Source organism: Anomaloglossus baeobatrachus, chromosome 10, assembly GCF_048569485.1.
Source record: "Anomaloglossus baeobatrachus isolate aAnoBae1 chromosome 10, aAnoBae1.hap1, whole genome shotgun sequence".
NCBI lineage: Eukaryota > Metazoa > Chordata > Amphibia > Anura > Aromobatidae > Anomaloglossus > Anomaloglossus baeobatrachus.
The window spans coordinates 8,138,502-8,210,590 of NC_134362.1; the positions used below are offsets into that span (position 1 = coordinate 8,138,502).

The 72,089-nt window shown below is 54.7% G+C and overlaps 2 protein-coding genes across 5 annotated transcripts in view; both read right to left on the reverse strand.

Moving 5' to 3' along the window:
* Positions 1 to 4,712: 4,712 nt before the first annotated feature.
* NRIP3 (nuclear receptor interacting protein 3) lies at positions 4,713 to 44,881 on the reverse strand. Of its 2 annotated transcripts, XM_075325413.1 has the most exons (7): positions 44,658 to 44,881; positions 26,093 to 26,272; positions 15,282 to 15,364; positions 10,821 to 10,957; positions 10,604 to 10,656; positions 10,412 to 10,509; positions 4,713 to 5,675 (listed from the first exon to the last, which is right to left on the reverse strand). In XM_075325413.1, exons 1-7 carry the CDS (start codon positions 44,829 to 44,831, stop codon positions 5,660 to 5,662), a joined length of 741 nt encoding a protein of 246 aa, XP_075181528.1. In that variant the 5' UTR covers positions 44,832 to 44,881; the 3' UTR covers positions 4,713 to 5,659. The 2 variants fall into 2 exon arrangements, with proteins under 2 accessions (XP_075181528.1, XP_075181527.1); XM_075325412.1 differs by lacking the exons at positions 15,282 to 15,364; positions 26,093 to 26,272; positions 44,658 to 44,881 and adding an exon at positions 14,508 to 15,271.
* A 6,332-nt stretch (positions 44,882 to 51,213) lies between these two features.
* Positions 51,214 to 72,089, reverse strand: part of SCUBE2 (signal peptide, CUB domain and EGF like domain containing 2) — a 114,018-nt gene continuing 93,142 nt past the window's right edge. For 2 of the 3 annotated variants that reach the window (XM_075327046.1, XM_075327045.1), the window contains 7 exons: positions 67,282 to 67,446; positions 65,429 to 65,596; positions 63,671 to 63,832; positions 58,589 to 58,786; positions 55,507 to 55,659; positions 55,305 to 55,384; positions 51,214 to 52,902 (listed from right to left, as the gene is read on the reverse strand). In XM_075327046.1, coding sequence (XP_075183161.1) covers positions 52,750 to 52,902; positions 55,305 to 55,384; positions 55,507 to 55,659; positions 58,589 to 58,786; positions 63,671 to 63,832; positions 65,429 to 65,596; positions 67,282 to 67,446 — 1,079 coding nt within the window. In that variant the 3' untranslated portion in view covers positions 51,214 to 52,749. The remainder of the gene's footprint in view (positions 52,903 to 55,304; positions 55,385 to 55,506; positions 55,660 to 58,588; positions 58,787 to 63,670; positions 63,833 to 65,428; positions 65,597 to 67,281; positions 67,447 to 72,089) is intronic. The other variant, XM_075327047.1, reaches the window with a different exon arrangement.

Here is a 72,089-nt window from a genome sequence, read left to right on the forward strand (position 1 = left end):
GCCATCTTGTGCCCCCGGCTACACGTCCTGGTGGAATCGCGGAGCGTTTACACGATCACCGCTGTTACGAACGCTCGTCCCAGGAATCCTGAATCAGAGCGGCCATCACCCGACCTCAAGCACGCCGCCCGATCACTGGGGAATTCTGATATTTTTCCTTAGAAATCCTCGTTCTCAGCAGCACATCGTCCGGTGTAACCAGTATGTACTGCGAGGACAATGGGCGCAGCGCGATCCTAGTAACGATTGTTCTGTGCGCACAATAGAATGGTTGGAAGGAGTAAGCCCACCCATAGAGGCGCAGCTCACCTCACACCTCTGGGGTTACAGCTTCATACTGCATTATCCGCTGTATTTTTCTCTTCTGCGGTTTGTAGGTGACGCGCACAGTTTACCGACTAACGCTGCGCCCACAGCCGGAGGTCACGTTACCTGTAACAACCAATCAGATGTCAGTGTGTCTCAGGCCGCAGCGGTCACATCACTATGCCGCTGTAAAAGCTTCCAATCACAACTTTTCACACATTTCTGGGTGTTCTGTACCTTTAAAAAAAGCTTGCTCTGGTGTTTCTATGGCAGCAGCAACAGATCAGCTTCCTGTCAGGTGTATGTTACTATGGCAACCCCAGAGCAAGCGTAACATCCCCATCACTGCTGACAGTGATTACTAAGTATAATTGTGAGCTATTAACCCATTCATTTCTGGTGAGGGATAAGTAACAAATGGCACAAAATCCACAGGATCCCGGGATTATAATGTTATCACCCTCACCATTCATGAGCCTGAGGGAAAGTGTCCTGAGACGACAGAGAGGGCCATTTCTATGGCTGGTCCATTAATATCTGCTGGGGCTTGTAGTTCCTCAGGTTGATGGGAGTTACAGGTTTTTCAGTGACATAATGTGTTGTATGGAAATCTGCAGAATGAAGGTTATAATTCATGGCGGCGTATAGACTATCCAGCCATATGTATACAACAATAGGAGAAAGTATTCACACCCTTCCAGACACCCCCAATACATGGATTCTGATCTGTGCACACATTGTAATATCAGACCTGAGCAAATAGGGTGAAATAAGAGCGATATCCCCCGTGTGCAAAAGTAAGTGCGCCCCTGTAATCACTGGTGCAGTAGCTGCATTCATCCTCTAATCTTCCGTCATTCTTACAGATCCCTCTCTGCCGTCTTTTCTGCATTAATTTGGACACGCTGGCCCCGGCCGCGCTCCCGGTTCTGTCCCGGTATCTGCACTGGGTTCAGGCGAGGACGCGGCGGCCGCGCTCCCGGTTCTGTCCCGGTATCTGCACTGGGTTCAGGCGAGGACGCGGCGTCCGCGCTCCCGGTTCTGTCCCGGTATCTGCACTGGGTTCAGGCGAGGACGCGGCGTCCGCGCTCCCGGTTCTGTCCCGGTATCTGCACTGGGTTCAGGTGAGGACGTGGCGGCCGCGCTCCCGGTTCTGTCCCGGTATCTGCACTGGGTTCAGGCGAGGACGCGGCGGCCGCGCTCCTGGTTCTGTCCCGGTATCTGCACTGGGTTCAGGTGAGGACGCGGCGGCCACGCTCCCGGTTCTGTCCCGGTATCTGCACTGGGTTCAGGTGAGTACGCTGCGGCCGCGCTCCCGGTTCTGTCCCGGTATCTGCACTGGGTTCAGGTGAGGACGCGGCGGCCGCGCTCCCGGTTCTGTCCCGGTATCTGCACTGGGTTCAGGCGAGGACGCGGGGGCCGCGCTCCCGGTTCTGTCCCGGTATCTGCACTGGGTTCAGGCGAGGACGCGGGGGCCGCGCTCCCGGTTCTGTCCCGGTATCTGCACTGGGTTCAGGTGAGGATGCGCCGGCCGCGCTCCCGGTTCTGTCCCGGTATCTGCACTGGGTTCAGGCGAGGACGCGGCGGCCGCGCTCCCGGTTCTGTCCCGATATCTGCACTGGGTTCAGGTGAGGACACGGCGGCCGCGCTCCTGGTTCTGTCCCGGTATCTGCACTGGGTTCAGGTAAGGACGCTGCGTCCGCGCTCCCGGTATCTGCACTGGGTTCAGGCGAGGACGCGGTGGCCGCGCTCCCGGTTCTGTCCCGGTATCTGCACTGGGTTCAGGCGAGGACGCGGCGGCCGCACTCCCGGTTCTGTCCCGGTATCTGCACTGGGTTCAGGCGAGGACGCGGTGGCCGCGCTCCCGGTTCTGTCCCGGTATCTGCACTGGGTTCAGGTGAGGACGCAGCGGCCGCGCTCCCGGTTCTGTCCCAGTATCTGCACTGGGTTCAGGTGAGGACGCGGCGGCCGCGCTCCCGGTTCTGTCCCGGTATCTGCACTGCGTTCAGGTGAGGACGCGGCGGCCGCGCTCCTGGTTCTGTCCCGGTTTCTGCACTGGGTTCAGGCGAGGACGCGGCGGCCGCGCTCCTGGTTCTGCCCCGGTATCTGCACTGGGTTCAGGCGAGGACGCGGCGGCCGCGCTCCGGGTTCTGTCCCGGTATCTGCACTGGGCTCAGGTGAGGACGCGGCGGCCATGCTCCCGGTTCTGTCCCGGTATCTGCACTGGGTTCAGGTGAGGACGCGGCGGCCGTGCTCCTGGTTCTGTCCCGGTATCTGCACTGGGCTCAGGCGAGGACGCGACGGCCGCGCTCCTGGTTCTGTCCCGGTATCTGCACTGGGTTCAGGCGAGGACGCGGCGGCCGCGCTCCTGGTTCTGTCCCGGTATCTGCACTGGGTTCAGGTGAGGACGCGGCGGCCGTGCTCCCGGTTCTGTCCCGGTATCTGCACTGGGTTCAGGTGAGGACGCGGCGGCCGCGCTCCTGGTTCTGTCCCGGTATCTGCACTGGGTTCAGGCGAGGACGCGGCGGCCGCGCTCCTGGTTCTGTCCCGGTATCTGCACTGGGTTCAGGCGAGGACGCGGCGGCCGCGCTCCCGGTTCTGTCCCGGTATCTGCACTGGGCTCAGGCGAGGACGCGGCGGCCGTGCTCCCGGTTCTGTCCCGGTATCTGCACTGGGTTCAGGTGAGGACGCGGCGGCCGCGCTCCCGGTTCTGTCCCGGTATCTGCACTGGGTTCAGGTGAGGACGCGGCGTCCGTGCTCCTGGTTCTGTCCCGGTATCTGCACTGGGCTCAGGCGAGGACGCGGCGGCCGCGCTCCTGGTTCTGTCCCGGTATCTGCACTGGGTTCAGGTGAGGACGCGGCGGCCGTGCTCCCGGTTCTGTCCCGGTATCTGCACTGGGTTCAGGTGAGGACGCGGCGGCCGCGCTCCTGGTTCTGTCCCGGTATCTGCACTGGGTTCAGGCGAGGACGCGGCGGCCGCGCTCCTGGTTCTGTCCCGGTATCTGCACTGGGTTCAGGCGAGGACGCGGTGGCCGCGCTCCTGGGTCTGTCCCGGTATCTGCACTGGGTTCAGGTGAGGACGCGGCGGCCGCGCTCCTGGTTCTGTCCCGGTATCTGCACTGGGTTCAGGCGAGGACGCGGCGGCCGCGCTCCCGGTTCTGTCCCGGTATCTGCACTGGGCTCAGGCGAGGACGCGGCGGCCGTGCTCCCGGTTCTGTCCCGGTATCTGCACTGGGTTCAGGTGAGGACGCGGCGGCCGCGCTCCCGGTTCTGTCCCGGTATCTGCACTGGGTTCAGGTGAGGACGCGGCGTCCGTGCTCCTGGTTCTGTCCCGGTATCTGCACTGGGCTCAGGCGAGGACGCGGCGGCCGCGCTCCTGGTTCTGTCCCGGTATCTGCACTGGGTTCAGGTGAGGACGCGGCGGCCGCGCTCCTGGTTCTGTCCCGGTATCTGCACTGGGTTCAGGTGAGGACGCGGCGTCCATGCTCCTGGTTCTGTCCCGGTATCTGCACTGGGCTCAGGCGAGGACGCGGCGGCCGCGCTCCTGGTTCTGTCCCGGTATCTGCACTGGGTTCAGGTGAGGACGCGGCGGCCGCGCTCCTGGTTCTGTCCCGGTATCTGCACTGGGCTCAGGTGAGGACGCGGCGGCCGCGCTCCCGGTCCTGTCCCGGTATCTGCACTGGGTTCAGGTGAGGACGCGGCGTCCGTGCTCCTGGTTCTGTCCCGGTATCTGCACTGGGCTCAGGCGAGGACGCGGCGGCCGCGCTCCTGGTTCTGTCCCGGTATCTGCACTGGGTTCAGGTGAAGACGCGGCGTCCGTGCTCCTGGTTCTGTCCCGGTATCTGCACTGGGTTCAGGTGAGGACGCGGCGGCCGCGCTCCTGGTTCTGTCCCGGTATCTGCACTGGGTTCAGGTGAGGACGCGGCGGCAGCGCTCCTGGTTCTGTCCCGGTATCTGCACTGGGTTCAGGCGAGGACGCGGCGGCCGCGCTCCCGGTTCTGTCCCGGTATCTGCACTGGGTTCAGGCGAGGACGCGGCGGCAGCGCTCCTGGTTCTGTCCCGGTATCTGCACTGGGTTCAGGCGAGGATGCGGCGGCCGCGCTCCCGGTTCTGTCCCGGTATCTGCACTGGGTTCAGGTGAGGACGCGGCGGCCGCGCTCCCGGTTCTGTCCCGGTATCTGCACTGGGTTCAGGTGAGGACGCGGCGGCAGCGCTCCTGGTTCTGTCCCGGTATCTGCACTGGGTTCAGGCGAGGATGCGGCGGCCGCGCTCCCGGTTCTGTCCCGGTATCTGCACTGGGTTCAGGCGAGGACGCGGCGGCAGCGCTCCTGGTTCTGTCCCGGTATCTGCACTGGGTTCAGGTGAGGACGCGGCGGCCGTGCTCCCGGTTCTGTCCCGGTATCTGCACTGGGTTCAGGCGAGGACGCGGCGGCCGCGCTCCCGGTTCTGTCCCGGTATCTGCACTGGGTTCAGGTGAGGACGCGGCGGCCGCGCTCCCGGTTCTGTCCCGGTATCTGCACTGGGTTCAGGCGAGGATGCGGCGGCCGCGCTCCCGGTTCTGTCCCGGTATCTGCACTGGGTTCAGGTGAGGACGCGGCGGCCGCGCACTGAGTCTAATGGTCAGAAGCCGCTTAGCGCAGCCATTAATGAGGGGCATCTGGAGGGGCGGGAGGACTTTTCACATCATTCATTGTGGTCTGAGCATCCACAATGTGAACATTAATCTAAGGCAAGATCTAATATAAAAGTATTCATCCCAGCAGAAAGTCTCCACGCCCTGTGCTCGTCTCGGGGGCCAGTGGTTGTGGCTTTTTTAGTTGATTTTATTTTTCATTATTTGCACCAATAAGTTGTGTGACCCTTAATCTGACGCCCGCGCCTCTGGGGGTGACCGTCAGAAATAATGACATAAAATAATAATATCCAGCGCAATAACGGGGGACAAAAGCCGCAGTCACAAGAACGACCAAAAAAACAGGACCAAGTAGAAAACCCCCTCTAAGAAAGGCGCAAGGATGAGACCGGAGCAAATGTGACAATGATCGGGCCTCGGTCACACGTCAGAGCGTGAATGAGGCCGCATCTTCCCCTACAGATATTTCCCCGCAGTTCCTGCCCCGGCCATGTGGTGGCGCTGTGGTGCTGCCATGTAGGGGGGAGGGGTACATAGATCAGGACACAATGTGCCAGCGCTTTTCTATAAATAGCAGAATAATAAAATACATCTAGTATAAAACCTCCGGGGGGCGGCAGATATAAAAAGCACAGAGGCCGGGGCGTCACGGGGGTCCGCAGCACAAGACGACGGCGGGTGATGAGAACGCCGGCTCTCCTGAGCTCATGAGCCATCTTCTTATGCTTCCGATGAGCTGATATAAAGAGAGGAAAGGGTTAATCCGGTGCATAATAGCCGCATACTCCATAACCTCACCGCAGGGAGCTCCTCTAATGCTGCGTGCCCCCCGGAAGACCCCCGCTCCCTGCTATTATCCCATCAATGCCAGAATGGCCCTTTAGGAGGGTGCATGGATTTGGAGCCAGATAAGGGGCACAAATAAATCCCCCCTTTTAATAACCTCATCATCCGCTGTGCTGGACCCTTTCTGGAATATACAGGGGGTCCCTAAAGTCTGGACACACGGGCAAAATATATAGCGCAGCGTTTATGCAGTAAATTACAAGCGCACAGCGGCCGTGTAAACTGCTCCAATCTGCAAACATTGTGCGAATACTGGTGCTGCGCTACTGCTACTGGGGCGATACTTCACACACGAGACCCTCCGCTTATAGCCCGGCCGCTCCATGGACACGAGACCCTCCGCTTATAGCCCAGCCGCTCCATGGCAGCCGGTGTTCCCAGCTTCACCTTTATCATAAACCAGAAAAAGAAGTCAGGGGGGGGCTATGGTCAGGTGACCGATGAGACCCCCCACATCTTCCAATCCAGGTATTCACACACAATTACAGGGAGGAAAATTAGTATTTGATCCTCAGCAGATTTTGCTATTTTACCCTCTACAAAGAATAAAAAAAAATCCAGAAAATCCCATTTAACTGACTGCACTTTATTGCAAGAAATAAGTATTTTATCACCGAGCGACCAGCAGGAATTCTGCTCTCACAGACCTGGTATTTTTCTCTTCCTCTGCACTCATTACTTGTATTAATTCCACCTTAGTGACCTTGTTACCTGTATAATAGACCCCTGTCCACACAATCAAGCACACTCCAACCTCTCCACCGTGGCCAATAACAAAGAGCTGTCTAAGGACACCAGGGACAAAACTGCAGACCTGCACACAGCTGGGATGGGCTACAGGACAATAGGCAAGCAGCTTGGTGAGAAGGCAACAACTGTTGGCACAATTATCAGAAAATTGAAGAAACACAAGAGGACTGTCAATCTTACTCAGTCTGGGGCTCCAAGGAAGATCTCGCCTCGTGGGATAAGGATGATTCTGAGAAAGGCCAATGAATCAACGCAGAACTACATGGGAGGACCGGGTCAATGACCTGAAGAGAGCTGGGACCACAGTCTCAAAGATTACCATTAGGAACACACTATACCGTCATGGATTAAAATCCTGCAGGGCACAAGGTCCCCTGCTCACACCAGCACATGTCCAGGCCCGCCTGAAGTTCACCAGTGACCATCGGGATGATCCAGAGAAGGTCATGTGGTCAGATGAGGCCAAAAACGTTTTGGTATCAACTTTACTCACCATGTTTGGAGGAAGAAGACGGATGAGTTCAACAACAAGAATACCGTCCCAACCGTGAAGCATGGGGGTGGGAACATCATATTTTGGGGGTGCTTTTCTGCAACGGGACAGGACAACTGCACCATATTGAAGGGAGGATGAATGGAGTCATGTATTGCGAGATTTTGGTAAACAACCTCCTTCCCTCAATAAGGGCATTAAAGATGGGTCTTGGCTCGGTCTTCCAGCATGACAATGACCCAAAACACACAGCCAGGACAACTAAGAAGTGGCTCCATAAGAAGCATATCAAGGTGCTGGAGTGGCCGCCGGTCTCCAGACCTGAACCTAAGGGAAAATCTCTGGAGGAACTGAAACTCAATGTTGTCCAACAACAGCCCTGAAACCTGAAAGATCTGGAGAAGATCTGTATGGAGGAGTGACCTGAAAGATCTGTATGGAGGAGTGACCTGAAACATCTGGAGAAGATCTGTATGGAGGAGTGACCTGATAGATCTGGAGAAGATCTGTATGGAGGAGTGACCTGATAGATCTGGAGAAGATCTGTATGGAGGAGTGACCTGATAGATCTGGACAAGATCTGTATGGAGGAGTGACCTGATAGATCTGGACAAGATCTGTATGGAGGAGTGACCTGATAGATCTGGAGAAGATCTGTACGGAGGAGTGACCTGAAAGATCTGGAGGAGATCTGTACGGAGGAGCGATCTGACAGATCTGGAGGAGATCTGTATGGAGGAGTGACCTGAAAGATCTGGAGGAGATCTGTATGGAGGAGTGACCTAAGAGATCTGAAAGATCTGGAGGAGATCTGTATGGAGGAGTCTCTGATATCTCTGCTGCAGTGTGTAAACCTGGTGAAGATCTACTGGAAACCTCCGACCTCTGTAACTGCAGACAAAGGATTCCACTGAATATTCATCTGTTTTTCTATTGTATAAAATACTTATTTCCTGTAATAAAATGCAGATTAATTCTGTATAAATCCTATATTGGGATTCTCTGGATTTTTATTCTGTCACAGGGGACGTTTCCTACAATAGATATTACAGCCGCTCTATTCTGTGTATGAGGAAAACTGGAAAATCCGCAGCGGATCAGATCCTTATCTCCCCCCGGTATACTGAGTTTCCCGTGTAGAGACATTAGGGACGCCCGGTATACTGAGTTTCCCGTGTAGAGACATTAGGGACGCCCGGTATACTGAGTGTTCCGTGTCCAGACATTAGGGACGCCCGGTATACTGAGTTTCCCGTGTCCAGACATTAGGGACGCCCAGTATACTGAGTTTCCCGTGTAGAGACATTAGGGACGCCCGGTATACTGAGTTTCCCATGTCCAGACATTAGGGACGCCCGGTATACTGAGTTTCCCGTGTCCAGACATTAGGGACGCCCGGTATACTGAGTTTCCCGTGTAGAGACATTAGGGACGCCCGGTATACTGAGTTTCCCGTGTAGAGACATTAGGGACGCCCGGTATACTGAGTTCCCGTGTCCAGACATTAGGGACGCCCGGTATACTGAGTTTCCCGTGTCCAGACATTAGGGACGCCCGGTATACTGAGTTTCCCGTGTCCAGACATTAGGGACGCCCGGTATACTGAGTTTCCCGTGTCCAGACATTAGGGACGCCCGGTATACTGAGTTCCCGTGTCCAGACATTAGGGACGCCCGGTATACTGAGTTCCCGTGTCCAGACATTAGGGACGCCCGGTATACTGAGTTTCCCATGTCCAGACATTAGGGACGCCCGGTATACTGAGTGTTCCATGTCCAGACATTAGGGACGCCCGGTATACTGAGTTTCCCGTGTCCAGACATTAGGGACGCCCGGTATACTGAGTGTTCCGTGTCCAGACATTAGGGACGCCCGGTATACTTAGTTCCCGTGTCCAGACATTAGGGACGCCCGGTATACTGAGTTTCCCGTGTCCAGACATTAGGGACGCCCGGTATACTGAGTTTCCCATGTCCAGACATTAGGGACGCCCGGTATACTGAGTGTTCCATGTCCAGACATTAGGGACGCCCGGTATACTGAGTGTTCCGTGTCCAGACATTAGGGACGCCCGGTATACTGAGTGTTCCGTGTCCAGACATTAGGGACGCCCGGTATACTGAGTGTTCCGTGTCCAGACATTAGGGACGCCCGGTATACTGAGTTCCCGTGTCCAGACATTAGGGACGCCCGGTATACTGAGTTTCCCGTGTCCAGACATTAGGGACGCCCGGTATACTGAGTTTCCCATGTCCAGACATTAGGGACGCCCGGTATACTGAGTTTCCCATGTCCAGACATTAGGGACGCCCGGTATACTGAGTGTTCCATGTCCAGACATTAGGGACGCCCGGTATATTGAGTTTCCCGTGTCCAGACATTAGGGACGCCCGGTATACTGAGTTTCCCATGTCCAGACATTAGGGACGCCCGGTATACTGAGTTTCCCGTGTCCAGACATTAGGGACGCCCGGTATACTGAGTTTCCCGTGTCCAGACATTAGGGACGCCCGGTATACTGAGTTTCCCGTGTCCAGACATTAGGGACGCCCGGTATACTGAGTTTCCCGTGTCCAGACATTAGGGACGCCCGGTATACTGAGTTTCCCGTGTCCAGACATTAGGGACGCCCGGTATACTGAGTTCCCGTGTCCAGACATTAGGGACGCCCGGTATACTGAGTTTCCCGTGTCCAGACATTAGGGACGCCCGGTATACTGAGTGTTCCGTGTCCAGACATTAGGGACGCCCGGTATACTGAGTTTCCCATGTCCAGACATTAGGGACGCCCGGTATACTGAGTTTCCCGTGTCCAGACATTAGGGACGCCCGGTATACTGAGTTTCCCGTGTCCAGACATTAGGGACGCCCGGTATACTGAGTTTCCCGTGTCCAGACATTAGGGACGCCCGGTATACTGAGTTTTCCGTGTCCAGACATTAGGGACGCCCGGTATACTGAGTTTCCCATGTCCAGACATTAGGGACGCCCAGTATACTGAGTTCCCGTGTCCAGACATTAGGGACGCCCGGTATACTGAGTGTTCCGTGTCCAGACATTAGGGACGCCCGGTATACTGAGTTTCCCGTGTCCAGACATTAGGGACGCCCGGTATACTGAGTTCCCGTGTCCAGACATTAGGGACGCCCGGTATACTGAGTTCCCGTGTCCAGACATTAGGGACGCCCGGTATACTGAGTTCCCGTGTCCAGACATTAGGGACGCCCGGTATACTGAGTTTCCCGTGTCCAGACATTAGGGACGCCCGGTATACTGAGTTCCCGTGTCCAGACATTAGGGACGCCCGGTATACGGGAGGGACCCCACTTGCAAGGCTTTATCTAGGACCCCCAGGACCCGGCCATATTGCTGCCGGTGCTCACCGCTCCTCCTTGGCAGCGCCGCGGCTCGCGATGAACGGCACCACCTCTCTGTCCGCTCTTCCCACCTCAAGATGGTTCTTCTCCAGGTTTATCACACACTAGAAAGAGAAGCGGCATCAGGAGACGCTGATCCCAGGGATCGCTGGGGGCCGGTGTGTTACAGTATACCCGGACCTGCTGCAGGGGTCTTACCTTCAGCGAGCGCAGGGCCTGGAGACCCAGGGAGAAGCTTCGCTCCTTGTCATCTGCAGAGAAGAGGCCGAGATGTGAGGACCCCTCATATACAAAGAGGGGGGAGAATCAATGTCACCCCACAACTGACCTTCCGCCCCCCCCTCGGGTCATTTCCCCCTCATATATGGGGGTGCTGCACTGCTCCACACCATCCCGTGCACGGTGTGATACCCACCCACCACGGCGGCGCTGCAGTCCAGGGACACGCGGCCCAGCGTCACCGCCACGCGCTCCACCTGACCGATGCTCCGCACGTTGTAGGGCAGAGATATGGCCTCCTCTTTCTTGTAGGACCTGAAATGTTCCTTCAGCCTAAAATACAGGAGAAAAGAAGACGTCACGTCCTAGACTATAAGGGAATCTGTGGGTGTAAAGGGGTTAATCAGGCGTGATATTGTACAATAAGACGCTCTGCTCTTTGTCATTTCTGCTTGCTGTCAGTGAATAAGAGCATTCAGTATATTCAGTGAATATAAATCCACCCTGACCTCATACTTCTCACAGCTGAGGGTTTGCTACACTTGTATCTGGTGTAGACAATGCCGGGCTCAGACTGATACACTGACCCCTCAGGACAGATATCTGCTGTGTGTATCTCACATTGTAACATCCCCACCTTCAGAGGTCACTGACCCTTCTATATGGACCTGTCACCAGAGTCAGTGTACACTGCATACATCATCATGTGGATCACTTGTACCTGATGAGGCCGCTGTACTTACTGTGCAAATCCCTGATAGAATGGCTGCATCATTCATTGTGAAAGCTTAACCTTAATCTCCATCCGCCTGTCCTGACTGACGGCTCCTCCGTGTCCTCCCTGCTGAGATCTCACACTGCCCCCTATAAGCTGCCACTAACAGACGGGCTCTGTGGGCGGAGATTGGATCACTGTCAGGCTTGGAGGAGTTTGGATCGCTGTCAGGCTGGGTGGGCGGGGTTTTGGATCGCTGTCAGGCTGGGTGGGCGGGGTTTTGGATCGCTGTCAGGCTGGGTGGGCGGGGCTTGGATCGCTGTCAGGCTGGGTGGGCGGGGCTTGGATCACTGTCAGGCTGGGTGGGGCTTGGATTGCTGTCAGGCTGGGTGGGCGGAGCTTGGATTGCTGTCAGGCTGGGTGGGCGGAGCTTGGATTGCTGTCAGGCTGGGTGGGCGGGGTTTGGATCGCTGTCAGGCTGGGTGGGCGGGGTTTGGATCGCTGTCAGGCTGGGTGGGCGGGGCTTGGATCGCTGTCAGGCTGGGTGGGCGGGGCTTGGATTGCTGTCAGGCTGGGTGGGCGGGGCTTGGATTGCTGTCAGGCTGGGTGGGCGGGGCTTGGATTGCTGTCAGGCTGGGTGGGGCTTGGATTGCTGTCAGGCTGGGTGGGCGGGGCTTGGATTGCTGTCAGGCTGGGTGGGCGGGGCTTGGATTGCTGTCAGGCTGGGTGGGCGGGGTTTGGACCGCTGTCAGGCTGGGTGGGCGGGGTTTGGATCACTGTCAGGCTGGGTGGGCGGGGCTTGGATTGCTGTCAGGCTGGGTGGGCGGGGTTTGGATTGCTGTCAGGCTGGGTGGGCGGGGTTTGGATCACTGTCAGGCTGGGTGGGCGGGGTTTGGATTGCTGTCAGGCTGGGTGGGCGGGGCTTGGATTGTTGTCAGGCTGGGTGGGCGGGGCTTGGATTGTTGTCAGGCTGGGTGGGCGGGGCTTGGATTGCTGTCAGGCTGGGTGGGCGGGGCTTGGATTGCTGTCAGGCTGGGTGGGCGGGGCTTGGACCGCTGTCCAAACCCCAGCCCCCAAGTCTATTAGAAAGTTACAGGGACTCAAAATCATTTGTATGGAACTGGGGGGATTCTACAGACCCTGCCTCAAGGACTGCATTGCTATAAACACAATCTACCATCAGACTGACCTCACCCGGCAGCGCTGATTACAAGCAGCCACATAGGAGCAGCCACGACACCTGTGGAGGCCACAAAACGTGACACTGGCGCTCCACCCAGCACAATGGGATGGAGGTGGGGCAGGTGCCCTCCATTGGCAGAGGCACATGTGTACTAAGTGTCGCCTCCACAGCAGTGATGCCACTCGCCATACTTATCGCCAGTGCTCACATATACCGGAGCGCAGATCTGTCAGTAATCACCAGTAATGGACACTCACACAATCCCCGGGGCTGTGACTGCGCTGAGTGCTCGCTCGGACACTGGGATGTTGGGGGCTGTAATATTGACTGGGAGGATTACCCCGGATCGCTATAATCCTGCACTATTGCACTTCTCAGGAAATGTGCTGCTGCCGTTCCATGTTAATGAGTCAGATCTGAGCAGAGTGACCTGATTCTGCCAGAGGAGCGACAGCTCAGCACTTAATGCAGCTGTGCACAGGATACCCGCTGACATCACTAACTGGTGTAACCAGGGGCCTAACCGGAGTATGATGGGCCCCGGTGCAAAGTATGAGCCCGGCCCCCCCTTCCCAAGTGGTCAGATGTGTGGGCCATTAAATCTTATAAAGACAAACAATTTACTTCCCCTTCATTGTGGACTAATGTTGCCCATCCTCATGAATATGTCCCCATCCTGGTGTATGTCCCCATCCTGGCGTATTACCCCACCATGGCTATATCCTGGTATATATGTCACATCCTGGTATATATGTCCCCATTATGACCCAATACTGGTATATATGTCCCTATCATGGCCGCATCCTTGTATATGTCCCTATCATGGCCCCATCCTGGTGTTTGACCCACATCATAACTATATCCTGGCATATATAGCCCCATCCTGGTAGATATGTCCCCATCATGACATCATCCTGGTATATATGTACACATCCTGGCCCCATTCTGGTATATGTCCCCATCATAGCCCCATTTTGGTATATATGGCCCCATCATGATATTTATATCCCCATCATGGCCCCATCCTGGTATATATGACCCCATCTTGGTATATATGTCCCCATCATAGCCCCATCCTGGTATTTATGTCCTCAGTCACCTCTAGAGCTGCAGCACTATTCTGCTGCTAAATCTTGTTTCATCCTCCAGAGCTGGCGTCACTATTCTGCTGTTACATCATGTCTTATCCTCCAGTCACCTCCAGAGCTGCACTCACTATTCTGCTGTTACATCATGTCTTATCCTCCCGTCACCTCCAGAGCTGCAATCACTATTGTGCTGTTACATCATGTCTTATCCTCCCGTCACCTCCAGAGCTGCAATCACTATTGTGCTGTTACATCATGTCTTATCCTCCCGTCACCTCCAGAGCTGCACTCACTATTCTGCTGTTACATCATGTCTTATCCTCCCATCACCTCCAGAGCTGCAGTCACTATTCTGCTGTTACATCATGTCTTATCTTCCAGTCACCTCCAGAGCTGCACTCACTATTCTGCTGTTACATCATGTCTTATCCTCCCGTCACCTCCAGAGCTGCAATCACTATTGTGCTGTTACATCATGTCTTATCCTCCCGTCACCCCCAGAGCTGCAATCACTATTGTGCTGTTACATCATGTCTTATCCTCCCGTCACCTCCAGAGCTGCAATCACTATTGTGCTTGTCTTATCCTCCCGTCACCTCCAGAGCTGCAATCACTATTGTGCTGTTACATCATGTCTTATCCTCCCGTCACCTTCAGAGCTGCACTCACTATTCTGCTGTTACATCATGTCTTATCCTCCCATCACCTCCAGAGCTGCAGTCACTATTCTGCTGTTACATCATGTTTTATCCTCCAGTCAACTCCAGAGCTGCACTCACTATTCTGCTCTTACATTGTGTTCACTGTTTGTCGGTATCTATAGATTATTGAATGGTTTTGCAGGACGCTGGTCGATTAGGCTTTCATGTCTCCTGGACGGTAGCCTGGACCTCCTACCTGCTGATGTCCATGGCTCCTCTTTTGAATTGCTGGTTGGGCGCGATGTCATCATTGCGGTGTGATGCAAACACAACCGTCAAGAGAGGAGCCAGATATACCGGCAGAGGAGCCGGAGATAGCGGTAGAGGAGCCGGAGATAGCAGCAGAGGTGGCGGCAGAGGAGCCGGAGATGGCGGTAGAGGAGCCGGAGATAGCAGCAGAGGTGGCGGCAGAGGAGCCGGAGATAGCGGTAGAGGAGCCGGAGATAGCAGCAGAGGTGGCGGCAGAGGAGCCGGAGATAGCGGTAGAGGAGCCGGAGATAGCAGCAGAGGTGGCGGCAGAGGAGCCGGAGGTGGCGGCAGAAGAGCCAGAGGTGGCGGCAGAGGAGCCGGAGGTGGCGGCAGAGGAGCCGGAGGTGGCGGCAGAGGAGCCAGAGGTGGCGGCAGAGGAGCCGGAGGTAGCGGCAGAGGTGGCTCCGGCAGGTAGCAGACGGTTTGCAGTGGTGGCAGAGGACTGTACACGATGTAATGCAATGTCTGGACTCGGCGACTCATCTGGATTTATAAACAGGAATGTTATCCGGCATCGTCCGTCCCCGGTGACACTGAGCGCACATCCCCCCGCAATGGAGAATCCGCAACCACTGCTCAGCTCCAGTGCATGATGGGAGAGACGATTACACTACAAATGAATGGATGTATCAATACTTAATTGATAAAATGTCTTCACCGCGGGAATCAGAGGATCCTGGCCCCGGACACAGCAATAGTCAGTGGAGGAGGGGGATCTTACCCAAGACGGTCCAGGCAGGCGGAGGATATGATGCTGTGCTGACAGGAGGTGTCAATCTTCACCTTCATCTCCTTCCCTGCGCACTGCACGATAACAAGAGAAACCGCATTACCTGGGGCAGGGGCAAAATAGAAGACCGTGTCTCGGGGGCAGGGGCCAGGAGGATGGGGCTAAGCAGAGGGGCCCATCTACCCTTACCCTCGACCAATCCCTGAGGGATGGCTGCCCGGCTGCTGGGTGATTTATCATGTTTATTATCTGTGCCCACATCACAATCTGTGACAATAAGGCGTGGTGACAATAAGGCGTGGTGACAATAAGGGGGGGTGACAATAAGGCGTGGTGACAATAAGGCGTGGTGACAATAAGGCGTGGTGACAATAAGGCGTGGTGACAATAAGGCGTGGTGACAATAAGGCGGCGTGACAATAAGGCGGCGTGACAATAAGGCGTGGTGACAATAAGGGGGGGTGACAATAAGGCGTGGTGACAATAAGGCGGCGTGACAATAAGGGGGGGTGACAATAAGGCGTGGTGACAATAAGGCGGCGTGACAATAAGGGGGGGTGACAATAAGGCGTGGTGACAATAAGGGGGGGTGACAATAAGGCGTGGTGACAATAAGGCGTGGTGACAATAAGGGGGGTGGTGACAATAAGGGGGGTGGTGACAATAAGGGGGGGTGACAATAAGGCGTGGTGACAATAAGGGGGTGGTGACAATAAGGGGGGGTGACAATAAGGGGGGTGACAATAAGGGGGGTGACAATAAGGCGTGGTGACAATAAGGGGGGGTGACAATAAGGGGGGGTGACAATAAGGGGGGTGGTGACAATAAGGCGTGGTGACTAAGGGGGTGGTGACAATAAGGGGGGGTGACAATAAGGCGTGGTGACAATAAGGGGGGGGTGACAATAAGGCGTGGTGACAATAAGGCGTGGTGACAATAAGGGGGGGTGACAATAAGGCGTGGTGACAATAAGGGGGGGTGACAATAAGGCGTGGTGACAATAAGGGGTGGGTGACAATAAGGCGTGGTGACAATAAGGGGGGGGTGACAATAAGGCGTGGTGACAATAAGGGGTGGGTGACAATAAGGCGTGGTGACAATAAGGGGGGGTGACAATAAGGCGTGGTGACAATAAGGGGGGTGGTGACTAAGGCGTGGTGACAAGGGGGGGTGACAATAAGGCGTGGTGACAATAAGGGGGGGGTGTCACAAACCACCGGGGGGGTCACTCAGAAATCCCCCGCGCTGGCTACCAGTACGTCACAATCGGGGGGTAACAAGTGGGGGTCACCCCTCCTTTATACCTCCCGACCGACAGAGCACGTGATGCGCTCTCTAGCGCCCCTCTTATAGTCAGGCCAATTATGGAATTGCCCGACAATAAGCAAGGAGGCCGCTATACTACTTATGCCGATTATTGAAGGGTCCCCGGTGAGAGTAGGGTATATATTCCCCCGACCTCCGCGGGCGGAATATATAAAATCTCCCCGAATCTCACTGGCCTCCCCACAATAATCCTTGGCACAACTCGCTGCCACCAACCGCTTCACGGTAACTATTAGCCGAACACACAGACGTGGGATTCAAGATCGAGATAACAGAACAGCCCAAGATTAATTATATAATTTAATCAGCCTAAAGCACACTAGAAACTACAATATATACAATAGGGAATCTACAGAATATACATATGTCAGAGTACAGTTACAGATAAAGCATGGTTTACAAACAGGTATGCAATTCAATCAGTTACCTTGTGCGTCTGGCCACAGGGGGGCGCTGTAGACCAGGTTTCTAGGAACTCCCACAGATGTTTCCTGCACGTGACCCCCAGCGAAAGAACACTGGAAAATGGCCGAAGTAGGGTTATCAACCTGGACAAATCCAGGTCCCCTCCTACCTTCGTGACCTCAGAGGGAGCACTGCTCCACCCCTGGCTGGAGTTATGGACAAAATCCACAACATGGAATATGGGCCATAACTTTGCCTGGGAGCGTCGTAGGCGGACGCCAATGCTCTCATTGTGACAGTTATGAATTTAGCTACAGAACGAGGGGACTCATGACCTGCCTGCCAGTTCCCCATTGGCTGATATCACGCCTGGGGCATTTCCCAATGTCCTGCTCCCATAAAAAGGGTGTGCCGGCATCGTCCGCATGCGGAGACACCATTTTTATGGTTGCCATATTTATCGGAAATATGGCTTGCGAGATATGAACCATTTTTTACTGGAGTCGTTCTGTCTGGCTATTTCCATAGCCTTGCTAATGAGATACAACTCTTGTTACAGGGTGACGGCAGGGAGTCATCCTGTGTCCATTGTTCCCACACCACCTCATCTCCATATCACAGGAGATGGCCATGGGATTTGTTGCTAAACCAGTTGTGTGAAGGAAAGGGGGGGTTACACCAGGAGAGGGCTTCCTGACATACTTGAATATCATGATTTATCGTCATATCTCCGGATTTACCTCACACCTCCCCCCTTTTGAGGGCGCTAGGGGGCAGCACACTCCGGTGTTCCCCCGTGCGCCCGTCCGCGACCTCTCCTTGTCGGGACAGCCCGTCTGCGTTACCGTGGTCACGGCCCCTTTTGTGGCGAATGGTGAAGTTGTATTGCTGGAGCGCAAGGCTCCATCGCAACAATCGCCCATTCGTCCCAGAGACGGTGTGCAACCAGCTGAGGGGATTGTGGTCCGTCTCCACGATGAAGTGGCGCCCGTATAGATAGGGTTGCAGACGCTGCAGGGCCCACACTATGGCCAGGCACTCCTTCTCCATCGTGGAATAGGCAACTTCCCTTGGTAACAGCTTCCTGCTCAGGTACAAGACTGGGTGCTCTTGGCTCGCAGAGTCCACCTGGCTGAGCACCGCACCGAGGCCGAAGTCACTGGCGTCGGTCTGTACTACAAACGGCCGCGTGAAGTCGGCTGCCTGTAGCACGGGCGGGCTGGACAGGGCGTCCTTTAGGGCCCGGAAGGCTGTCTCGCAGTCCATTGTCCAATCGACTGCAGAGGGCAGCTTCTTCTTGGTGAGGTCCGTCAAGGGCTTTGCCAGGCTACTATAGCATGGAACAAACCTCCTATAGTACCCAGCGGTCCCCAAGAAGGACATCACCTGCTTCTTGGTCCTGGGGGTGGGCCAGGATGCGATGGCCTCCACTTTCTCAGGCTCTGGCTTCAGTGTTCTCCTGCCTACCCGGTGACCGAGGTACTGGACCTCGCTCATGGCCAGCTGACACTTGCCCGGCTTGATGGTCAAACCTGCCCGGTGGACCCGCCTGAGCACCTGTGCTAGATGCTCTAGGTGATCTTCCCAGGTGGGACTGAAGACGGCAATGTCATCCAGGTACGCGGCCGCGTACCCTTCAAGTCCCTTGAGCAGGGTGTTGACCATCCGCTGGAAAGTGGCAGGGGCATTCCTCATCCCGAATGGCATCACCGTGGACTCGTACAGTCCAAATGGGGTAATAAAGGCAGAGCGTTCCCTGGCCTTGCGAGTCAGGGGGATCTGCCAATATCCCCGGCTCAGGTCCATGATGGTCAGGTACTGAGCCCCGGCCAACTGATCGAGCAGGTCATCGATGCGTGGCATTGGGTACGCATCGGCGACCGTGACAGCATTGAGCCCCCTGTAGTCCACGCAGAACCGAGTGGTTCGGTCCTTCTTAGGGACGAGGACTACAGGCGAGGCCCAAGCGCTGTTGGATGCCTGGATCACCCCCAGCTTCAGCATCTCGTCAATCTCCTGGCGCATGTGTTGCTGCACCTCCAGGGAGACCCGATATGCTGAACGCCGGATCGGGGGATGATCCCCAGTGTCCACGTGATGGACAGCCAAGTCAGTCCTTCCGGGCTGGTTGGTAAACAACCCCCGGAAGGGGTGTAGGGTGGCCCACAGCTGGGACCGTTGGTCCTCCAAGAGCTGGTGGCCAACCTCCACATCCTCAATGGATCCGCCTGCCCTAACCTGGGCTAGCATATCCAAGAGGGTTTCCGCTTCTCCCTCCTCGGGCAGGTTGCACACGGGGAGCGCACATGCCTCCCGCTCATGATGTGCCTTCATCATGTTCACATGGAAGGGCTTCCGCCTTCCACGGGCAGGGTCCAGGGTGACCAGGTACGTCACAGGGTTGAGCTGCTGGTACACGAGGTATGGGCCTTCCCAGGCTGCCTGAAGCTTGTCCTGTGGTACGGGGACCAGTACCCACACCTTTTGACCCACTTGGTAGGTCCTCTCACAAGCGTTCTGGTCGTACCAACGCTTCTGATCGGCCTGGGCTTGAGCCATATTGTCGTGTACCAGTTGCGTCAAGGCCTGCATTTTGTCCCGGAAGCGCATGACATACTCGATAACCGACACTCCAGGGGTGGCCAAATCCCCTTCCCAAGCCTCTTTCACCAGAGCCAGGGGGCCCCGCACACGTCGCCCGTACAGGAGCTCAAACGGTGAGAATCCTGTTGAGGCCTGTGGAACCTCCCGGTAAGCAAATAACAGGTGTGGGAGATACCGCTCCCAGTCACGCCCATGGGAGTCGACCAACATCTTAAGCATCTGCTTTAAGGTGCCATTGAACCGCTCGCACAGGCCATTAGTCTGTGGATGGTACGGGCTGGCCACCAGATGTCGCACCTGGACCTGCTTACAGAGGGCCTCCATCAGCTGGGACATGAATTGGGTCCCCCGGTCAGTGAGCATTTCCTGGGGAAAACCCACTCGGGAGAAAATCTCCAGCAATGCGGTGGCCACCTTGTCAGCCCGAAGGGACGACAAGGCCACTGCTTCTGGGTACCGGGTGGCATAGTCCACTACCGTCAGTATGAAGCGTCTCCCGGAGCTGCTGGGGATGGCCAGCGGGCCGACCAGATCCACAGCCACCCTCCTGAAAGGCTCATCGATGATTGGCAGAGATACTAGTGGGGCTTTGGGGTGTGGCCCCGCCTTCCCCACTCTCTGACAGGTTTCACACGAACGGCAGTAGGCAGCCACATCGGCCCCCATTTTTGGCCAGTAGAAATGCTGGTTTAACCTGGCCTTGGTCTTAGCGATCCCTAGGTGTCCGGCCATCGGAATCTCATGTGCGATCCGCAACAACTCCGTCCGGAACGGATAGGGTACCACCAACTGTCGGTCCCTGGGCCACGCCTCCGGTGAACCCTGCTGGACCGTGGCCCGGTACAGCCGTCCTTGGTCCCAGACCACTCGCTCCGGGTCCGAGTCCGAGGGAGGCTGGGCCGCCTGCTCCTTAAGAGCTTTCAGGCTGTCGTCAGCTTCTAACGCTGCCTGAAACCCCTGACTAGATGTGGCCAGAATCGACGAGACTGTCACATCTTCGGTCAGTACCCCGGGACCTGTGTCCTGGCCTCCACCTGACTCGGCTGCCACTTGGTCAGAAGGGGAAGAGCTATCGGACCTCCGGGAGGCCCCTTGGCTTCCAGCACTCCCACTGCGGGTGACAGCGGCCACAGCCGCTGCGACCGTGGGTCGTGCCTGCTCCTCCTCCGTTCCTGACCAAGTCGCCGGTTCAGGCAGACCTACCTGGCTTCCTGACACCCCGGTTGTGGGGGAACCATGCACCGAGATCTTACCTGGGAGCACTTCCGCTCCTGGACCGGCCCCAATCTCACCTGCCTGTTCCCCTCCTGCAGCAACAGAACCCCGCTGTGAAATCTCTGGGGACCCCACATTTGCTGTGGTAGCCCCCACCCCACACACTGGTCCTCCCCCTGCAGCACCCTGCTCTCTGCTTATCCCTGCAGAGGGCAACAGATCCCAGCTCACAGGCTGATTACTTGTAGAGGCATTGTCACACCTTTCTCTGACCCCCTCCCCTGTCACAGCTGCAGCTGTGTGTGTGTCTATGGTGTCTATGCAAGCAGAAATATCAGAGTTCACTCCCTCCTCCCTTACATCATTCATAGATAACACATTAACATTGTCCGGAGGCATGTCAGTACTGGCTGAAGGTTCAGCCCTTGGTTGGGGCCCAAACTGGGAGGTTATCTGCCCCAAATCTGTCCCAAGTAGCACGTTTGCGGGGATCCGATCAGTTACCCCCACCTCCCTCACCCCTCGCCCTGCGCCCCAGTCCACATAAATGTCAGCAACAGGCAGCGCCGGGTCAATGCCTCCAATCCCGGAGACAGCGAGGGTTTTTCCAGGGATCAAGTCTTGGGGGGACACCATCTCAGGCCGCACCAGAGTCACCTCCGAGGCGCTGTCTCGCAGTCCTATGGTCACAGACCGGCCGACGGTGACAGGTTGGAAGCTGTCCAGGGACCTACCACCACCCCCACCCACACAATACACCTTGGGCGGCCCTTGGGACGGGGACGGAGCCGGGGCCTTGGGACGCTGAGGGCACATGGCCTTGAAGTGTCCAGGTAGGTTGCACTGGTGGCACCGTCTTGGTTCCGCCACGGGCCTGGAGAGGGGAGTTGAGGGGGACACCCCCTGCAGTCTAGGGGCAGGTGGGGCAGTCGCAGAATTCATCTTACCCCCTCTCCAGGTGCTGCTGGTGGCCGCTCTCCTGGCCTCAGGGGCCCGGTTGTTGGTGTAGTCATCGGCAAGGGCAGCTGTAGCCGTGGACCCCTTTGGCTTCTGGTCTCGGATGAACTGGCGGAGATCCTCAGGGCAGTTCCACAAGAGTTGCTCCGTGATGAACAAGTCCAGGATCTCCGGTCCGGTGGAAAGCTGCAGGCCTTGGGTCCAGTGGTCGGCAGCTCGGGCAAGTGCCCGCCGGTGGTCAGCCCAGGAGTCCTTTGGTCCCTTCTGTAGGCTCCGGAACTTCTTGCGGTAGGACTCTGGAGTGAGGTTGTACTGTTGGATCAGGGCCCGCTTGATGGTGTCGTAGCCCTGATCTGCCTCAGCAGGCAAGTCCCCAAGGATATCCAGGGCCTTACCCCTTAAACGGGGGGTCAGGTATTTGGCCCACTGGTCCTTGTCCAGATGGTGCTGCAAGCAAGTCCGTTCAAAAGCAGTCAAGAAAGAGTCCAAGTCTCCATCCTTCTCCAGCACTGGGAAGTCCTCAACACGGACCTTTGGAAGTTTGGTGTCTTGAAGGTCACGTGTGGCTGATGAGGGCCGGAGCTGAGCTAGCTGCAGCTGGTGGTCACGGTCTGCCTGTTGCCGTCGCTCCGCAGCCTCACGCTCTGCCTGGCGCTCTTCACGCGCTGCCTGCCGCTCTGCCCTGCGCTCTGCCAGGAGTTCCTTGTAGCCCTCCTGGTCTCCAGCCTGGAGAAGGGCCATAGCCATTTGAAGAAGGCTATCCGAGCCTCCCAGGCTCGGTGGAATGGCACGTGGTGATCTGCGGCCCGCTGCGGAGCCTGGTGATTCACTGTCCATTGCAGAGCGGAGGGCTGGCATCTGGCTCGTTGAGGACCCTTGGGCGAGCTCCTCCTCATTTTGTCCAGCAGTGCCAGGTTGTGCGATGTCCTCTGCAGAGCTGTTCTCTGGCGTCGGGCTCTTGGAGGGCTCGTGGACAACCTCCTCATCGTCTCTGGCCTGAGCATCGGCCATTCCTTTGGCTTTGCTCCTGGTGCTCTCAGCCATTCTTGCAGACTTTGGTCACTGACACAGAATTGACACCTGATGCCTCCACACACCTTACAGTATCTGCACTCTGACACTCTAGTGTTGAGCTAGTCTGAAGACCCCAGCAGCCACAGCTGCTGCAGGCAGTCTTTAGTGTCTGGGAGTATGGGTCTCACACTCACACACACTATTATCTCGATCCCACCGCTTGCCACCAATATGTCACAAACCACCGGGGGGGTCACTCAGAAATCCCCCGCGCTGGCTACCAGTACGTCACAATCGGGGGGTAACAAGTGGGGGTCACCCCTCCTTTATACCTCCCGACCGACAGAGCACGTGATGCGCTCTCTAGCGCCCCTCTTATAGTCAGGCCAATTATGGAATTGCCCGACAATAAGCAAGGAGGCCGCTATACTACTTATGCCGATTATTGAAGGGTCCCCGGTGAGAGTAAGGTATATATTCCCCCGACCTCCGCGGGCGGAATATATAAAATCTCCCCGAATCTCACTGGCCTCCCCACAATAATCCTTGGCACAACTCGCTGCCACCAACCGCTTCACGGTAACTATTAGCCGAACACACAGACGTGGGATTCAAGATCGAGATAACAGAACAGCCCAAGATTAATTATATAATTTAATCAGCCTAAAGCACACTAGAAACTACAATATATACAATAGGGAATCTACAGAATATACAGATGTCAGAGTACAGTTACAGATAAAGCATGGTTTACAAACAGGTATGCAATTCAATCAGTTACCTTGTGCGTCTGGCCACAGGGGGGCGCTGTAGACCAGGTTTCTAGGAACTCCCACAGATGTTTCCTGCACGTGACCCCCAGCGAAAGAACACTGGAAAATGGCCGAAGTAGGGTTATCAACCTGGACAAATCCAGGTCCCCTCCTACCTTCGTGACCTCAGAGGGAGCACTGCTCCACCCCTGGCTGGAGTTATGGACAAAATCCACAACATGGAATATGGGCCATAACTTTGCCTGGGAGCGTCGTAGGCGGACGCCAATGCTCTCATTGTGACAGTTATGAATTTAGCTACAGAACGAGGGGACTCATGACCTGTCTGCCAGTTCCCCATTGGCTGATATCACGCCTGGGGCATTTCCCAATGTCCTGCTCCCATAAAAAGGGTGTGCCGGCATCGTCCGCATGCGGAGACACCATTTTTATGGTTGCCATATTTATCGGAAATATGGCTTGCGAGATATGAACCATTTTTTACTGGAGTCGTTCTGTCTGGCTATTTCCATAGCCTTGCTAATGAGATACAACTCTTGTTACAGGGTGACGGCAGGGAGTCATCCTGTGTCCATTGTTCCCACACCACCTCATCTCCATATCACAGGAGATGGCCATGGGATTTGTTGCTAAACCAGTTGTGTGAAGGAAAGGGGGGGTGACACCAGGAGAGGGCTTCCTGACATACTTGAATATCATGATTTATCGTCATATCTCCGGATTTACCTCACAGGGGGTGACAATAAGGCGTGGTGACAATAAGGGGAGGTATCCTACAGATTGTGATGAGGCCACAGTTAATTTAAAGCAAGGTACTGGGCGGCCATGAACCGTGACTACAAATGTTCAGGGTCACGCGGTGTGTTTTGAAATCTGCAGCTGCATCAGACTCTGCAATATACACAAATCTGCTGGAAAGGAGCATAGGACTGACAGGAGTGATTGCACTGCAGGTGGAGCTGTATATAGAGGGGCTGAGAGCTTCAAAATCCATAATCTCACTGCTGGAGGGGGTGTATATTGAGCTGAGAGGTGTGATGTACTGTAGGATGGGGCTGAGAAGAGTGATGTACTGTAGGATGAGCTGAGAGGAGTGATGTACTGTATGATGGGGCAGAGAGGAGTGATGCACTGTAGGATGGAGCTGAGAGGAGTGATGCACTGTAGGATGAGCTGAGAGGAGTGATGTACTGTATGATGGGGCAGAGAGGTGTGATGTACTGTAGGATGGGGCTGAGAGGAGTGATGCACTGTAGGATGGATCTGAGAGGAGTGATGCACTGTAGGATGAGCTGAGAGGAGTGATGTACTGTATGATGGGGCAGAGAGGTGTGATGTACTGTAGGATGGGGCTGAGAGGAGTGAAGCACTGTAGGATGGAGCTGAGAGGAGTGATGCACTGTATGATGGGGCAGAGAGGTGTGATGTACTGTAGGATGAGCTGAGAGGAAGGATGTACTGTAGGATGGGGTAGAGAGGTGTGATGTACTGTAGGATGGGGCTGAGAGGAGTGATGCACTGTAGGATGGAGCTGAGAGGAGGGATATACTGTAGGATGGGGCAGAGAGGACGGATATACTGTAGGATGGGGCTGACAGGAGTGATGCACTGTAGGATGGGGCTGAGAGGACGGATATACTGTAGGATGGGGCTGACAGGAGTGATGCACTGTAGGATGGAGCTGAGAGGAGGGATATACTGTAGGATGGGGCAGAGAGGAGAGATGCACTGTAGGATGGAGCTGAGAGGAGGGATATACTGTAGGATGGGCCTGAGAGGAGGGTTGCACTGTAGGATGGAGCTGAGAGGAGTGATGCACTGTAGGATGGTGCTGAGAGGAGGGATATACTGTAGGATGGGGCTGAGAGGACGGATATACTGTAGGATGGGGCTGAGAGGAGTGATGCACTGTAGGATGGTGCTGAGAGGAGGGATGTACTGTAGGATGGGGCTGAGAGGAGTTATGTACTGTAAGATGGGGTTGAGAGGTGGAATGTACTGCAGGAAGGGGCTGATAGGATTGATGTACTGCAGGACAGTCTGTATATTTAGGGCTGAGAGGAGTGATGTACTGCAGAAGGTGGTTGTATAAAGAGGGACTGAGGGGAGTGATGTACTATGGGATGGGGCTGATAGGAGGGATGTACTGTAGGTTGGGGCTGTGAGGGATTTACTGCAAGAGAACATTGTCTATAGATGGCTCATAGAAGAGATGATCTGCAGGAGAGGGCTGTATATTGAGGGCTGAGAGGAGTGATGTACTGCAGGAAGGGATTGTATAAAGAAAGACAGAAGTGAGGTACTAAAGGATTGGGATGCGGCTGAGGAGTGATGTACAACAAGAGGGGGCTGTATATAAAGGGACTGAGAGGAGTAATGTACCTTTTAATAGGGCTGTATATAGAAAGGGTAAGAGGAGTGATATAATGCAGAAGTTCTATAGTAGGGGGCTGTATATATAGATTAATCCTTGCATTATATCATTGCATTAGTAATAGACCCCTCTACCTGACACCAGACAAACACTGCCTCGTCCTCGTCGCTCCTCCTTGGGGTCTCCGACTTCCCATGATTTACTTTGTTGCTCTGGGCTGAGACTTCGCTCTTCGGGCTCCATGTCGGGCGATTGTTCCGCAGTTTGGAAATATTGGATTCCAGCAAACGTCTGTGCAGAACATTGTGCGGCTGCTGCAAAAGAAAAAGCCGAAAAATGAGGGACCCGCAATGTGACAGCCTCCACCAGCAAATGAGGGACCCGCAATGTGACGGCCTCCACCAGCAAATGAGGGACCCGCAATGTGACAGCCTCCACCAGCAAATGAGGGACCCGCAATGTGACAGCCTCCACCAGCAAATGAGGGACCCGCAATGTGACAGCCTTCACCAGCAAATGAGGGACCCACAATGTGACAGCCTCCACCAGCAAATGAGGGACCCGCAATGTGACAGCCTCCACCAGCAAATGAGGGACCCGCAATGTGACAGCCTTCACCAGCAAATGAGGGACCCACAATGTGACAGCCTCCACCAGCAAATGAGGGACCCGCAATGTGACAGCCTCCACCAGCAAATGAGGGACCCGCAATGTGACAGCCTCCACCAGCAAATGAGGGACCCGCAATGTGACAGCCTCCACCAGCAAATGAGGGACCCGCAATGTGACAGCCTCCACCAGCAAATGAGGGACCCGCAATGTGACAGCCTCCACCAGCAAATGAGGGACCCGCAATGTGACAGCCTCCACCAGCAAATGAGGGACCCGCAATGTGACAGCCTCCACCAGCAAATGAGGGACCCACAATGTGACAGCCTCCACCAGCAAATGAGGGACCCGCAATGTGACAGCCTCCACCAGCAAATGAGGGACCCACAATGTGACAGCCTCCACCAGCAAATGAGGGACCCGCAATGTGACAGCCTCCACCAGCAAATGAGGGACCCGCAATGTGACAGCCTTCACCAGCAAATGAGGGACCCACAATGTGACAGCCTCCACTAGCAAATGAGGGACCCGCAATGTGACGGCCTCCACCAGCAAATGAGGGACCCGCAATGTGAAGGCCTCCACCAGCAAATGAGGGACCCGCAATGTGACAGCCTCCACCAGCAAATGAGGGACCCGCAATGTGAAGGCCTCCACCAGCAAATGAGGGACCCGCAATGTGACAGCCTCCACCAGCAAATGAGGGACCCGCAATGTGACAGCCTCCACCAGCAAATGAGGGACCCGCAATGTGACAGCCTCCAGCAGCAAATGAGGGACCCGCAATGTGACAGCCTCCAGCAGCAAATGAGGGACCCACAATGTGACAGCCTCCACCAGCAAATGAGGGACCCGCAATGTGACAGCCTCCACCAGCAAATGAGGGACCCGCAATGTGACAGCCTCCACCAGCAAATGAGGGACCCGCAATGTGACAACCTCCACCAGCAAATGAGGGACCTGCAATGTGACAGCCTCCACCAGCAAATGAGGGACCCGCAATGTGACAGCCTCCACCAGCAAATGAGGGACCCGCAATGTGACAGCCTCCACCAGCAAATGAGGGACCCGCAATGTGACAGCCTCCACCAGCAAATGAGGGACCCGCAATGTGACAGCCTCCACCAGCAAATGAGGGACCCGCAATGTGACAGCCTCCACCAGCAAATGAGGGACCCGCAATGTGACAGCCTCCACCAGCAAATGAGGGACCCGCAATGTGATGGCCTCCACCAGCAAATGAGGGACCCGCAATGTGACGGCCTCCACCAGCAAATGAGGGACCCGCAATGTGACGGCCTCCACCAGCAAATCAGGGACCCGCAATGTGACAGCCTCCACCAGCACATGAGGGACCCGCAATGTGACGGCCTCCACCAGCAAATGAGGGACCCGCAATGTGACGGCCTCCACCAGCAAATGAGGGACCCGCAATGTGACGGCCTCCACCAGCAAATGAGGGACGCGCAATGTGACGGCCTCCACCAGCAAATGAGGGACCCGCAATGTGACGGCCTCCACCAGCAAATGAGGGACCCGCAATGTGACGGCCTCCACCAGCAAATGAGGGACCCGCAATGTGACAGCCTCCACCAGCAAATGAGGGACCCGCAATGTGACGGCCTCCACCAGCAAATGAGGGACCCGCAATGTGACGGCCTCCACCAGCAAATGAGGGACCCGCAATGTGACGGCCTCCACCAGCAAATCAGGGACCCGCAATGTGACGGCCTCCACCAGCAAATCAGGGACCCGCAATGTGACGGCCTCCACCAGCAAATCAGGGACCCGCAATGTGACGGCCTCCACCAGCAAATCAGGGACCCGCAATGTGACGGCCTCCACCAGCAAATGAGGGACCCGCAATGTGACGGCCTCCACCAGCAAATGAGGGACCCGCAATGTGACGGCCTCCACCAGCAAATGAGGTACCCGCAATGTGACGGCCTCCACCAGCAAATCAGGGACCCGCAATGTGACGGCCTCCACCAGCAAATGAGGTACCCGCAATGTGACGGCCTCCACCAGCAAATCAGGGACCCGCAATGTGACGGCCTTCACCAGCAAATCAGGGACTCGCAATGTGACGGCCTTCACCAGCAAATCAGGGACCCGCAATGTGACGGCCTCCACCAGCATCTCCCGGACGGACTCACAGTAACATTGCGATAATACGTCATAAGCGGGCACTCGGAGTGCCACGCTCTGCAGGTGAAGCAGCTCGCAGTGCCGCACGCTGCAGGTGGAGCAGCTCGCAGTGCCGCACGCTGCAGGTGGAGCAGCTCGCAGTGCCGCACGCTGCAGGTGGAGCAGCTCGCAGTGCCGCACGCTGCAGGTGGAGCAGCTCGCAGTGCCGCACGCTGCAGGTGGAGCAGCTCGCAGTGCCGCACGCTGCAGGTGGAGCAGCTCGCAGTGCCGCACTCTGTAGTGTCAGATGAGCGCAACCTATAATTTGATTTCTCCATGACGTCGGCCACTTCTCCCAGTGTGGATTACAGGGAATTTTCCTCCTCTTCTTAGCGGCGGCCGACTCCGAGGAGAAGAATTACATAAAGCGTGAAAGTCGCCAGGTTCAGACTGCATCACACGGCACAGAAGCTGCACCACAATAGCGCCACAATAGCAACACAATGGCACCACAACAACACCGCAATAGCATTACAATAACACCGCAATAGCGCCACAATAACACCACAATAGCATTACAATAACACCGCAATAGCGCCACAATAACACCGCAATAGCATCACAATGGCGCCACAATAACACCGCAATAGCGCCACAATAACACTGCAATAGCATCACAATAACATCACAATGGCGCCACAATAGCGCCATACCACCGCAGATATCTAGAGAGGGTTTCCCTTTTTTGACAGTCGGTTATTAATGTAAAAATCAGCCAATAAATCTGAGAAAGATTAAAAAAGGAAAATGGGCCAATGCAAAAGTTTGTGCACCCTGTATGGTCAGTACCTAGTAACATGCCCTTTAGAATGTATCACAGCTTGTAAACACTTTTTAAAGCCGGGAAGAGTCTTTCAGTTCTTGTTTGAGGGATTTTCATCCGTTTTTCCTTGGAGATGTCTTCTAGTTCTGTGAGATTCCTGGCTCGTCTTGCATGCACTGCTCTTCCTTGGAGACGTCTTCCAGTTCTGTGAGATTCTTGGCTCGTCTTACATGCTCTGCTCTTCCTTGGAGACGTCTTACAGTTCTGTGAGATTCCTGGCTCGTCTTGCATGCTCTGCTCTTCCTTGGAGACGTCTTCCAGTTCTGTGAGATTCCTGGATCGTCTTGCATGCTCTGCTCTTCCTTGGAGACGTCTTACAGTTCTGTGAGATTCCTGGCTCGTCTTGCATGCTCTGCTCTTCCTTGGAGACGTCTTACAGTTCTGTGAGATTCCTGGCTCGTCTTACATGCTCTGCTCTTCCTTGGAGACGTCTTACAGTTCTGTGAGATTCCTGGCTCGTCTTGCATGCTCTGCTCTTCCTTGGAGACGTCTTCCAGTTCTGTGAGATTCCTGGATCGTCTTGCATGCTCTGCTCTTCCTTGGAGACGTCTTACAGTTCTGTGAGATTCCTGGCTCGTCTTGCATGCTCTGCTCTTCCTTGGAGACGTCTTACAGTTCTGTGAGATTCCTGGCTCGTCTTGCATGCTCTGCTCTTCCTTGGAGACGTCTTCCAGTTCTGTGAGATTCCTGGATCGTCTTGCATGCTCTGCTCTTCCTTGGAGACGTCTTACAGTTCTGTGAGATTCCTGGCTCATCTTGCATTCACTGCTCTTCCTTGGAGACGTCTTCCAGTTCTGTGAGATTCCTGGCTCGTCTTGCATGCTCTGCTCTTCCTGGGAGACGTCTTCCAGTTCTGTGAGATTCCTGGCTCATCTTGCATGTAGTACTCTTCCTTGGAGACGTCTTCCAGTTCTGTGAGATTCCTGGCTCGTCTTGCATGCACTGCTCTTCCTTGGAGACGTTTTCCAGTTCTGTGAGATTGCTGGCTCTTGAGGTTGTGTATTGTGGATTTTGACATGTGTTTAGGATCAGTACCCATTTGTAGAAGCCATCCTCTTTTCTCCTCTTTTCTCCTCTTTGTAGCTTCAGTTTTTTTACAGGTGATTTATATTTCCATCAAGAATTTGTGGTAATTTCATTGCCTCCATTCTTCCCTCTTCCCGTGAAATGTTCCCCGTGCCATTGGCTGCAACACAACCCCAAAGCATGATTGATCCTCCCCCCATGCTTAATGGTTGGCGAGATATTCTTTTCCCTGACATTCTCTGTACTTTTCTCTCCACACATACCTTTGATTATTGTGGCCATAGAGATCTATATCAACCTCATTGATCCACAGGACTTTTGAAGAATGCCTCAGGCTTGTTTAGATGTTCTTTTGCATACTTCTGACGCTGAATTTTATGGTGAGGACGCAGGAGAGGTTTTCTTCTGGCGACTTTCCATATTTGTGTAGGTGTCTCTGTACAGTAGGACAATGTACTCACAATTCCAGAGTCTGCTAAAATCTTCCTGAAGGTCTTTTGCAGTCATGCAGGGGTTCTGATTTTCTTCTCAAGCAATCATGCCAGCAGCTCTCACAGAAATTTTGCCTGGTCTTCCAGACCTCATCTTCACCTCCACTGTTCCTGGTGACTGCCATTTCTTAATTACATTTCTAACTGAGGAAAGGACAACTTGAAAACGCTTTGCTATCTTCTTCGCCTGCTTTTTGGGCCTCCACCATTTTCAGAGTGCTAGGCAGCGGCTTGGAAGAATTCATGGCTGCTGTTTTTTTGGCACAAAGTTATGCAGCTGTGAAGTGTGCATCACTGGCCTTTCCTAACGATGATAGTGAACAAGTCATAACCCTAACAGGATAATTAAGGTCTGAAACCTTGATCAAAGTTATCTGAGCCCACAAATCTCCAAGGGTGCCCAAAATATTTTTTTTCCCTAAAATTCAAAGGAAATCTGTCATGTAATGTTCTGCCTCTTAGAGATCATTGCATCTTCAACTTGCTTAACGGCAGATGTTGATGGTCGCGCGGCCGTTTTGCTCATCAGTCGCCGGCTCCAGCGCGGCAGCCATTAGTTGTAGTTTGGGGTACGGGGATTTTCTGTTGTCTTGTCTGATTCCCCGCAGACAGATCGCCTGTCAGCAGCCGCCATCGTGGGCGAGCCACGGCAGTGAGGACGGCAGTGGAGGGGTTAAGAGAAGTGTTAGGACGCGGCGGCGCTGGTGATGGGACGAGTGTGACACTGGCAGAAGTGACAAGAGAATGAATAAACTCATCCCCAGAGACAAAGAGGTGGAGACACTGAGAAAAGTGTATCACACAGGAGAGGATTAGATACACAGCTCAGCAGACAGTATCACACAGGAGAGGATTAGATACACAGCTCAGCAGACAGTATCACACAGGAGAGGATTAGATACACAGCTCAGCAGACAGTATCACACAGGAGAGGATTAGATACACAGCTCAGCAGACAGTATCACACAGGAGAGGATTAGATACACAGCTCAGCAGACAGTATCACACAGGAGAGGATTAGATACATGGCTCAGCAGACAGTATCACACAGGAGAGGATTAGATACACAGCTCAGCAGACAGTATCACACAGGAGAGGATTAGATACACAGCTCAGCAGACGGTATCACACAGGAGAGGATTAGATACACGGCTCAGCAGACAGTATCACACAGGAGAGGATTAGATACACAGCTCAGCAGACAGTATCACACAGGAGAGGATTAGATACACGGCTCAGCAGACAGTATAACACAGGAGAGGATTAGATACACGGCTCAGCAGACAGTATCACACAGGAGAGGATTAGATACACAGCTCAGCAGACAGTATCACACAGGAGAGGATTAGATACACAGCTCAGCAGACAGTATCACACAGGAGAGGATTAGATACACGGCTCAGCAGACAGTATCACACAGGAGAGGATTAGATACACAGCTCAGCAGACAGTATCACACAGGAGAGGATTAGATACACAGCTCAGCAGACAGTATCACACAGGAGAGGATTAGATACACGGCTCAGCAGACAGTATCACACAGGAGAGGATTAGATACACAGCTCAGCAGACAGTATCACACAGGAGAGGATTAGATACATCGCTCAGCAGACAGTATCACACAGGAGAGGATTAGATACACGGCTCAGCAGACAGTATCACACAGGAGAGGATTAGATACACAGCTCAGCAGACAGTATCACACAGGAGAGGATTAGATACACGGCTCAGCAGACAGTATAACACAGGAGAGGATTAGATACACGGCTCAGCAGACAGTATCACACAGGAGAGGATTAGATACACGGCTCAGCAGACAGTATCACACAGTATAGGATTAGATACACGGCTCAGCAGACAGTATCACACAGGAGAGGATTAGATACACAGCTCAGCAGACAGTATCACACAGGAGAGTATTAGATACACAGCTCAGCAGACAGTATCACACAGGAGAGGATTAGATACACAGCTCAGCAGACAGTATCACACAGGAGAGGATTAGATACACAGCTCAGCAGACAGTATCACACAGGAGAGGATTAGATACACAGCTCAGCAGACAGTATCACACAGGAGAGGATTAGATACACAGCTCAGCAGACAGTATCACACAGGAGAGGATTAGATACACAGCTCAGCAGACAGTATCACACAGGAGAGGATTAGATACACAGCTCAGCAGACAGTATCACACAGGAGAGGATTAGATACACAGCTCAGCAGACAATATCACACAGGAGAGGATTAGATACACAGCTCAGCAGACAGTATCACACAGGAGAGGATTAGATACACAGCTCAGCAGACAGTATCACACAGGAGAGGATTAGATACACAGCTCAGCAGACAGTATCACACAGGAGAGGATTAGATACACAGCTCAGCAGACAGTATCACACAGGAGAGGATTAGATACACAGCTCAGCAGACAGTATCACACAGGAGAGGATTAGATACACAGCTCAGCAGACAGTATCACACAGGAGAAGATTAGATACACCGCTCAGCAGACAGTATCACACAGGGGAGGATTAGATACACAGCTCAGCAGACAGTATCACACAGGAGAGGATTAGATACACAGCTCAGCAGACAGTATCACACAGGAGAGGATTAGATACACAGCTCAGCAGACAGTATCACACAGGAGAGGATTAGATACACGGCTCAGCAGACAGTATCACACCGGAGAGGATTAGATACACAGCTCAGCAGACAGTATCACACAGGAGAGGATTAGATACACGGCTCAGCAGACAGTATCACACAGGACAGGATTAGATACACGGCTCAGCAGACAGTATCACACAGGAGAGGATTAGATACACGGCTCAGCAGACAGTATCACACAGGAGAGGATTAGATACACAGCTCAGCAGACAGTATCACACAGGACAGGATTAGATACACGGCTCAGCAGACAGTATCACACAGGAGAGAATTAGATACACGGCTCAGCAGACAGTATCACACAGGACAGGATTAGATACACGGCTCAGCAGACAGTATCACACAGGAGAGGATTAGATACACAGCTCAGCAGACAGTACCACACAGGAGAGGATTAGATACACAGCTCAGCAGACAGTATCACACAGGAGAGGATTAGATACACAGCTCAGCAGACTATCACACAGGAGAGGATTAGATACACAACTCAGCAGACAGTATCACACAGGAGAGGATTAGATACACGGCTCAGCAGACAGTATCACACAGGAGAGGATTAGATACACGGCTCAGCAGACAGTATCACACAGGAGAGGATTAGATACACAGCTCAGCAGACAGTATCACACAGGAGAGGATTAGATACACGGCTCAGCAGACAGTTCTCTTTGCATTTCGGTGATTGATGACTTCTATCACTCCTATATATGAAGCGTCTTTCCGCACCTGCCTAACACTTTTGCTCAGCGCCGCAGCCTTATATCCTCTGATCCACCGCGTGGAGCCCCCCCCCCCCCCCCGTCTCCTCCAGATTCATAGTAAAATTTGAGAAATACTTGTCTGATAATTGAGTAGAATGTAAATCATCCCCCATCACCCCCATCATCCTCATCCCCCCCCATCACTCCCATCATCCTCATCCCCCCCATCACTCCCATCATCCTCATCCCCCCCATCACTCCCATCATCCTCATCCCCCCCCCATCACTCCCATCATCCTCACCATCACTCCCATCATCCTCATCCCCCCCATCACTCCCATCATCCTCATCCCCCCCATCACTCCCATCATCCTCATCCCCCCCATCACTCCCATCATCCTCATCCCCTCCATCACTCCCATCATCCTCATCCCCCCCATCACTCCCATCATCCTCATCCCCCCCATCACTCCCATCATCCTCATCCCCCCCATCACTCCCATCATCCTCACCATCACTCCCATCATCCTCATCCCCCCCATCACTCCCATCATCCTCATCCCCCCCATCACTCCCATCATCCTCATCCCCACCATCACTCCCATCATCCTCATCCCCACCATCACTCCCATCATCCTCATCCCCACCATCACTCCCATCATCCTCATCCCCACCATCACTCCCATCATCCTCATCCCCTCCATCACTCCCATCATCCTCATCCCCCCCATCACTTCCATCATCCTCATCCCCTCCATCACTCCCATCATCCTCATCCCCCATCACTCCCATCATCCTCATCCCCCCCATCACTCCCATCATCCTCATCCCCCCATCACTCCCATCATCCTCATCCCCCCATCACTCCCATCATCCTCATCCCCCCCATCACTCCCATCATCCTCATCCCCCCCATCACTCCCATCATCCTCATCCCCCCATCACTCCCATCATCCTCATCCCCCCATCACTCCCATCATCCTCATCCCCCCCATCACTCCCATCATCCTCATCCCCCCATCACTCCCATCATCCTCATCCCCCCCATCACTCCCATCATCCTCATCCCCCCCATCACTCCCATCATCCTCATCCCCCCATCACTCCCATCATCCTCATCCCCCCATCACTCCCATCATCCTCATCCCCCCCATCACTCCCATCATCCTCATCACTCCCATCATCCTCATCCCCCATCACTCCCATCATCCTCATCCCCCCCATCACTCCCATCATCCTCATCCCCCCCATCACTCCCATCATCCTCATCCCCCCCATCACTCCCATCATCCTCATCCCCCCCATCACTCCCATCATCCTCATCCCCTCCATCACTCCCATCATCCTCATCCCCCCCATCACTCCCATCATCCTCATCCCCCCCATCACTCCCATCATCCTCATCCCCCCCATCACTCCCATCATCCTCACCATCACTCCCATCATCCTCATCCCCCCCATCACTCCCATCATCCTCATCCCCCCCATCACTCCCATCATCCTCATCCCCACCATCACTCCCATCATCCTCATCCCCACCATCACTCCCATCATCCTCATCCCCACCATCACTCCCATCATCCTCATCCCCACCATCACTCCCATCATCCTCATCCCCTCCATCACTCCCATCATCCTCATCCCCCCCATCACTTCCATCATCCTCATCCCCTCCATCACTCCCATCATCCTCATCCCCCCATCACTCCCATCATCCTCATCCCCCCCATCACTCCCATCATCCTCATCCCCCCATCACTCCCATCATCCTCATCCCCCCATCACTCCCATCATCCTCATCCCCCCCATCACTCCCATCATCCTCATCCCCCCCATCACTCCCATCATCCTCATCCCCCCATCACTCCCATCATCCTCATCCCCCCATCACTCCCATCATCCTCATCCCCCCCATCACTCCCATCATCCTCATCCCCCCATCACTCCCATCATCCTCATCCCCCCCATCACTCCCATCATCCTCATCCCCCCCATCACTCCCATCATCCTCATCCCCCCATCACTCCCATCATCCTCATCCCCCCATCACTCCCATCATCCTCATCCCCCCCATCACTCCCATCATCCTCATCCCCCCCATCACTCCCATCATCCTCATCACTCCCATCATCCTCATCCCCCATCACTCCCATCATCCTCATCCCCACCATCACTCCCATCATCCTCATCCCCTCCATCACTCCCATCATCCTCATCCCCCCATCACTCCCATCATCCTCATCCCCCCATCACTCCCATCATCCTCATCCCCCCATCACTCCCATTATCCTCATCCCCCCATCACTCCCATCATCCTCATCCCCTCCATCACTCCCATCATCCTCATCCCCATCACTCCCATCATCCTCATCCCCCCATCACTCCCATCATCCTCATCCCCTCCATCACTCCCATCATCCTCATCCCCCATCACTCCCATCATCCTCATCCCCTCCATCACTCCCATCATCCTCATCCCCCATCACTCCCATCATCCTCATCCCCCATCACTCCCATCATCCTCATCCCCTCCATCACTCCCATCATCCTCATCCCCCCCATCACTCCCATCATCCTCATCCCCCCATCACTCCCATCATCCTCATCCCCCCCATCACTCCCATCATCCTCATCCCCTCCATCACTCCCATCATCCTCATCCCCCATCACTCCCATCATCCTCATCCCCCATCACTCCCATCATCCTCATCCCCTCCATCACTCCCATCATCCTCATCCCCTCCATCACTCCCATCATCCTCATCCCCTCCATCACTCCCATCATCCTCATCCCCCCATCACTCCCATCATCCTCATCCCCCATCACTCCCATCATCCTCATCCCCTCCATCACTCCCATCATCCTCATCCCCCATCACTCCCATCATCCTCATCCCCTCCATCACTCCCATCATCCTCATCCCCCCATCACTCCATCATCCTCATCCCTCCATCACTCCCATCATCCTCATCCCCTCCATCACTCCCATCATCCTCATCCCTCCATCACTCCCATCATCCTCATCACTCCCATCATCCTCATCCCCTCCATCACTCCCATCATCCTCATCCCTCCATCACTCCCATCATCCTCATCCCCACCATCACTCCCATCATCCTCATCCCCACCATCACTCCCATCATCCCCCCATCACGCCCATCATCCCTCCATCATCCCATCACTCCCATCATCCTCATCCCCTCCATCACTCCCATCATCCTCATCCCCACCATCACTCCCATCATCCTCATCCCCACCATCACTCCCATCATCCCCCCCATCACTCCCATCATCCCCACCATCACTCCATCATCCTCATCCCCACCATCACTCCCATCATCCTCATCCCCTCCATCACTCCATCATCCTCATCCCCTCCATCACTCCCATCATCCCTCCATCACTCCATCATCCTCATCCCCTCCATCACTCCCATCATCCTCATCCCCTCCATCACTCCCATCATCCTCATCCCCACCATCATCCTCATCCCTCCATCACTCCCATCATCCTCATCCCCCCATCACTCCCATCATCCTCATCCCCTCCATCATCCTCATCACCTCCATCACTCCCATCATCCTCATCCCCTCCATCACTCCCATCATCCTCATCCCCTCCATCACTCCCATCATCCTCATCCCCTCCATCACTCCCATCATCCTCATCCCCTCCATCACTCCCATCATCCTCATCCCCTCCATCACTCCCATCATCCTCATCCCCTCCATCACTCCCATCATCCTCATCCCCTCCATCACTCCCATCATCCTCATCCCCCCATCACTCCCATCATCCTCATCCCTCCATCACTCCCATCATCCTCATCCCCTCCATCACTCCCATCATCCTCATCCCCTCCATCACTCCCATCATCCTCATCCCCTCCATCACTCCCATCATCCTCATCCCCCATCACTCCCATCATCCTCATCCCCTCCATCACTCCCATCATCCTCATCCCCCACCCATCACTCCCATCATCCTCATCCCCCCATCACTCCCATCATCCTCATCCCCCCATCACTCCCATCATCCTCATCCCCTCCATCACTCCCATCATCCTCATCCCCCCATCACTCCCATCATCCTCATCCCCTCCATCACTCCCATCATCCTCATCCCCTCCATCACTCCCATCATCCTCATCACTCCCATCATCCTCATCCCCCATCATCCTCATCCCCTCCATCACTCCCATCATCCTCATCCCCCCATCACTCCCATCATCCTCATCCCCACCATCATCCTCATCCCACCATCACTCCCATCATCCTCATCCCCCATCACTCCCATCATCCTCATCACCTCCATCACTCCCATCATCCTCATCCCCTCCATCACTCCCATCATCCTCATCCCCTCCATCACTCCCATCATCCTCATCCCCCATCACTCCCATCATCCTCATCCCCCTCCATCACTCCCATCATCCTCATCCCCTCCATCACTCCCATCATCCTCATCCCCTCCATCACTCCCATCATCCTCATCCCCCTCCATCATCCCTCATCCTCCCTCCATCACTCCATCATCCTCATCCCCTCCATCACTCCCATCATCCTCATCCCCTCCATCACTCCCATCATCCTCATCCCCTCCATCACTCCATCCATCCCCTCCATCACTCCCATCATCCTCATCCCCTCCATCACTCCCATCATCCTCATCCCTCCATCACCATCCATCACTCCATCATCCTCATCCCCTCCATCACTCCCATCATCCTCATCCCCCCATCACTCCCATCATCCTCATCCCCTCCATCACTCCCATCATCCTCATCCCCTCCATCACTCCCATCATCCTCAATCCCTCCATCACTCCATCATCCTCATCCCCTCCATCACTCCCATCATCCTCATCCCCCCCATCACTCCCATCATCCTCCCCATCCCCTCCATCACTCCATCATCCTCATCCCCCCATCACTCCCATCATCCTCATCCCCCCATCACTCCCATCATCCTCATCCCCCCATCACTCCCATCATCCTCATCCCCCCATCACTCCCATCATCCTCATCCCCCCATCACTCCCATCATCCTCATCCCCCCCATCACTCCCATCATCCTCATCCCCTCCATCACTCCCATCATCCTCATCACTCCCACATCCTCATCCCCTCCATCATCCTCATCCCCCCATCACTCCCATCATCCTCATCCCCCCATCACTCCCATCATCCTCATCCCCCACCATCATCCTCATCCCCCCATCATCCCATCATCCTCATCCCCACCATCATCCTCATCCCCACCATCACTCCCATCATCCTCATCCCCACCTCACTCCCACATCCTCATCACTCCCATCACTCCCATCATCCTCATCCCCTCCATCACTCCCATCATCCTCATCCCCCCATCACTCCCATCATCCTCATCCCCCCATCACTCCCATCATCCTCATCCCCCCATCACTCCCATCATCCTCATCCCCCCATCACTCCCATCATCCTCATCCCCTCCATCACTCCCATCATCCTCATCCCCCCATCACTCCCATCATCCTCATCCCCCTTCCATCATCCTCATCCCCTCCATCACTCCCATCATCCTCATCCCCTCCATCACTCCCATCATCCTCATCCCTCCATCACTCCCATCATCCTCATCCCCTCCATCACTCCATCATCCTCATCCCCTCCATCACTCCCATCATCCTCATCCCCTCCATCACTCCACATCACATCCCCATCACTCCCATCATCCTCATCCCCCCATCACTCCCATCATCCTCATCCCCCCATCACTCCCATCATCCTCATCCCCCCATCACTCCCATCATCCTCATCCCCCCCATCACTCCATCATCCTCATCCCCCATCACTCCCATCATCCTCATCCCCACCATCACCTCCCATCATCCTCATCCCCCATCACTCCCATCATCCTCATCCCCCCCATCACTCCCATCATCCTCATCCCCCCATCACTCCCATCATCCTCATCCCCTCCATCACTCCATCATCCTCATCCCCCTCCATCATCCTCATCCCCTCCATCACTCCCATCATCCTCATCCCCCCCCATCACTCCCATCATCCTCATCCCCACCATCATCCTCATCCCCCCCATCACTCCCATCATCCTCATCCCCACCATCATCCTCATCCCACCATCACTCCCATCATCCTCATCCCCCATCACTCCCATCATCCTCATCCCCTCCATCACTCCCATCATCCTCATCCCCCCATCACTCCCATCATCCTCATCCCCCCATCACTCCCATCATCCTCATCCCCTCCATCACTCCCATCATCCTCATCCCCTCCATCACTCCCACATCCTCATCCCCCCATCACTCCATCATCCTCATCCCCACCATCATCCACATCCCCCCCATCACTCCCATCATCCTCATCCCCACCATCATCCTCATCCCCACCATCACTCCCATCATCCTCATCCCCCCATCACTCCCATCATCCTCATCCCCACCATCACTCCCATCATCCTCAACCCCTCCATCACTCCCATCATCCTCATCCCACCATCACTCCCATCAACCTCATCCCCCCATCACTCCCATCCACACCTCATCCCCCCACACCCATCATCCTCATCCCCACCATCACTCCCATCAACCTCATCCCCCACCACATCCTCATCCCCCCCATCACTCCCATCATCCTCATCCCCCACCCATCACTCCCATCATCCTCATCCCCACCATCACTCCCATCATCCTCATCCCCCACCATCATCCTCATCCCCCCCCATCACTCCCATCATCCTCATCCCCCACCATCATCCTCATCCCCTCCATCACTCCCATCATCCTCATCCCCCCCATCACTCCCATCATCCTCATCCCCCACCATCATCCTCATCCCCCCCCCCATCATCCTATCATCCTCATCCCCCCATCACTCCCATCATCCTCATCCCCTCCATCACTCCCATCATCCTCATCCCCTCCATCACTCCCATCATCCTCATCCCCCATCACTCCCATCATCCTCATCCCCCATCACTCCCATCATCCTCATCCCCCCCATCACTCCCATCATCCTCAACCCCACCATCACTCCCATCATCCTCATCACTCCCATCATCCTCATCCCCTCCATCATCCTCATCCCCTCCATCACTCCCATCATCCTCATCCCCCCCATCACTCCCACATCCTCATCCCCACCATCATCCTCATCCCCCCATCACTCCCATCATCCTCATCCCCACCATCATCCTCATTCCCACCATCACTCCATCATCCACATCCCCCATCACTCCCATCATCCTCATCACTCCCATCACTCCCATCATCCTCATCCCCCCACACTCCCATCATCCTCATCCCCTCCATCACTCCCATCATCCTCATCCCCTCCATCACTCCCATCATCCTCATCCCCCCATCACTCCCATCATCCACATCCCCCCATCACTCCCATCATCCTCATCCCCTCCATCACTCCCATCATCCTCATCCCCCCATCACTCCCATCATCCTCATCCCCTCCATCATCCTCATCCCCTCCATCACTCCCATCATCCTCATCCCCTCCATCACTCCCATCATCCTCATCCCTTCCATCACTCCCATCATCCTCATCCCCTCCATCACTCCCATCATCCTCATCCCCTCCATCACTCCCATCATCCTCATCCCCTCCATCACTCCCATCATCCTCATCCCCTCCATCACTCCCATCATCCTCATCCCCCCATCACTCCCATCATCCTCATCCCCTCCATCACTCCCATCATCCTCATCCCCCCATCACTCCCATCATCCTCATCCCCCCATCACTCCCATCATCCTCATCCCCCCATCACTCCCATCATCCTCATCCCCTCCATCACTCCCATCATCCTCATCCCCCATCACTCCCATCATCCTCATCCCCCCCATCACTCCCATCATCCTCATCCCCCCCATCACTCCCATCATCCTCATCCCCTCCATCACTCCCATCATCCTCATCACTCCCATCATCCTCATCCCCTCCATCATCCTCATCCCCTCCATCACTCCCATCATCCTCATCCCCCCCATCACTCCCATCATCCTCATCCCCACCATCATCCTCATCCCCCCCATCACTCCCATCATCCTCATCCCCACCATCATCCTCATTCCCACCATCACTCCCATCATCCTCATCCCCCATCACTCCCATCATCCTCATCCCCTCCATCACTCCCATCATCCTCATCCCCCCATCACTCCCATCATCCTCATCCCCCCATCACTCCCATCATCCTCATCCCCTCCATCACTCCCATCATCCTCATCCCCTCCATCACTCCCATCATCCTCATCCCCCCCATCACTCCCATCATCCTCATCCCCACCATCATCCTCATCCCCCCCATCACTCCCATCATCCTCATCCCCACCATCATCCTCATTCCCACCATCACTCCCATCATCCTCATCCCCCCATCACTCCCATCATCCTCATCCCCTCCATCACTCCCATCATCCTCATCCCCCCATCACTCCCATCATCCTCATCCCCCCATCACTCCCATCATCCTCATCCCCTCCATCACTCCCATCATCCTCATCCCCTCCATCACTCCCATCATCCTCATCCCCCCATCACTCCCATCATCCTCATCCCGCCATCACTCCCATCATCCTCATCCCCACCATCACTCCCATCATCCTCATCCCCCACCATCATCCTCATCCCCCCCATCACTCCCATCATCCTCATCCCCCCCATCACTCCCATCATCCTCATCCCCACCATCACTCCCATCATCCTCATCCCCCACCATCATCCTCATCCCCCCCCATCACTCCCATCATCCTCATCCCCCACCATCATCCTCATCCCCTCCATCACTCCCATCATCCTCATCCCCCCCATCACTCCCATCATCCTCATCCCCCACCATCATCCTCATCCCCCCCCCATCACTCCTATCATCCTCATCCCCCCATCACTCCCATCATCCTCATCCCCTCCATCACTCCCATCATCGTCATCCCCCCATCACTCCCATCATCCTCATCCCCTCCATCACTCCCATCATCCTCATCCCCTCCATCACTCCCATCATCCTCATCCACCCATCACTCCCATCATCCTCATCCCCTCCATCACTCCCATCATCCTCATCCCCCCATCACTCCCATCATCCTCATCCCCTCCATCACTCCCATCATCGTCATCCCCCCATCACTCCCATCATCCTCATCCCCTCCATCACTCCCATCATCCTCATCCCCCCATCACTCCCATCATCCTCATCCCCTCCATCACTCCCATCATCCTCATCCCCCATCACTCTCATCATCCTCATCCCCTCCATCGCTCCCATCATCCTCATCCCCACCATCATCCTCATCACTCCCATCATCCTCATCCCCCCCATCACTCCCATCATCCTCATCCCCCCCCATCACTCCCATCATCCTCATCCCCCCCCATCACTCCCATCATCCTCATCCCCTCCATCATCCTCATCACTCCCATCATCCTCATCCCCCCATCATCCTCATCCCCTCCATCACTCCCATCATCCTCATCCCCTCCATCACTCCCATCATCCTCATCCCCCCCATCATCCTCATCGCTCCCATCATCCTCATCCCCACCATCCTCATCCCCACCATCATCCTCATCACTGCCATCATCCTCATCCCCTCCATCACTCCCATCATCCTCATCACTCCCATCATCCTCATCCCCTCCATCATCCTCATCACTCCCATCATCCTCATTCCCCCATCATCCTCATCATCCTCATCCCCACCATCATCCTCATCCCCACCATCATCCTCATCCCCACCATCATCCTCATCCCCTCCATCATCCTCATCCCCTCCATCATCCTCATCCCCTCCATCATCCTCATCCCCTCCATCATCCTCATCCTCATCCCCTCCATCATCCTCATCCCCTCCATCATCCTCATCCCCTCCATCATCCTCATCCCCTCCATCATCCTCATCCCCTCCATCATCCTCATCCCCTCCATCATCCTCATCCCCTCCATCATCCTCATCCCCTCCATCATCCTCATCCCCTCCATCATCCTCATCCCCTCCATCATCCTCATCCCCTCCATCATCCTCATCCCCTCCATCATCCTCATCCCCTCCATCATCCTCATCACTCCCATCATCCTCATCACTCCCATTACGTTTGTGGATTTGCCGGTGGCTCCGCACATTTGGGTCAGTTTTGGGGTCCCTCCTCGCCGCACCCCACCCCGGTCTTACCGTGTCCTTGGAGGTCCCCAGCTTCTTCAGGCCGTCCAGGGGCAGGAGGTCGGCGGAATCCTTGTGGATGAACTGCACGGACTGCTTCATCCTCCGCTGCTGCCTCAGGGACGCCGCCTCCCGCAGATCCGCGTCTTTCCTGCCGCTGTCTGTGCGGAGCCCGGAGTAGAACATGTCGCGTTTTCAGCCCCGAGAGGAGTGCGGGGCTCCGGGGTGTGCGGGGCTCCGGGGGGTGCGCGAGGCTCCGGGGTGCGCGGGGCTCCGGGGGGTGCGCGGGGCTCCGGGGGGTGCGCGGGGCTCCGGGGTGCGCGAGGCTCCGGGGGGTGCGGGGCTCCGGGGGGGTGCGGGGCTCCGGGGGGTGCGCGGGGCTCCGGGGGGTGCGCGGGGCTCCGGGGGGGTGCGCGAGGCTCCGGGGGGTGCGCGAGGCTCCGGGGGGTGCGCGGGGCTCCGGGGGGTGCGCGGGGCTCCGGGGGGGTGCGCGAGGCTCCGGGGGGTGCGCGAGGCTCCGGGGGGGTGCGCGGGGCTCCGGGGGGTGCGCGAGGCTCCGGGGGGTGCGGGGCTCCGGGGGGTGCGCGAGGCTCCGGGGGGTGCGCGGGGCTCCGGGGGGTGCGCGAGGCTCCGGGGGGTGCGCGGGGCTCCGGGGGGTGCGCGAGGCTCCGGGGGGTGCGGGGCTCCGGGGGGTGCGCGAGGCTCCGGGGGGTGCGCGGGGCTCCGGGGGGTGCGCGGGGCTCCGGGGGGTGCGCGAGGCTCCGGGGGGTGCGCGAGGCTCCGGGGGGTGCGCGAGGCTCCGGGGGGTGCGCGAGGCTCCGGGGGGTGCGCGAGGCTCCGGGGGGTGCGCGGGGCTCCGGGGGGTGCGCGGGGCTCCGGGGGGGTGCGCGAGGCTCGGGGGGGTGCGCGGGGCTCCGGGGGGTGCGCGGGGCTCCGGGGGGTGCGCGGGGCTCCGGGGGGTGCGCGGGGCTCCGGGGGGTGCGCGGGGCTCCGGGGTGCGCGGGGCTCCGGGGGGTGCGCGGGGCTCCGGGGGGTGCGCGGGGCTCCGGGGGGTGCGCGGGGCTCCGGGGGGTGCGCGGGGCTCCGGGGTGCGGTGCACAGACGCCGGTGACGCATCTGCCGCCGCTGCCCGCGGACTCCGCTGCCCCCTCCTCCTCCGCGCATTATCTGCACAGACGCTGCTGCTCTTATGTTTCCTGTCTGTAAATTTGCACTTTCTGAAAACCTGTAGAATTTCTCACAGCTGAGGGTTCGTTACAGATAAGCTAAAAACAGCAGAAATGTAAGACCCAGCTGCTCTGTGTCCTGGACTGAGCACTGTATACACCACTGACCACCAGGGACTGAGCACTGTATACACCACTGACCACCAGGGACTGAGCACTGTATACACCACTGACCACCAGGGACTGAGCACTGTATACACCACTAACCACCAGGGACTGAGCACTGTATACACCACTAACCACCAGGGACTGAGCACTGTATACACCACTGACCACCAGGGACTGAGCACTGTATATACCACTGACCACCAGGGACTGAGCACTGTATACACCACTGACCACCAGGGACTGAGCACTGTATACACCACTGACCACCAGGGACTGAGCACTGTATATACCACTGACCACCAGGGACTGAGCACTGTATACACCACTGACCACCAGGGACTGAGCACTGTATATACCACTGACCACCAGGGACTGAGCACTGTATACACCACTGACCACCAGGGACTGAGCACTGTATACACCACTGACCACCAGGGACTGAGCACTGTATACACCACTGACCACCAGGGACTGAGCACTGTATACACCACTGACCACCAGGGACTGAGCACTGTATACACCACTAACCACCAGGGACTGAGCACTGTATACACCACTGACCACCAGGGACTGAGCACTGTATACACCACTAACCACCAGGGACTGAGCACTGTATACACCACTAACCACCAGGGACTGAGCACTGTATATACCACTGACCACCAGGGACTGAGCACTGTATATACCACTGACCACCAGGGACTGAGCACTGTATACACCACTGACCACCAGGGACTGAGCACTGTATACACCACTGACCACCAGGGACTGAGCACTGTATACACCACTGACCACCAGGGACTGAGCACTGTATACACCACTGACCACCAGGGACTGAGCACTGTATACACCACTAACCACCAGGGACTGAGCACTGTATACACCACTGACCACCAGGGACTGAGCACTGTATACACCACTAACCACCAGGGACTGAGCACTGTATACACCACTAACCACCAGGGACTGAGCACTGTATATACCACTGACCACCAGGGACTGAGCACTGTATACACCACTGACCACCAGGGACTGAGCACTGTATACACCACTGACCACCAGGGACTGAGCACTGTATATACCACTGACCACCAGGGACTGAGCACTGTATACACCACTGACCACCAGGGACTGAGCACTGTATACACCACTAACCACCAGGGACTGAGCACTGTATACACCACTAACCACCAGGGACTGAGCACTGTATACACCACTAACCACCAGGGACTGAGCACTGTATACACCACTAACCACCAGGGACTGAGCACTGTATACACCACTAACCACCAGGGACTGAGCACTGTATACACCACTGACCACCAGGGACTGAGCACTGTATACACCACTGACCACCAGGGACTGAGCACTGTATACACCACTAACCACCAGGGACTGAGCACTGTATACACCACTGACCACCAGGGACTGAGCACTGTATACACCACTGACCATTAGGGACTGATCATTGTATATACCACTGATCACCAGGGACTGAGCACTGTATACACCACTAACCACCAGGGACTGAGCACTGTATACACCACTGACCACCAGGGACTGAGCACTGTATATACCACTGACCATTAGGGACTGATCATTGTATATACCACTGATCACCAGGGGCCACGTACTTTATATACCAATGGCACTGTTTTGTATAACTGATGTACAGTGGGGAAAAAAGTAATTATTCTGCCCCCAATTGTGCAGGTTCCCCCCTTATAAAGATGAGATTTTCCTGTAACTTACATCATAGGAGACCACAACTAGGAGAGAAAATCCAGAAAATCCAGAAAATCACCGCGTCTAATTTAGCAAGATTTTTTTTGCAAATTATGGTGGAAAATAAATATTTGGTCAATAAGAAAGGTTCGTCTCAATATTTTGTTCTATCCTTCGTTGGCAATGACAGAGGTCATTTTCTTATTATTGCTTCCACAGTTGATGTCATCACACCAAGCTGCTTGCCTATTGCAGATTCAGTCTTCCCAGCCGGGTGCAGGGCTACGATTTTTTTTCTGGTGTCCTTCGACAGCTCTTTGGCATTCACCATAGTGGGGTTTGGAGTGTGACTGAGGTTGTGGACAGGGGTCTTAGTTCACACAGGAGCCATTACTACAGGTAATGAGTGGAGGACAGAGGAGCCTCTTATAGAAGACGTTACAGGTCTGTGAGAGCCACAAATCTTCCATGTTTTTAGGTGACATAAATACTTATTTTCCTCCATAATTTGCAAACAAAATTCTTCTAAAATCAGATGCGGGGATTTTCTGGATTTTCTGGATTTTCTCTCCTAGTTGTGGTCACGTCTGATGTCAGTTACAGGAGAATCTCCTCTTTATAAGGGGAAGAGCTGGTACAATTGGGGCTGAATAATGACTTCTTTCCCCACTGTACAATGAAAATGCAACTAATTATATATTTCTTTTTTAAATTCCAGATATTTCTACATTTTTCACACAACCGAGCATCAGACAACAACGCGCTCCCCATCACTGAGCACTGTGACCGGCCGAAAACAGAGAATCACTGCCTCCAAAACCTCCAATAATAGAGGACGCTGCAGGAAATCTCCGACTCCAGCTGTGCAGGGAAAGCGAATATCACTGCTGTATATGGCACTATAGTAACTGCTGGAATACTACTATACATATGCTGAATCTTATCATGTATCTCTGTATACAGGGAGCTCCCCCTAGTGGTGGCTGCAGACAGGATCTTATCATGTGTCTCTGTATACAGGGAGCTCCCCCTAGTGGTGGCTGCAGACAGGAGCTTATCATGTATCTCTGTATACAGGGAGCTCCCCCTAGTGGTGGCTGCAGACAGAATCTTATCATGTATCTCTGTATACAGGGAGCTCCCCCTAGTGGTGGCTGCAGACAGAATCTTATCATGTATCTCTGTATACAGGGAGCTCCCCCTAGTGGTGGCTGCAGACAGAATCTTATCATGTATCTCTGTATACAGGGAGCTCCCCCTATTGGTGACTGCAGACTGGATCTTATCATGTATCTCTGAATACAGGGAGCTCCCCCTAGTGGTGGCTGCAGACAGGCTCTTATCATGTATCTCTGTATACAGGAAGCTCCCCCTAGTGGTGGCTGCAGACAGGATCTTATCATGTATCTCTGTATACAGGGAGCTCCCCCTAGTGGTGGCTGCAGACAGGATCTTATCATGTATCTCTGTATACAGGGAGCTCCTCCTAGTGGTGGCTGCAGACAGGATCTTATCATGTATCTCTGTATACAGGGAGCTCCCCCTAGTGGTGGCTGCAGACAGGCTCTTATCATGTATCTCTGTATACAGGGAGCTCCCCCTAGTGGTGACTGCAGACAGAATCTTATCATGTATCTCTGTATACAGGGAGCTCCCCCTAGTGGTGACTGCAGACAGGATCTTATCATGTGTCTCTGTATACAGGGAGCTCCCCCTAGTGGTGGCTGCAGACAGGAGCTTATCATGTATCTCTGTATACAGGGAGCTCCCCCTAGTGGTGGCTGCAGACAGGAGCTTATCATGTATCTCTGTATACAGGGAGCTCCCCCTAGTGGTGGCTGCAGACAGAATCTTATCATGTATCTCTGTATACAGGGAGCTCCCCCTATTGGTGACTGCAGACTGGATCTTATCATGTATCTCTGTATACAGGGAGCTCCCCCTAGTGGTGGCTGCAGACAGGCTCTTATCATGTATCTCTGTATACAGGAAGCTCCCCCTAGTGGTGGCTGCAGACAGGATCTTATCATGTATCTCTGTATACAGGGAGCTCCCCCTAGTGGTGGCTGCAGACAGGATCTTATCATGTATCTCTGTATACAGGGAGCTCCCCCTAGTGGTGGCTGCAGACAGGCTCTTATCATGTATCTCTGTATACAGGGATCTCCCCCTAGTGGTGGCTGCAGACAGGATCTTATCATGTATCTCTGTATACAGGGAGCTCCCCCTAGTGGTGGCTGCAGACAGGATCTTATCATGTATCTCTGTATACAGGGAGCTCCCCCTAGTGGTGGCTGCAGACAGGCCCTTATCATGTATCTCTGTATACAGGGAGCTCCCCCTAGTGGTGACTGCAGACAGGATCTTATCATGTATCTCTGTATACAGGGAGCTCCCCCTAGTGGTGGCTGCAGACAGGATCTTATCATGTATCTCTGTATACAGGGAGCTCCCCCTAGTGGTGGCTGCAGACAGGATCTTATCATGTATCTCTGTATACAGGGAGCTCCCCCTAGTGGTGACTGCAGACAGGATCTTATCATGTATCTCTGTATACAGGGAGCTCCCCCTAGTGGTGGCTGCAGACAGGATCTTATCATGTATCTCTGTATACAGGGAGGTCCCCCTAGTGGTGGCTGCAGACAGGATCTTATCATGTATGTCTGTATACAGGGAGCTCCCTCTAGTGGTGGCTGCAGACAGGATCTTATCATGTATCTCTGTATACAGGGAGCTCCCCCTAGTGGTGGCTGCAGACAGGATCTTATCATGTATCTCTGTATACAGGGAGCTCCCTCTAGTGGTGGCTGCAGACAGGATCTTATCATGTATCTCTGTATACAGGGAGCTCCCTCTAGTGGTGGCTGCAGACAGGATCTTATCATGTATCTCTGTATACAGGGAGCTCCCTCTAGTGGTGGCTGCAGACAGGATCTTATCATGTGTCTCTGTATACAGGGAGCTCCCTCTAGTGGTGGCTGCAGACAGGATCTTATCATGTATCTCTGTATACAGGGAGCTCCCCCTAGTGGTGGCTGCAGACAGGATCTTATCATGTATCTCTGTATACAGGGAGCTCCCTCTAGTAGTGGCTGCAGACAGGATCTTATCATGTATCTCTGTATACAGGGAGCTCCCCCTAGTGGTGGCTGCAGACAGGATCTTATCATGTATCTCTGTATACAGGGAGCTCCCCCTAGTGGTGACTGCAGACAGGATCTAATCCTGTATCTCTGTATACAGGGAGCTCCCCCTGGTGGTGGCTGCAGACAGGATCTTATCATGTATCTCTGTATACAGGGAGCTCCCTCTAGTGGCGACTGCAGACAGGATATTATCATGTATCTCTGTATACAGGGAGCTCCCCCTAGTGGTGGCTGCAGACAGGATATTCTCATGTATCTCTGTATACAGGGAGCTCCCCCTAGTGGTGGCCTGAGGCAGTGAAAATATTTTAGCTTATTGAGTGCAATTTTTTATTTTTTTTTTCATTTGTTTTCTTGTTTCTTACAACATATAGATTGATTTTGCAATCAGTGGAAGTTCGGTCAATAGCACAAAGTATTTTTTTGTTGTGGAGAATCAGCAATGTGTGATATTGCCCCTCATCCATGTGTCTTGAGGTGCTGATAGTGCGGGAGGATAGAAGCTGAGGTTGCGGCGTCTCGTTGCAGCACGTGGCAGCTCCATTGTCACCTGGAGATGGGTGGATGATCTGCTGCAGGTCTGCGGTGATAGCAGATGATGACGCCGCGGCTCTTTTCTCTCCGGTGACCTTGCACGTTTCGTTCTGATGTGTTATTTTAGTTTCCTTGGAGATTTGCGCTGAAGACGAGTTAAAGTGTAATTGGATTTTTCTCTTTTTGTTTTTTTTTATTACAGTGACTATAAGCAGCACATTGCAGTGGAAGCCGCTGCTCCTGTAATATCTCGGGTCCATGGATCCCTGTATGAGAAAGGAGAATCATTTCGGGGAGGCAGACGCTTCCTTGCATGGTGCCGGGGGCCGTGGAAAGGCTGCAGTGCCCCCAGCCGTTTCGGAAATACCCCCCATACGGGGCACTGCCTGGATCATGGCCACCCAGCTTTCCCAGGAGCAGATCCAGGCACGATACGGTGAATAAGCGCTTTTATTAATTCACAAAACTAAAAAAATATTCTCTTAATATCCCGATAAGCTGTCACTACGGCCGTCCGGACTCTTGTAAAGAGCATACGTCGTATATTCATAGTGTGTAAAGACTCTGTACAATATTTACAGGCAGGTACAGGAAAGGGCGCGTTCTCTGCAGGATCCGCAACGCTCTGCAGAACCACTCTCCAAGACCCCTCTCCTCAGCAGCCCCCCCCGCCAATACGTGGAGTCCATCCCAGTGTCCAGCACTGTGACCTCCGGAATAATCGGGTCACACATCGGTCGCCCTCTTATTGTCCATAGCACAATTTATTTCTACCATGTCCAGCTGGATCAGAGGCCGAAAAATTGTGTCCAAGATCTCAGTTGTAGATCCAGGACCTGGTCCATCGGTGAGGGTGAGGACATGGACCAGGATGGCTTTCAGCTCAGCGTCAGTCAGCTGTCAGCGAGCCGGTGAAGTCGGGTCATTGCAGGTTTGTTCTTTTTCTCCTGGATTTAATGTAATCTGTCTTTTGCAGTTTCCCGTTTGCTACTGTTCAGACCGTCACTATTACTTCTACCTTACAGCCTCAGCCTGACCCCAAGTGCCCAAACATCATGGATTCGAGTCTTTTGGGTGGGAAACTTGTTGTTTGTTCTCATAAAATACAAGGAAAGTCCGAGTCCAGCCATCTCGGAGATCCATGATCATCAAAAGATCTTCTGAAAGCTTGTCCTGGTTTAGGTCGAATTTATTAAATTTCACCTTTAATAAATGTCAGCTGAATGGCGGACCCCCGGCAAGAGGCCAGAAGATTATGACCCCCAAATGGTCTATGTAAAGCCGCTTCCCTCTGAGGGGTGCGGGCGTCGTGCACAGTATAAGGGTGCAGGAGATATCACCGGACCCCGATACAAAGCCTCCGCGCTATTTGTACGGCCGCAGGAATCTGGAGACTTTGGCGCGCAGGAGCCGGATGAAGGATTTTGGAAACATTTCTCTGGATTCCTGAGCCGTGTATTTAAAGTAGTTCTGAGGATGCGCGAGGACGTCAAACAGCGCCTTAATCAGCTTCTTATCCTGCAAGACACAAAGGCAGAAGAATCGGATCAGACCGGGACCGCGGGGGGCCACAGATATAACAGGGCGAAGAGTGTGCAGAAGATCCCACTGACCATCGGCTCAAAGTCTGCAGAATAAGGGGCAGCAAGTGTCCTGCCCCCCACAGCCCCCCATGGGAGGAGAAGCACACAATAAAGGGCAGCAAGTGTCCTGCCCCCCGCAGCCCCCCATGGGAGAAGCACACAATAAAGGGCAGCAAGTGTCCTGCCCCCCATGGGAGGAGAAGCAGACAATAAAGGGCAGCAAGTGTCCTGCCCCCCGCAGCCCCCTATGGGAGGAGAAGCACACAATAAAGGGCAGCAAGTGTCCTGCCTCCCGCAGCCCCCCATGGGAGGAGAAGCACACAATAAAGGGCAGCAAGTGTCCTGCCCCCCGCAGCCCCCCATGGGAGGAGACGCACACAATAAAGGGCAGCAAGTGTCCTGCCCCCCGCAGCCCCCCATGGGAGGAGAAGAACACAATAAAGGGCAGCAAGTGTCCTGCCCCCTGCAGCCTCCCATGGGAGGAGAAGCACACAATAAAGGGCAGCAAGTGTCCTGCCCCCCGCAGCCCCTCATGGGAGGAGAAGCACAACATAATGAGCAGGAAGTGTCCTGCCCCCCGCAGCCCCCCATGGGAGGAGAAGCACACCATAATGGGCAGGAAGTGTCCTGCCCCCCGCAGCCCCCCATGGGAGGAGAAGCACACCATAATGGGCAGGAAGTGTCCTGCCCCCCGCACCCCCCATGGGAGGAGAAGCACACCATAATGGGCAGGAAGTGTCCTGCCCCCCGCAGACCCTCATGGGAGGAGAAGCACACCCTAATGAGCAGGAAGTGTCCTGCCCCCGCACCCCCCATGGGAGGAGAAGCACACCATAATGGGCAGCAAGTATCCTGCCCCCCGCAGCCCCCCATGGGAGGAGAAGCACACAATAAAGGGCAGCAAGTGTCCTGCCCCCCGCAGCCCCCCATGGGAGGAGAAGCACACCATAATGGGCAGGAAGTGTCCTGCCCCCGCAGCCCCTCATGGGAGGAGAAGCATACCATAATGGGCAGGAAGTGTCCTGCCCCCCGCAGCCCCTCATGGGAGGAGAAGCACACCATAATGGGCAGGAAGTGTCCTGCCCCCGCAGCCCCCCATGGGAGAAGCACACCATAATGGGCAGCAAGTGTCCTGCCCCCCGCAGCCCCCCATGGGAGGAGAAGCACACCATAATGGGCAGCAAGTATCCTGCCCCCCGCAGCCCCCCATGGGAGGAGAAGCACACAATAAAGGGCAGCAAGTGTCCTGCCCCCCGCAGCCCCCCATGGGAGGAGAAGCACACCATAATGGGCAGGAAGTGTCCTGCCTCCCGCAGCCCCCCATGGAGGAGAAGTACACCATAATGGGCAGGAAGTGTCCTGCCCCCCGCAGCCTCCTATGGGAGGAGAAGCACACAATAAAGGGCAGCAAGTGTCCTGCCCCCTGCAGCCCCCTATGGGAGGAGAAGCACACAATAAAGGGCAGCAAGTGTCCTGCCCCCCGCAGCCCCTCATGGGAGGAGAAGCACACCATAATGGGCAGGAAGTGTCCTGCCCCCGCAGCCCCTCATGGGAGGAGAAGCACACAATAAAGGGCAGCAAGTGTCCTGCTCCCCGCAGCCCCCCATGGAGGAGAAGTACACCATAATGGGCAGGAAGTGTCCTGCCTCCCGCAGCCCCCTATGGGAGGAGAAGCACACAATAAAGGGCAGCAAGTGTCCTGCCCCCCGCAGCCCCCCATGGGAGGAGAAGTACACAATAAAGGGCAGCAAGTGTCCTGCCCCCCGCAGCCCCCCATGGGAGGAGAAGTACACAATAAAGGGCAGAAAGTGTCCTGCCCCCCGCAGCCCCCTATGCAGGAGAAGTACACAATAAAGGGCAGCAAGTGTCCTGCCCCCCGCAGCCCCCTATGGGAGGAGAAGCGCACAATAAAGGGCAGAAAGTGTCCTGCCCCCCGCAGCCCCCCATGGAGGAAAAGAATTGCACAGCACTCGCCAAAATCCGACCAGCCAACCGTGTGATAATGCATGGAAGCTGCAGGGACCCACGTCCTCCCACAGGATGCCCAACATCCCCCACAAGATTTCCCAACGTCCCCCCACAGGATTTCCTGACGTCCCCCCACAGGGGAGCCATAGCTATAGACCGTGTGCAGACATGTTGTGGGGTCAGCGGCAGACTTGGGGCACAATTACCCTGGTGGATATCAGAAACGAGCGTCGCTAGGAACCACGATGTTCTAGGAGCACAGAACGATCATCTTAACGATTGTCCTGTGGTAACGAGCAGGTGGTCGGCCGCTCTGCACGTCGCTCAGTCGATAATTGCCGCACTCCTGTGATGTAAATGCAGCCTCACCTTTAGTATCTCCTGGTGGTTTTCGGAGGCGTATAACCTCCCGTCTCTGACGATATCTTCTATCAGCTCCTGATAATCTTCTGTAACACAAGACAAAGAAGCCGGGATAGAAGAGTCATATGCGGGGGGCGTCAGTGCTGGGGACTGTAGTGCCCCCGGCGGTGGAGAGAAGGGGCTTATTCCCACCATTATCGGGGCTTACCGTCGTATGTGACATATGGCACCTGGAAGCCTTTGGCGCTGTTCCCCTCATTGGACCGAAATTGTATCCAGAGCTTCTTAGACCGTGAGGTGAAGGCGATCGGACGCTCGTAGGTCTGACAGGTCTCATACGTGGTCACCGAATTGGACGAAGCTTTCAGAAATAAAGGGACAGAATTTCTATAAGTAACAGATCTGTAACCTGATCACTATATACAGGGGCGCTGTAACCTGATCACTATATACAGGAGTGCTGTAACCTGATCACTATATACAGGGGCGCTGTAACCTGATCACCATATACAGGGGCACTGTAACCTGATCACTATATACAGTGGTGCTGTAACCTGATCACTATATACGGGGGTGCTGTAACCTGATCACTATATACGGGGGCGCTGTAACCTGATCACTATATACAGGGGCGCTGTAACCTGATCACTATATACAGGGGCGCTGTAACCTGATCACTATATACAGGGGCGCTGTAACCTGATCACTATATACAGGGGCGCTGTAACCTGATCACTATATACGGGGGTGCTGTAACCTGATCACTATATACGGGGGCGCTGTAACCTGATCACTATATACAGGGGCGCTGTAACCTGATCACTATATACAGGGGCGCTGTAACCTGATCACTATATACAGGGGCGCTGTAACCTGATCACTATATACAGGGGCGCTGTAACCTGATCACCATATACAGGGGCGCTGTAACCTGATCACTATATACAGGGGCGCTGTAACCTGATCACTATATACGGGGGCGCTGTAACCTGATCACCATATACAGGGGCACTGTAACCTGATCACTATATACAGGGGCGCTGTAACCTGATCACTATATACAGGGGTGCTGTAACCTGATCACTATATACAGGGGCGCTGTAACCTGATCACTATATACAGGAGTGCTGTAACCTGATCACTATATACAGGGGCGCTGTAACCTGATCACCATATACAGGGGCACTGTAACCTGATCACTATATACAGGGGCGCTGTAACCTGATCACTATATACAGGGGCGCTGTAACCTGATCACCATATACAGGGGCGCTGTAACCTGATCACTATATACAGGGGCGCTGTAACCTGATCACTATATACAGGGGCGCTGTAACCTGATCACTATATACAGGGGCGCTGTAACCTGATCACTATATACAGGGGCGCTGTAACCTGATCACTATATACAGGGGCGCTGTAACCTGATCACTATATACAGGGGCGCTGTAACCTGATCACTATATACAGGGGCGCTGTAACCTGATCACTATATACAGGGGTGCTGTAACCTGATCACTATATACAGGGGCGCTGTATCCTGATCACTATATACAGGGGTGCTGTAACCTGATCACTATATACAGGGGCGCTGTAACCTGATCACTATATACAGGGGCGCTGTAACCTGATCACTATATACGGGGGCGCTGTAACCTGATCACTATATACGGGGGCGCTGTAACCTGATCACTATATACGGGGGTGCTGTAACCTGATCACTATATACAGGTGTGCTGTAACCTGATCACTATATACAGGGGCGCTGTAACCTGATCACTATATACAGGGGCGCTGTAACCTGATCACTATATACGGGGGTGCTGTAACCTGATCACTATATACAGGGGCGCTGTGACCTGATCACTATATACAGGGGGCGCTGTAACCTGATCACTATATACAGGGGCGCTGTGACCTGATCACTATATACAGGGGCGCTGTAACCTGATCACTATATACAGGGGCGCTGTAACCTGATCACTATATACAGGGGCGCTGTGACCTGATCACTATATACAGGGGCGCTGTAACCTGATCACTATATACAGGGGCGCTGTAATCTGATCACTATATACAGGGGCGCTGTAACCTGATCACTATATACAGGGGCGCTGTAACCTGATCACTATATACAGGGGCGCTGTAATCTGATCACTATATACAGGGGCGCTGTAACCTGATCACTATATACAGGGGCGCTGTAACCTGATCACTATATACAGGGGCGCTGTAACCTGATCACTATATACAGGGGCGCTGTGACCTGATCACTATATACAGGGGCGCTGTAACCTGATCACTATATACAGGGGTGCTGTAATCTGATCACCATATACAGGGGCGCTGTAACCTGATCACTATATACAGGGGCGCTGTAATCTGATCACTATATACAGGGGCGCTGTAACCTGATCACTATATACAGGGGCGCTGTGACCTGATCACTATATACAGGGGCGCTGTAACCTGATCACTATATACAGGGGTGCTGTAATCTGATCACCATATACAGGGGCGCTGTAACCTGATCACCATATACAGGGGCGCTGTGACCTGATCACTATATACAGGGGCGCTGTAATCTGATCACTATATACAGGGGCGCTGTAACCTGATCACTATATACAGGGGCGCTGTAACCTGATCACTGTATACAGGGGCGCTGTAACCTGATCACTATATACAGGGGCGCTGTGACCTGATCACTATATACAGGGGCGCTGTAATCTGATCACTATATACAGGGGCGCTGTAATCTGATCACTATATACAGGGGCGCTGTAACCTGATCACTATATACAGGGGTGCTGTAACCTGATCGCTATATACGGGGGTGCTGTAACCTGATCGCTATATACAGGGGCGCGGTACCCTGATCACTATATACAAGGGTGCTGTAACCTGATCACTATATACAGGAGTGCTGTAACCTGATCACTATATACAGGGGCGCTGTGACCTGATCACTATATACAGGGGTGCTGTAACCTGATCGCTATATACAGGGGCGCGGTACCCTGATCACTATATACAGGGGTGCTGTAACCTGATCACTATATACGGGGGTGCTGTAACCTGATCACTATATACAGGGGCGCTGTAACCTGATCACTATATACAGGGGTGCTGTAACCTGATCACTATATACGGGGGTGCTGTAACCTGATCGCTATATACAGGGGCGCGGTACCCTGATCACTATATACAGGGGTGCTGTAACCTGATCACTATATACAGGGGCGCTGTACCCCGATCTTCAGATTACGCACTCAGTGGTGGACACTCACGGCTTTTCCTCATCACCAGGTAGTCTCCGCATTCGTCCTCTATGGGTAGGAAGATTTCGGGCACTACGATCAGTATCCGTCTCTTGGCGGGGGGGGAGATGTTCCATGTGCACTCCGTGTTTGCGGGGTAATTTCCGGGATAATTGGGAGACTCGATGTACCCGGAGTAGTCCCCCAGCTCCCCCCCGCACTGCCGGTCTGGAAAGAAGGAGACCACATCTTACAGTGGAGAAAGCAGCTGATGAAATGAGGAGAAATGTGAGGATTCGTCCTGTTCCTGTTTACACTGGATAATGGATAAAGAACAAAAATATCCAGGAAAACACAACGCAACGCCGCCACAATCCACGCACTGCGCACCGGCGGCCATTACTGTGCCGAGCCCTGAAAGCCAAGCGGGATCACCGGGTGATAAAAACGGCTACAACTTACCATACAGCGCCACGCTCCGCCATACAGCGCCACGCTCCGCCATACAGCGCCACGCTCCGCCATACAGCGCCACGCTCCGCCATACAGCGCTACGCTCTGCCATACAGCGCCACGCTCCGCCATACAGCACCACGCTCCGCCATACAGTATCACGCTCCGCCATACAGCACCACGCTCCGCCATACAGCCCCACGCTCCGCCATACAGCGCCACGCTCCACCATACAGCACCACGCTCCGCCATACAGCCCCACGCTCCGCCATACAGCCCCACGCTCCGCCATACAGCCCCACGCTCCGCCATACAGCCCCACGCTCCGCCCAGCTTCGTACACTTTGGCAGGTTTACTAGGACTAACATAAAATGCCAAAAGTCACAATTTTTGCACAATTTTGGGTTCAGACGCCTCCATGATTCGCGCCTTGTGCTGTTTCACTATTTTCATGGTCTCCGTTTGCTTTTAGGTTTTCAGCATCAGAATTTTCTATTCACTATTGTGAAGCTTTTCACAGCTGAGGGTTTGGCACAATTGAATCCAGGACTCCAGACTGATACAGTAACAGTCAGGACAGGACTGTACTTGGCTGATGATATTTTGCTTACAGTGAATTTTTAGACTGGATACAACTGTAACAGACCCTCAGCTGTGAATAGTCAGGAAGACTGTGACCTGTCAAATTATAATTGAGCGTGATCTGCTCCTCCAGCCTCATAAAGGTCACAAGCAGCACATTATATGGAGGCGGCGTCCTCTGAACACGTTCTCCTGACAATGCTCTGCTAATGGACGAGTCCTGGAACTTCTGCACAGACAGAAAAACGCTGCTCTCTGCTCCTCGATGGGGCTCTGCGTACAGGGGCTACACATGTGTGGTATACGGGCTGCGACCTCTGATCCCGTGTGGTATACGGGCTGCGACCTCTGATTCTGAGTAGTATACGGGCTGCGACCTCTGATTCTGAGTGGTATACGGGCTGCGACCTCTGATTCTGAGTGGTATACGGGCTGCGACCTCTGATCCCCTGTGGTATGCGGGCTGCGACCTCTGATTCCGAGTGGTATATGGGCTGCGACCTCTGATTCCGAGTGGTATACGGGCTGCGACCTCTGATTCTGAGTGGTATACGGGCTGCGACCTCTGATTCCGAGTGGTATACGGGCTGCGACCTCTGATTCTGAGTGGTATACGGGCTGTGACCTCTGATCCGCTGTGGTATACGGGCTGTGACCTCTGATTCCGAGTGGTATACGGGCTGCGACCTCTGATTCCGAGTGGTATACGGGCTGCGACCTCTGATGCTGAGTGGTATACGGGCTGCGACCTCTGATTCTGAGTGGTATACGGGCTGTGACCTCTGATCCGCTGTGGTATACGGGCTGCGACCTCTGATTCTGAGTGGTATACGGGCTGTGACCTCTGATCCGCTGTGGTATACGGGCTGTGACCTCTGATCCGCTGTGGTATACGGGCTGCGACCTCTGATTCTGAGTGGTATACAGGCCGTGACCTCTGATCCGCTGTGGTATACGGGCTGCAACCTCTGATCCGCTGTGGTATACGGGCTGTGACATCTGATCCCCTGTGGTATACGGGCTGTGACCTCTGATCCCGTGTGGTATACGGGCCGTGACCTCTGATCCCGTGTGGTATACGGGCCGTGACCTCTGATCCCGTGTGGTATACGGGCCGTGACCTCTGATCCCGTGTGGTATACGGGCCGTGACCTCTGATCCCGTGTGGTATACGGGCCGTGACCTCTGATCCCGTGTGGTATACGGGCCGTGACCTCTGATCCCGTGTGGTATACGGGCTGTGACCTCTGCAGCCCCTGTATATAGAGCACCAGCTAGGAGCAAAGTGGAGTATTTGGAAGCATTTACCTACATTCCCTTAAAAGGGAAGATGTCGTAAAAAAAAAAAATTAAATAACTGAAAAAATGTAAAGTATTAATGTTTTCTTTAAATATTACTGTATTATTTGTTTTTAATTGAGCAAAATATAAAAAAAAATATTTTAAAAGTTTGATATTTTCTACTTTTAAACACTAGGGGGAGCAGCTGCTGACATCTTACTGTAGAGCCACTGTAGAACTAGCTCACATTACAACTGCAGTAAAAGTGGGCGGAGTCTGCTCTCCTGTGTGTGATGTCACCGCCCCCTCCCAATCTGGGGATTTCCAAAAGGATAAGGGACAAGGAAATTTAGGATCACAGTGCAGAGCCATTTTGTTGGTGACCGCAAAGTGATCCTAATATATCCAAAGTATCACCAAGGACAGCTGCATAGTGCTCCACTACATACTGCGCCCCAATATATACTACGCTCCACTGTATACCGAGCTCCACTGTATACTGCGCTCCACTATATACTGCGCTCCAATATATACTACGCTCCACTGTATACCGAGCTCCACTGTATACTGCGCTCCACTATATACTGCGCTCCAATATATACTACGCTCCACTGTATACCGAGCTCCATTGTATACTGCGCTCCACTATATACTGCGCTCCAATATATACTACGCTCCACTGTATTCCGTGCTCCACTGTATACTGCGCTCCACTATATACTACGCTCCACTGTATACTGCGCTCCAATATATACTACGCTCCACTGTATACTGCGCTCCACTGTATACTGCGCTCCACTATATACTGCGCTCCAATATATACTACGCTCCACTGTATTCCGTGCTCCACTGTATACTGTGCTCTACTGTATTCTGCGCTCCTCAGTATACTGCGCTCCGCTGTATACCGCGCTCTAATGTATTCTGCGCTCCGCTGTATACCATGCTTCGCTGTATACCGCGCTCCTCAGTATACTGTGCTCCACTGAGCTGCTAGGTGCGGAGGCCTGAGGTGAGCACATGAGAGCGGGCGGAGGGGAGCGGCCCAGTGGAGGGAGGAGGGGGTAGGTAGGAGCGGCGGCCTGGTTGGGGGGGTCAGGAGGGAGCGCGGCCTGGTGGAGGGGCAGGTGGGAGTGGCGGCCTGGTGGGGGGGCAGGAGGGAGCGGCAGCCTGGTGGGGGGGCAGGTGGGAGTGGTGGCCTGGTGGGGGGGGGCAGGAGGGAGCGGCGGCCTGGTGGGGGGACAGGTGGGAGTGGTGGCCTGGTTGGGGGGGCAGGAGGGAGCGGCAGCCTGGTGGGGGGGGCAGGTGGGAGCGGCGGCCTGGTGGGTGGGGCAGGTGGGAGCGGCGGCCTGGTGGGGGGGGCAGGAGGGAGTGGCGGCCTGGTGGGGGGGCAGGTGGGAGCGGCGGCCTGGTGGGGGGGCAGGTGGGAGCGGCGGCCTGGTGGGGGGGAAGGAGGGAGCGGCGGCCTGGTGGGGGGGGGCAGGAGGGAGCGGCGGCCTGGTGGGGGGGCAGGTGGGAGCGGCGGCCTGGTCGGGGGGGCAGGAGGGAGTGGCGGCCTGGTGGGGGGGGGGCAGGAGGGAGTGGCGGCCTGGTGGGGGGGCAGGTGGGAGCGGCGGCCTGGTGGGGGGGGCAGGAGGGAGTGGCGGCCTGGTGGGGGGGGGCAGGAGGGAGTGGCGGCCTGCTGGGGGGGCAGGTGGGAGCGGCGGCCTGGTGGGGGGGGCAGGAGGGAGTGGCGGCCTGGTCGGGGGGGGCAGGAGGGAGTGGCGGCCTGGTGGGGGGGCAGGTGGGAGCGGCGGCCTGGTGGGGGGGCAGGAGGGAGCGGCGGCCTGGTGGGGGGGGGCAGGAGGGAGTGGCGGCCTGGTGGGGGGGCAGGTGGGAGCGGCGGCCTGGTCGGGGGGGGCAGGAGGGAGTGGCGGCCTGGTGGGGGGGGGGCAGGAGGGAGTGGCGGCCTGGTGGGGGGGCAGGTGGGAGCGGCGGCCTGGTGGGGGGGGCAGGAGGGAGTGGCGGCCTGGTGGGGGGGGGGCAGGAGGGAGTGGCGGCCTGGTGGGGGGGCAGGAGGGAGCGGTGGCCTGGAACCGGTACTCACCCATCCCGAGCCGGTGACGGGGCCGTGTCCAGCCCACAGCAGGAGCTCGCCGTGTTAGAGAATAGGGTTGGGGTCTGTATCATGGCGGTGCCATAAAGGAGGTGAGTGACTCGTTACAAACACCAAATCCATGATGGCCGCCCTCAGTGCTTCAGTAGAAATACAATTATATAGAAACTAAATAAACAATGAATTTAATTTTGTATTAAAAATAATTGATTCCATAATCACTATTAATACAAAGATAACATCGCGCCCCCTTCCCTTAAATCGGGGGCTGTATTTAGAGGAATTAGACAATGCACCAGAAGTTTTGGCACAAAATATTGAAGTTGATTCGGAGGCGGCAGAAAGAAAAGTCTCTCCAATTTATCACCCACGAGCGCCGCACATTATTAATCTGCCCCGATGCAGCAGAGACTGCGACGTGGTACAAACCACAGATCACCTCCAGGGACGGAGCGGAGCGGCTGCACGCTCCCTCCTCCTCCACGCCGTCACACGGCTGCTGGAATGTGATAACGGTGCCAAATATCACAGCTGCCTGCATCTCCCTGCCTAACCGTCACCCGCCACCCACCCCCCGCTGCCCCCCCAGAACATAGAAGCCGGCATACAGCGGCCCGGCCTTCATACACAGGGACAATAGGCAGATTCTGGAGGCTGAGGCTTCCCTCATTGTGTTACGGCCGCTGCAGACGACACTCACTTTTACACTGAGTGATGTTAGTGGATCCATCAAAGTCCGTGCTGGTGTTTCCCGGACAATAAATGCAGGAATTCTGTCCAAAATCAGGCTGATAAGTTCCCACCGGGCAGCGGATACATCTGTGTGTCGTCGTGTTGTATGAATGTCCTGGAGAACATTGCACTACAAAGACCAGGAAAGACAAGCGAGAAATAATTACCCACGATGCATACTCCAGAGCTGCACTCACTATTCTGCTGGTGCAGTCACTGTGTACATACATTACATTACTGATCCTGAGTCACCTTCTGTATTATACTCCAGAGCTGCACTCACTATTCTGCTGGTGCAGTCACTGTGTACATACATTACATTACTGATCCAGAGTCACCTCCTGTATTATACTCCAGAGCTGCACTCACTATTCTGCTGGTGCAGTCACTGTGTACATACATTACTGATCCTGAGTTACCCCCTGTATTATACCCCAGAGCTGCACTCACTATTCTGCTGGTGCAGTCACTGTGTACATACATTACATTACTGATCCTGAGTCACCTTCTGTATTATACTCCAGAGCTGCACTCACTATTCTGCTGGTGCAGTCACTGTGTACATACATTACATTACTGATCCAGAGTCACCTCCTGTATTATACTCCAGAGCTGCACTCACTATTCTGCTGGTGCAGTCACTGTGTACATACATTACTGATCCTGAGTTACCCCCTGTATTATACCCCAGAGCTGCACTCACTATTCTGCTGGTGCAGTCACTGTGTACATACATTACTGATCCTGAGTTACCCCCTGTATTATACCCCAGAGCTGCACTCACTATTCTGCTAGTAGAGTCCCTGTGTACATACATTACTGATCCTGAGTTACCTCCTGTATTATACTCCAGAGCTGCACTCACTATTCTGCTGGTGCAGTCACTGTGTACATACATTACTGATCCTGAGTTACCTCCTGTATTACACTCCAGAGCTGCACTCACTATTCTGCTGGTGCAGTCACTGTGTACATACATTACTGATCCTGAGTTACCTCCTGTATTATACCCCAGAGCTGCACTCACTATTCTGCTGGTGCAATCACTGTGTACATACATTACTGATCCTGAGTTACCTCCTGTATTACACTCCAGAGCTGCACTCACTATTCTGCTGGTGCAGTCACTGTGTACATACATTACTGATCCTGAGTTACCTCCTGTATTATACTCCAGAGCTGCACTCACAATTCTGCTGGTGCAGTCACTGTGTACATACATTACTGATCCTGAGTTACCTCCTGTATTATACTCCAGAGCTGCACTCATAATTCTGCTAGTGGAGTCCCTGTGTACATACATTACATTACTGATCTGGAGTTACCTCCTGTATTATACTCCAGAGCTGCACTCACTATTCTGCTGGTGCAGTCACTGTGTACATACATGACTGATCCTGAGTTACCTCCTGTATTATACTCCAGAGCTGCACTCTCTATTCTGCTGGTGCAGTCACTGTGTACATACATTACTGATCCTGAGTTACCTCCTGTATTATACTCCAGAGCTGCACTCATAATTCTGCTAGTGGAGTCCCTGTGTACATACATTACATTACTGATCTGGAGTTACCTCCTGTATTACACTCCAGAGCTGCACTCACTATTCTGCTGTTGTGCATGGCCTGAATGCGAGGACTTAAAGCCTGGAAGTCACTAGATAAACGCTTTCTGCATATGTAACCCTTTGCATTCCAGCTTCTTTAGAGTGTGTGAGAGCAGTCACCTCTTGTTTCGCAGTGGTGGAAGGACGTGGCGCTGCTGTGTTTGGTTGGGAGTCCTCCACCGCAGGGAGTACAGGATGTGCGGCCGGTTTCGGGCTGGTACGTCCCGAGCGGACAGGGACCACATGGACGAAAACCATCTGCAGAGAATTCACCCGGAGAACACAAACCTGAGGAATGAGACGGGGCAGAGTTACTGCATCTGACTTTTGCCGGCTGTTACACAGATGGAGCAGACTTTACTGTAACATGGGGCTGTGGGAGTCAGGAGACCGCGTGACATAAGGTCTCCTCCACCTACAATACAGGACTGACGTGCCAAGTGTTCACACTGCGATATGTAAAGTGGCCACTAGATGGCGGCGTTTCCCCAGCTGTGAGGATCCACTGATGACAGGTCCGGCCGCCGCAGCTCATCAGCCAGAGGTGGACGAGGAGATCACATTATCACATTGCCCCGTCACCGCCCTCCCGGGGATCCTGCCCCGTCACCGCCCTCCCGGGGATCCTGCCCCGTCACCGCCCTCCCGGGGATCCAGCCCTGTCACCGCCCTCCCGGGGATCCAGCCCTGTCACCGCCCTCCCGGGGATCCTGCCCCGTCACCGCCCTCCCGGGGATCCTGCCCCGTCACTGCCCTCCCGGGGATCCAGCCCTGTCACCGCCCTCCCGGGGATCCAGCCCTGTCACCGCCCTCCCGGGGATCCTGCCCCGTCACCGCCCTCCCGGGGATCCAGCCCCGTCACCGCCCTCCCGGGGATCCTGCCCCCGTCACCACCCTCCCGGGGATCCTGTCCCGTCACCGCCCTCCCGGGGATCCTGCCCCGTCACCGCCGTCCCGGGGATCCTGCCCCCGTCACCGCCCTCCCGGGGATCCTGCCCCGTCACCGCCGTTCCGGGGATCCTGCCCCCATCACCGCCCTCCTGGGGATCCTGCCCCGTCACCGCCGTCCCGGGGATCCTGCCCCCGTCACCGCCCTCCCGGGGATCCTGCCCCCGTCACCGCCCTCCCGGGGATCCTGTCCCGTCACCGCCCTCCCGGGGATCCTGTCCCGTCACCGCCCTCCCGGGGATCCTGCCCCGTCACCGCCGTCCCGGGGATCCTGCCCCCGTCACCGCCCTCCCGGGGATCCTGCCCCGTCACCGCCGTTCGGGGGATCCTGCCCCCATCACCGCCCTCCTGGGGATCCTGCCCCCGTCACCGCCCTCCCAGGGATCCTGTCCCGTCACCGCCCTCCCGGGGATCCTGCCCCCATCACCGCCCTCCTGGGGATCCTGCCCCCGTCACCGCCCTCCCGGGGATCCTGCCCCGTCACCGCCCTCCCGGGGATCCTGCCCCGTCACCGCCCTCCCGGGGATCCTGCCCCGTCACCGCCCTGTATCGTGATATGTCGATGCCCTCCAGGGTCATAGCCCGGACCCCGGACTCACAGGCCAGTGTTCAGTGACTTTTGGGGACCCCTGTATGCACCCCCCTTACACTCCATGTCCCTGCCCCCCTCCCCCACACATTTAAAGGGAACTTTTCTATAACTTTGCAATCTCTTCTGTCCAGAGCTGCATTCATGCTTCTGCCGATATTCACACACGTTATCTCTGTGATGAGGGGAGAAATCCCGCAATGCCGTGTGTGAATTTACCCAAACAGTTTGGTCAGTCGAATTGCATCATGGGACACAAACTATGAAGACCGTGCAGCAGCGCAATAAGAGCTCACAGCCCAGAAATCGGGAGAACTATGAGTGCAGCTCTGGATGTGATGGCTGGAAATCCACAGAAATGTGAGGGGAATGGAAGCCGTCACCCACACAGCAATCAGAGAAGGCGTTCTGCCCCCGTCCTGCCTGCCTCCATTACCTCCACACTCAGATACGTCTCGAGCGCCTGCGTGCTTTGGGTGGTCTCGGCTGTCGGGGCAGATCTCGCACGTTATCTGCCCGTCCTCGCTCTGATACGTTCCGTGTGGACATAAGACGCACTGCTCCTTGTCCTCGTCGTAGTACGTCCCGGCACGGCAGCTAGCTGATAGAAAGAGGAGAAAACTGCTCTGGTTAATGGGGGCCGCAGGGGGCGAGCGCTGAAATAAAGCCGGGGTCTCACTGCGAGGACTCTACGTAAAGGACAACTCTACCAGATGTAACCGAGCACCGAAATCTAAGACCCCGGCATCACAGGATTACAGCTCTGCTGTCACAGGCTTCAATAGCAGCAAGCAGAACTGTGAGCGCAGCTCTGGAGGGCTGCCCTACCAGGGAGACTGTTCACACTGGTGCATTAATAAAACACCAGATCAGTAGTGAAGACTGACACATGTGGAGTCGAAGGCGCGGAAACGGCATTTATCACCCTGGATTCTCCAGGAAGGGTCCGGGTGAGGGGCGGCAGGGGGCTACAAGAACAGCTGCGGGGGTCCGCACACCTCCGATAACACACTCAGCCCACAGGGCGAAGGCTGCGGACAAAGCTCTCTGTCCTCCCCAGAATTATGTCTCCCCTCCTTCTCCTATCCCTCAATACCAATCCAAACTCCTCTGCTCCCATTAGACACTTTACATAGGACTGCAGGTGACATCTGCTACATTATCTGTACTCAGAGATATCACTGTTGTCTGTGGTGTTACATAGGACTGCAGGTGACATCTACTACATTATCTGTACTCAGATATCACTGTGTTATCTGTGGTGTTACATAGGACTGCAGGTGACATCTACTACATTATCTGCACTCAGAGATATCACTGTGTTATCTGTGGTGTTACATAGGACTGCAGGTGACATCTACTACATTATCTGTGCTCAGAGATATCACTGTGTTATCTGTGGTGTTACATAGGACTGCAGGTGACATCTACTACATTATCTGTACTCAGAGATATCACTGTGTTATCTGTGGTGTTACATAGGACTGCAGGTGACATCTACTACATTATCTGTACTCAGAGATATCACTGTGTTATCTGTGGTGTTACATAGGACTGCAGGTGACATCTACTACATTCTCTGTACTCAGAGATATCACTGTGTTATCTGTGGTGTTACATAGGACTGCAGGTGACATCTACTACATTATCTGTACTCAGAGATATCACTGTGTTATCTGTGGTGTTACATAGGACTGCAGGTGACATCTACTACATTCTCTGTACTCAGAGATATCACTGTGTTATCTGTGGTGTTACATAGGACTGCAGGTGACATCTACTACATTATCTCTACTCAGAGAGATATCACTGTGTTATCTGTGGTGTTACATAGGACTGCAGGTGACATCTACTACATTATCTCTACTCAGAGAGATATCACTGTGTTATCTGTGGTGTTACATAGGACTGCAGGTGACATCTACTACATTATCTCTACTCAGAGAGATATCACTGTGTTATCTGTGGTGTTACATAGGACTGCATGTGACATCTACTACATTATCTGTGCTCAGAGATATCACTGTTATCTGTGGTGTTACATAGGACTGCAGGTGACTGTCACGAACCACCGGGGGGGGTCACTCAGAAATCCCCCGCGCTGGCTACCAGTACGTCACAATCGGGGGGTAACAAGTGGGGGGTCACCCCTCCTTTATACCTCCCGACCGACAGACAGAGCACGTGACGCGCTCTCTAGCGCCCCTCTTATAGTCAGGCCAATTATGGAAGTGCCCGACAATAAGCAAGGAGGCCGCTATACTACTTATGCCGATTATTGAAGGGTCCCCGGTGAGAGTAGGGTATATATTCCCCCGACCTCCGCGGGCGGAATATATAAAACCTCCCCGAATCTCACTGGCCTCCCCACAATAATCCTTGGCACAACTCGCTGCCACCAACCGCTTCACGGTAACTATTAGCCGAACACACAGACGTGGGATTCAAGATCGAGATAACAGAACAGCCCAAGATTAATTATATATTTTAATCAGCCTAAAGCACACTAGAAACTACAATATATACAATAGGGAATCTACAGAATATACATATGTCAGAGTACAGTTACAGATAAAGCATGGTTTACAAACAGGCATACACAGTTCCAGCAGTTACCTTGTGCGTCTGGCCACAGGGGGGCGCTGTAGACCAGGTTTCCAGGATCTTTCCCACAGATGTTTCCTACACGTGACCCCCGGCGAAAGAACACTGGAAAATGGCCGAAGTAGGGTTATCAACCTGGGCAAATCCAGGTCCCCTCCTACCTTAGTGACCTCAGAGGGAGCACTGCTCCACCCCTGGCTGGAGTTATGGACAATATCCACAACATGGAATATGGGCCATAACTTTGCCTGGGAGCGTCGTAGGCGGACGCCAACGCTCTCATTGTGACAGTTATGAATTTAGCTACAGAACGAGAGGACTCATGACTTGTCTACTAGTTCCCCATTGGCTGATATCACGCCTGGGATACTTCCCAATGTCCTACTCCCATAAAAAAGGTGTGCCAGCATCGTCCGCATGCAGAGACACCATTTTTATGGTTGCCATATTTATCGGAAATATGGCTTGCGAGATATGAACCATATTTTACTGGAGTCGTTCTGTCTGGATACTTCCAAGCTTGCTAATTAGATAGCAGCCCCTACCACAGGGTCACGGCAGGGAGTCATCCTGTGTCCATTGTTCCCACATCATCTAATCTCCATATTACAGGAGATGGCCATGGGATGTGTTGCTAGGATGTGACACCTTCCAAGATGTTGGACATTGAGAACAAGAAGGGAGGGGGCACGGCCATGGAGTGATGAGAGCGATTATGACTGGAAATCATAATTCCTCTTCATATCCCAGGATTTGCCTCACACCTCCCCCCTTGTGAGGGCGCTAGGGGGCAGCACACTCCGGTGTTCCCCCGTGCGCCCGTCCGCGACCTCTCCTTGTCGGGACAGCCCGTCTGCGTTACCGTGGTCCCGGCACCTTTTGTGGCGAATGGTGAAGTTGTATTGCTGGAGCGCAAGGCTCCATCGCAACAATCGCCCATTCGTCCCAGAGACGGTGTGCAACCAGCTGAGGGGATTGTGGTCCGTCTCCACGATGAAGTGGCGCCCGTATAGATAGGGTTGCAGACGCTGCAGGGCCCACACTATGGCCAGGCACTCCTTCTCCATCGTGGAATAGGCCACTTCCCTTGGTAACAGCTTCCTGCTCAGGTACAAGACTGGGTGCTCTTGGCTCGCAGAGTCCACCTGGCTGAGCACCGCACCGAGGCCGAAGTCACTGGCGTCGGTCTGTACTACAAACGGCCGCGTGAAGTCGGCTGCCTGTAGCACGGGCGGGCTGGACAGGGCGTCCTTTAGGGCCCGGAAGGCTGTCTCGCAGTCCATTGTCCAATCGACTGCAGAGGGCAGCTTCTTCTTGGTGAGGTCCGTCAAGGGCTTTGCCAGGCTACTATAGCATGGAACAAACCTCCTATAGTACCCAGCGGTCCCCAAGAAGGACATCACCTGCTTCTTGGTCCTGGGGGTGGGCCAGGACGCGATGGCCTCCACTTTCTCAGGCTCGGGCTTCAGTGTTCTCCCGCCTACCCGGTGACCGAGGTACTGGACCTCGCTCATGGCCAGCTGATTTTTTCCCGGCTTGATGGTCAAACCTGCCTGGTGGATCCGCCTGAGCACCTGTGCTAGATGCTCTAGGTGGTCCTCCCAGGTGGGACTGAAGACGGCAATGTCATCCAGGTACGCGGCCGCGTACCCTTCAAGTCCCTTGAGCAGGGTGTTGACCATCCGCTGGAAAGTGGCAGGGGCATTCCTCATCCCAAATGGCATCACCGTGGACTCGTACAGTCCAAATGGGGTAATAAAGGCAGAGCGTTCCCTGGCCTTGCGAGTCAGGGGGATCTGCCAATATCCCCGGCTCAGATCCATGATGGTCAGGTACTGAGCCCCGGCCAACTGATCGAGCAGGTCATCGATGCGTGGCATTGGGTACGCATCGGCGACCGTGACAGCATTGAGCCCCCTGTAGTCCACGCAGAACCGAGTGGTTCGGTCCTTCTTAGGGACGAGGAATACAGGCGAGGCCCAAGCGCTGTTGGATGCCTGGATCACCCCCAGCTTCAGCATCTCGTCAATCTCCTGGCGCATGTGTTGCTGCACCTCCAGGGAGACCCGATATGCTGAACGCCGGATCGGGGGATGATCCCCAGTGTCCACGTGATGGACAGCCAAGTCAGTCCTTCCGGGCTGGTTGGTAAACAACCCCCGGAAGGGGTGTAGGGTGGCCCACAGCTGGGACCGTTGGTCCTCCAAGAGCTGGTGGCCAACCTCCACATCCTCAATGGATCCGCCTGCCCTAACCTGGGCTAGCATATCCAAGAGGGTTTCCGCTTCTCCCTCCTCGGGCAGGTTGCACACCGGGAGTGCACATGCCTCCCGCTCATGATGTGCCTTCATCATGTTCACATGGAAGGGCTTCCGCCTTCCACGGGCAGGGTCCAGGGTGACCAGGTACGTCACAGGGTTGAGCTGCTGGTACACGAGGTATGGGCCTTCCCAGGCAGCCTGAAGCTTGTCCTGTGGTACGGGGACCAGTACCCACACCTTTTGACCCACTTGGTAGGTCCTCTGACAAGCGTTCTGGTCGTACCAACGCTTCTGATCGGCCTGGGCTTGAGCCATATTGTCGTGTACCAGTTGCGTCAAGGCCTGCATTTTGTCCCGGAAGCGCATGACATACTCGATA

What these genes read in the sequence shown, in the direction of transcription:
- NRIP3 (XM_075325412.1), bottom strand. Translation starts at nt 15,043, where the DNA reads ATGAGTCGCCGAGTCCAGACATTGCATTACATCGTGTACAGTCCTCTG. An exon ending in GGAGCCATGGACATCAGCAG is followed by an intron (nt 10,958 to 14,507) that starts GTAGGAGGTCCA and finishes CCTGTATTTTAG; the next exon opens with GCTGAAGGAACATTTCAGGT. An exon ending in AGGCCCTGCGCTCGCTGAAG is followed by an intron (nt 10,510 to 10,603) that starts GTAAGACCCCTG and finishes TTCTCTTTCTAG; the next exon opens with TGTGTGATAAACCTGGAGAA.